Consider the following 72,089-nt stretch of genomic DNA (forward strand, 5'->3'; position numbering starts at 1 on the left):
ATACTATTTTGCCCCACTGTAAATGTTATGAACATGTGATATTTTGCAACACCATATTAGAAACAGAATGCCAGCATTGCTCTTCTCCACAAGAAGCTCAAGTTCAAGCGTAATAAATCAATTTGATTTATTTTCATGGTCACAAAGAACAAGGAAATTAGGTTAAGATAGTTTGATGTCAAGTTCCGTATGTTCCTAAACCAGGGGTGTCAAACTCATGAAGGAAAATCACAAGTGGGCCGGAAGATTAAAATCATGGTATTAAAACTAAACAATAAAGAAAACTTCAGATTGTTTTCTGTGTCTTACTTTAGGCCAAAAATAGAACAAACATGTTCTGAAAATATTCCGTTAAAAATATAGAAAAAAATACCGGCACCGGTAAAGTTTAGATCCATGAAGGAAAGAAGAAAGTGAATGAATATTTATAACTATTACATATGCATAACAAATTGTTTTCTTTTGTATTTTTGTTATTTATGAATTAACGTTCATGACAACCTTTTTCCAAAACACAATATAGAATGTGAGATATAAGAGGATAATGGATACATTTATCATTTTCTTCAAAACGGTTACAAAAAAGTGGGACCCCAAAACTGTACTGTGGGACCCCATTTGTATGACTTGATGGGGTCGCGGCCCCATTTTGAAAATTCCTAGCGCCAACACTGATGCATATTAGCGCCTGTTGTGGCCTGCGGGCCGATTTTAATACTAATCATGCATCCATCCATTTCCTACCGCTTGTCCCTTTTGGGGGCGGGGCTGGAGCCTATGTAAGCTGCATTCGGGCGGTAGGTGGTGTGCACCCTGGACAAGTCGCCTCCTCATGACAGGGCCAACACAGATAGACAGACAACATTCACACTCATACTCTAGGGCCAATTTAGACAATCATATCGTAGATAATTCATTCGCAGACCGGCTTGACTTTTGACACCCCTGTAGTAAACCCTAAAATCCAGAATGAATAACGCGTTGTGAACATTTAACAGATTAACAATGTTTGCCACCCTTGCAACACTGTAACACAGTGGTCCCCAACCTTTTTGTATTCGCGGACCGGTCAACGGGGGGGTGGAGATCCTTTTTTTTTTCCTTTGTCATGAAAAAGGGAGGTTTTTGTGGTTGGTGCACTAGTTGTAAGTGTATATTGTGTTTTTTATGTTGATTTCATAAAAATAAAAAAAAATAAAAAAATTTTTTTTTAATAAAAATGTATAAAAAAATTCTTCTGCGGCCCGGTACCAATCGGGCCACGGCCCGGTACCAATCGGGCCACGGCCCGGTGGTTGGGGACCACTGCTGTAACAGACACACAGAGTTGTTGAAAAGTTTGGTCCAACTATATCGCAGCGGAAGGATGACAACTACGTGCAATTAATAAATAAGTTGGGTGTCGTTTGAATGTAAACTATTGCCAATTCAGTTGTTTGAAATAGAATATGTAATCGTAAAAGTTTGCACAGTTTATTTGAATAGTGATTGTTCTTTTTTGATTAAATGTCCCCGTTAAAAATAACAATATAAACATAAGAATGACTTACCTGCTAAAATTCCATCCATCCATGTTCTACCACTTGTCACTTTGGGGGTCGCTGGTGCCTATCCCAGTTAGTCGGGCGGAAGGCGGGGTACCCCTGGACAAGTCGCCACCTCATCGCAGGACCAACACTGATAGACAGACAACATTCACACTCACATTGCTAACCTAACTATGAAAATATTCACAGACTGGCCTGATTGGTACAAAATAGCTCAAACTAAAACTACACCAAAAACATTGACTATTGAACAATATTCTCACAAGTATTCATTAACTTAAATTTTCCTTTCTCTTTAGTGTATTAATGTTCATGTTATTGCAATATTGTGTTCAGTTTTTACTTGGACAACTTAATGGAAAAACATTTCCACATACTCTACTATTGACGCTGATCTTTGACTTTTCTTCCTTGACAGCAGCAAAGAGCCGATCGCCACGCGCATGCGCGAATACTACCTCACTTTCTGTCAACTTGCTTTACGACTGTTATGTTCGGGCACGCCATCACTGCTACTTTGTTTTTTTTTTAATCGTTATTTCACCAACGATGTTATATAAAATATTACGATATTTATTTTCAAAGCTTACATAAACTTTAACGTGCTCTGCAGCCTTAAATGGCAAAAAAATCCCATCTTTTTTACGACTTTATATACATCGATTAAAATACAATTTAAAAGTGTAGTTTTTGATAGGCCGCAGATATAGATAAGTAAAAGTGCCTCGATAAAAAAAAATCAACATTTAAAAAATAAATTACGCGCCAGGAGTATGTTATCATTGCAACCGAGTGGAAATTGTTGTTATTACGGCTTCCATGTAAGCATTCTTTTGATTCGAAACATTCAACTATCACAGCGTGTGAAGTCGCAGAAGCGCATGCGTGGACCTTCTTCGTTGTCCGGGGGCCATTCTTCCCTGTGGGGCATTTAAACTACAAATCAAATTAATCTTCGCCCCTCCTACCATTGTTAGCCACCACCAGTTATCTGAAATATAGATTTTTATTCTTTCATCAGAATAATCTCTTCCACATATTTGATTGATCGTAATTACTTCTGGCGATCGATTAAACTTAAAAAACGACCGCAATATTTTGAAACAAGTGCAATTTTATCGTCATTATTGTCACAGAAGCATTTTTTGACATGAATCCCTTGAATGCACGTCAGTTATTTGCGTAAACTTGCTAAGGTTTTATCTAAAATACTGCTAGTCTATTTTTGAAGTAAAACACCAGTTGGTCTCTTAGGTAGGTAGCCTTGCGCAAGTGAATTGCAACTGTAGTTAAAATAAATTATGTGATTAATCCGCACGACTAATGTGATGTTTAGTGATCGATTTAACCAATTAGTTAACTTTTGAGTCCTGCTGGAGCATTACTTCAAGCAGTTTTGAAGTATATTCACTGTGTAACTTTATTAAGAGATGTTTTTTTGTGGGGGGAAACGATGGACAAAAAATGTTTATATCATTTGTACATACAGTAAACAAATACATGTCTGGTATTGATGGAGTGTTATTTTCTATTTGCGGCATCATTTGAAGGTGATGAAAGAGACTTTTGGTTTTGCTGGCATCCATTTCACCTCATTAAAGCCCCTTAAATGCCAGATAGGACAAAACACTGCAAGAAAACCATTTTGCAGAGGGAGCGTGGCGAGGATAAATTGGCCTCTGGTTCAGTACAAGAGTCCCCGCTGTGCCATGCGGAAGAGCGCAGCCCGGCTGGCAGCGGAGGCAGGCCCGGGCAAGGCGGGCTGGGGGACCCCATGCTGGGACCCCCTCCCTACCTCTGACAAACACGTCGGTGGATAATCTCCCCTTCAGGGTCTTGGCCCGGTGCTGTGGGTCTGAAAGGGGAAGGGGCTGTTCGACAGCAACGTACAGAAGTGCGAGTGCACAACCAAACTACACTGTACACACTCACCCTTCAAGTAGACGGCACTTCGACAGCTTCAACACGAGCTATAAATATGTGCTGGGACGTATTAGCGTGCTATAGGCTATATGCATGGCGCAACATGTGAATTGTAACCTCAAACAATTAAATATGGTTTTAGTTATTTTATAATGGGGCACTTTAGAGACTGAGGAAAAACTTGATGTGCACATAAACACAAGTTGTTGCTTTTTACACAAATAATTTAAAGTATATTAAGTCAGCTTAGACAACGCACACACAATCATATCAGGGTGAGTAAATACACTAATAGACGATGTTTCTCTAAACATTTTACTTCCATAAGCAGCTCTTACAAAAAGAAACAAATGCACACATGAAACATCTTCCTTTCTCCTCTTTTGTGGTCAACCTGTAATATTCACATAGAAATGTCCGTATTATCCAAGGGGTGCCACAAAAACTGTCAGCCACTACGACGTCTCCATCTTGTAGCCGTGCTTTTCCAGCTCCGCTCTACAGAAGTGGGGAAAAAAAATTATTAAGTAAGAAAATGTTATTTATAAAGCGCTTTTTACAGTCAAGATCACGAAGGGACTGGTGCAAATTGTTCCAGAGTCTGGGAGCTATAGCCTGGAATTCCAGGTCTCCACAGCTTTAAAAACAAGTTTTAGGGATCTTTAAAAGACCCTGGTATGAAGACTGGAGGCTGCGCCTGAAGAGTAGGGGCATATCAAGTCAATGATGTACTGAGGGGCTCACCATGCAACGCACGGAATGTCAGAACTAAAATTTTACACTCAATGCGGAATTTAACTGGAAGCCAATGAAGACTGCATAAAACGGGGGTAATATAGGCTGTTCTGGGTGCACCGGTCAAAAGTCTAGCAGCCACATTTTGGACAGTCTAAAGTCTCTGTAGCGTTGACTTGCTAAAAAGGGTGGAGTGAATTGCGAGACGAAATGAACACGAGAATGATCATTTCGAGATCCAACTTTGACAACAAATTTCTCACTCTAGAAATATTTCTGAGTAGGGCTGGGCGATATGGCCCTTTTTTGTATCTCGATATTTTTAGGCCATATCGCAATATATCATACATATCTCGATATTTTGCCTTGGCCTTGAATGAAAACTTGATGCATATAATCACAGCAGTATGAGGATTCTATGTGTCTACATTAAAACATTCTTGTTCATACTGCAATAATATATGCTACTTTTAAACTTTTATGCAGAGAAGGAAATCACAACTAAGTCAATTGACCAAAACTGTATTTATTTAGCAGTTATTAAGTAGTTATTAAGCAGTGGCACAAACATTGTCATTTACAAAACAGAAAGTGCAAGATTGTCAGAGACATTTTAAGTGTCAAATATAAGTGAGCTGCATAATAGGAAATCAAATAGTATTTGTCCTTCGCTATGTGGTTGGTTACTACAGACGTTATGAAATTATCTTCATTCTCTAGCAGGTGACTTTTCAAATGATGCTACATATTAGCAGTGATGCTACTGTTTATAGCAACGCTTTTGGCCCACACTTGACAAATTACGGTTGTTTGTTCGACATATTCCCACTCTAAGCCAGACCACCGCCAGATGATGGACTCCATGCTGTTTTTCTTGGGAATTAATTATTCCTTCATTCACACCTTCTTTCTCTCGTATTACCACTCGCACGGCTCTGCTACCATCACGGTTAACGTTACACATGCAGCTACCTCTCTGCTGCGCGAGGGGGCGTATATGTATGTGACGTGTGTAAGAAAGTGTGCCTGCTTGTCTGTGAGAAGGAGACACCAGAAAGAGAGAGAAAAGCCTGTAGTGTAATGCCCACAGCTAAAAGCAACTGCGTGAGAACATATAATCGAATATCACAATATAGTAATTTTCTATATCGCACAGAAACAAACCCGCGACATATTGTGTGTATCGATATATCGCCCAGCCCTATTTCTGAGATGATAAACCATTAACATAACATTAAAATCATTATCAATATCCATGCATATTTTGTTGAATATTAGAGTAAGACTGGTCCCTTTTGATAAGGAGTCTGGCCGTTAGATTCAAAACAAAATTGATTGTTTACACAAGACACACACATACCATCAGTTTACTATCATGAATTGATGCCCTAAAATAAGTTCCATGTAAGCTGAAACAAGAGAGGAGACGCAAGTGCACATTTGATCATAGCATATCATACTAGGAAATGGTAAAATATGCATTGAACTAACTCTCTGTTAAACAATTCAAAAAAATGTCTTTCCGACTACTTACAACTCTTACAACTTACTGGGAGTGTAATACTAGGTGCTTGCGACTAGGGCTGGGCGATATAGCTAATATACTCGATGACTATATCGTGATATTTGAATATACGTTCTCACGCAGTTGCTTTTAGGTGCGGGCATTACACTGCAAGCTCTTCTTCACTCTTTGTTGTATTTCCGACTCGCAGACAGCAAGCGCACCTTCTTACATACCTCACATACGTATGCGTGCTCGCAGAGCAGAGAGGTAGCAGCATGGTAACGTTAGCTGTGATGCTAGCGGAGCCGTGCGAGTGGTAATACGAGAGAAAGAAGGTGTCACATAAGTATGCGTGCTCGCAGAGCAAAGAGGTAGCAGCATGGTAACGTTAGCTGTGATGCTAGCGGAGCCGTGCGAGTGGTAATACGAGAGAAAGAAGGTGTGAATCTGGTAACAAATGAAGTAAGAATTAATTCCCAAGAAAAACAGCAGAGAGTCCATCGTCTGGCAGTGGTTTGGTTTCAAGTGGGAATATGTCGAACATCCATCCATTTTCTACCGTTTATTCCCTTTGGGGTCGCGCCGGTGCCTATCTCAGCTACAATTGGGCGGAAGGCGGCGTACACCCTGGACAAGTCGCCACCTCATCGCAGAGCCAACAGACAACCGTAGTTTGTCAAGTGTGGGGCAAAAGCTTTGCTACAAAAAGTAGCATTACTGCTACTATGTAGCATCATTTAAAAAGTCACCTGCTTGAAAAAGAAGAGTGCATACTCCGCATGTCAACATCTCCGTTCGGTGCCACACGCCCACACCATCAAAGTGCCGAGGTTAACATTTCCAGATTAACGCTATATGAAAAAAAAAAAGTCAACAAAAAAGGAGATAATGTCCGCAGTAACCTACCACATAGCCAAGGACGAACACTATTTGATTTCCTATTATGCAGCTTATTTTTATTTGACAGTTATTGAAATATCTTGTGTGAAATCATGCACAAAAGTGCACTTTATTTGTTTTAAACTATTGTAGTGGTGTTCTGTACAAAAAGTGCACTTTAATTTAGTGTTGTTTTGATATGTTATCTTTGAGACACCATGCAGAAAAGTGCACTAATATCTTGTCTTAAAATATCTCTGACAAACTTGCTCTTTCTGTTTTGGAGATTACATTAATGGTTGTGCCACTGCTTAATAACTGTTTAATAAATACAGTTTTGGTCAATTGACTTAGTTGTGATTTCCTTCTCTGCATGAAAGTTTAAAATGAGCCTACCGTATTTCCTTGAATAGCCGCCGGGTCGCTAATTAATTTAAAACCTCTTCTCATTCCTGCGCTTATTCAAGGCATGCGGTAAAAGTAAGCAGGCGCTAAAAACTTTAAAACCTCTTCTCACACCTGCGCTTACCAATGGCATGAAGTAAAATAAAAAATTGTAAAAAAAAAATATATGTAAAAAAAATTAATACATTTAATAAAAAAATATTCTGCGGCCCGGTACCGGGCCGTGGCTCAGTGGTTGGGGACCACTGCCTTACAACATGTCATCGCGCTCGCCTTTATACCATGCTATCTGCAGCATGCCGGCCGGACGCATACATTTCGCTGCTTCTAGTACGAGATTGCAAGGGATACTTGCTCAACAGCCATACCGGTTACACCGAAGGTTGTGATATAGACAACTTTAACACTCTTACTAATATGCGCCACACTGTGAACCCTAACCAAACAAGAATAATAAACACATTTCTGGAGAACATCAGCTCTGTAACATATTATAAACGCAACATAACAATTACCCAGAACGCCATGCATTTGGTGTCTAATATAGCCAAGAGTCATGGGTGCATGGCATTCTGGGTAATTGTTATGTTGCGTTTATAATGTGTTACAGAGCCGATGTTCTCCCGAAATGTGTTTGTCATCCTTGTTTGGTGTGGGTTCACAGAGTGTGGCGCAGATTGGTAAGAGTGTTAAAACTGTTTTATATCACAACCTTCAGTGTGATAGTACAAGCAAAAAAAAACTCCTCCACCATTTTGAAAATGACGACAGGGGAAGCGTCACTCGTGACGTCACAAATTTGACGCGGCGGTAATAGTAAGCACGCGCTAATAATTTTGGGAAGCGAGTTTGACCCGGCAGTAATTCAAGACAGGCGCTTATTACCGCAATTCAAGGAAATACGGTATATCAATGCAGTATGAAGAAGTTTTAAAGTACACACAGAATCATCATACTGCTGTGATTACACGTATCAGGTGTTAATTCAAAGTTAAGGCAAAATATCGAGATATTTATTGTGTATCGTGATAGGTCCTAACAATATCGATATTTAAAAAAAAAAAAAAAAGGCCATATCGTCCAGCCCTACTTGCGACATAAGCTTGCTTTTGTTGACAAGTATTGGTGCTACATACCTTAACTGGTTTGAGAAATCGTCCTCCACATTGTCATCATCCCAGTTGTCTTCCCAAACGTGGGCGTCTTCGTCCTCATCCAGCCCCGTCCAATCTGGATATATTCACAGTGGACCGCAAAAGCGCGTTACCAAAAAAAGGTTTCGGACGAAATCCGTATTTCAAACCAGACACGCCGATGCCCACACGAAATAACTGTAAACGGCACCATGGACACGACTTATTGAGTGACGTATATGTGAGCTACCGCTTTACAAAAGCTAGGGTAGCTCACATATACGGCGGGTAAAGCCAATATTACTAGACCAACAATGACGTTATGAGAGAAAATACAGCACTTTACCCTGCCAAACCAACTTTAAATAAACTAATGAATTGTTTGAATGATTCGCCATTTTAGTAGCATTGAAAGGTAACGCTAAAGCTAGCATGACTCGGCTAGCTGCGTCGCCGCTACACGGACGAGCTTGCAAACAATAAAGACTAAAGTACATTTTCAGTCACAAAACGATAACTTACTAACCTTCCGCTGGGAATTCTTCAAACTCGTCGTCTTCCTCCAGTAAGCCCAGGTCGACGGTTTGTTTTTTGTCCGACATGTTCACTGGCGGGATGCTACTTTTGCAGGTGTCAGAGAGTGACTGGCGCGCAATGCATTGTGGTGAAGAGAAGCCGCTCCAGCGCGTCATAACTGCGCTGTATGCGCAATAGCGCGCAGATTGCAGCTTGAACGGACTATACGAGCGTGTAACGAGGATGTCAAACGCCTCATATTATCAATATTATTATATTAAAAGCTAAATGTGTCGTCTGCAAAAGTCGCTTTCCTCAATTGAAACCCACATTCTCACAGGCAAAGGGGTTATTAAAGGCCTACTGAAACCCACTACTACCCACCACGCAGTCTGATAGTTTATATATCAATGATGAAATATTGACATTGCAGCACATGCCAATACAGCCTTTTTAGTTGAATAAATTGCAATTTTAAATTTCCCGGGAGTTTCTTGTTGAAAACGTCGTGTACTGATGACGTGTACGCGAGACGTCAAAGGTTTTTAGGAAGTATGAGCGCTGCGCACACACACAGCTAAAAGTCATCTGCTTTAACCACATAATTACACAGTATTTTGGAGATCTCTGTTGCTGAATCTTTTGCAAATTGTTCGATTAATATTGGAGAGGTCAAAGTAGAAAGATGGAGTTGGGAAGCTTTAGCCTTTATCCACACAAACACATGGTGATTCCTTGTTTAAAATTCCAGGAGGTGAAACTTTACCATAGATCAGAGCGGTCAAGGGAACATGAATCACGACGGAATGTCAACCAGCAGGTTTCGGTGAGAAAATTGTAGTTAAAAAGTTGCTTCTTACCGGAAAAAAGCTGAGCTCGTGCCATCCATAGCTGCCGTCGACTCCCCTGAGACATTGGCGTCAAGACATCCTTGGAGACACCCTTCCGACTATCAGGTACTGTTAAACTCACTAAAACACTAGAAAGACAATAGAAAGATAAGGGATTTCCCAGAATTATCCTAGTAAATGTGTCTTAAAACATCTGAATTGCTATCGCGTTTTTTTTTTTCTAGTCCGTCGCTATCAATATCCTCAAACACAAATCTTTCACCCTCGTTCAAATTAATGGGGAAATTGTCGTTTTCTTGGTCCGAATAGCACTTTTTGTTGGAGGCTCCCATTAAAATCAGTATGAATATGTGAGGAGCCATCAACATGTGACGTCATCGTCTGCGACCTCCGGTAGAGGCAGGGCTTTTCTCTTAGCACCGAAAGTTGCGAACTTTATTGTGGATGTTCTCTACTAAATCCTTTCAGCAAAAATATGGCAATATCGCAAAATGATCAAGTATGACACATAGAATGGACCTGCTATCCCCGTTTGATAAGACAATCTCATTTCAGTAGGCCTTTAACGCCCTGAGTAGTCCTGGGTTCAAGATCTTTCTATGTGGAATTTGCATGTTTTCCCCGTGACTGCGTGGTTTTCCTCCGGGTACTCCGGTTTCCTCCCACCTCCAAAGACATGCACCTGGGGATAGATTGATTGGCAACACTAAATTGGCCCTAGAGTGTGAATGTGAGTGAGAATAATGTCTGTCTATCTGTGTTGGCCCTGCAATGAGGTGGCGACTTGTCCAGGGTGTACACCGCCTTCCGCCCGAATGCAGCTTAGTTAGGCTCCAGCACCCCCCACGACCCCAAAAGGGACAAGCGGTAGAAATGGATGGATGATTTCAAGTTATGAATTAAATCTTTGATGAACTTTATTTAGCTACCACTTTTCAGACACAAATACAAAGTGATGGACACAAAAAAAGAAGAGATGCATATGCACACACACGCACACACATCCATTTCCTACCGCTTGTCCCTTATGGGGTCGCTGGAGTGTATCTCAGCTACATTCGGGCGGAAGCCATTGACAAAAACAAAACATGGCATTGAGGATGTCAGGAAAAACGACACCTTTGAGGAGTCGACACTGGAAAATAAGTCAAATTAACGCCATCTAAAAAATAGTATATTAACATATGATAGAATATATGTAAAAATTAAATAGAAATAATATATTAATAAGTTCTGCGATGAGGTGGCGACTTGTCCAGGGTGTAAACCGCCTTCCACCCGATTGTAGCTGAGATAGGCACCAGCGCCCCCCGTGTCCCCAAAGGGAATAAGCAGTAGAAAATGGATGGATGGATGGACATTAATAAGTTAATAAAAACGTAACATTGAGAGAATAATAGTACTATAAATAATTAACAACACCATCACTAATAAAAACATAACAGTTTAACATGATCATTAAAAAGCCTGATTAAAAAGGTGTGTCTTTGGCCTTTTTTAAAATATATATATATATTTCAACACTCTGGCAGACTGTTCCACAGGTGGAGGCCCATCCATCCATCCATTTATTACCGCTTGTCCTTTTTGGGGTCGCGAGGGTCGCTGGAGCCTATCTCGACTGCATTTGGGCGGAAGGCATTGACAAAAACAAAACATGGCACTGAGGATTTAAGGAAAAACAACACTTTTGAGGAGTCGACACTGGAGAATAAGTAAAATTAACGCCATCTAAAAAATAGCATAAAACATATGATAGAATATATGTAAGAATTAAATAGAAATAATACATTAATAAGTTAATAAAAATGTAACATTGAGATAATATTAGTGCCAATAATAATTAACAACACCATAAATAATAAAAACATTAGAGTTTAACATGATCATTAAAAAGCCTGATTAAAAAGGTGTGTCTTTGGCCTTTATAAAAATATACAGTATATATATTTCAATGCCTGCGATGAGGCGGCGACTTGTCCAGGGTGTACACCGCCTTCCGCCCGATTGTAGCTGAGATAGGCGCCAGCGCCCCCCGCAACCCCAAAAGGGAATAAGCGGTAGAAAATGGATGGGATGGATATTTCAATGCTCTGGCAGACTGTTCCACAGGCGGAGGCCCATCCATCCATCCATCCATCCATTTCCTACCGCTTGCCCCTTTGGGGGTTGCGGGGGTCGCTGGAGCCTATCTCAGCTGCATCCGGGCGGAAAACAAAAACAAAACATGGCACTTAGGGGTTAAGGAAAAACGACACTTTTGAGTCGTCAACACTGGAGAATAAGTCAAATTAATGCCATCTAAAAAATAGTATAAAACACATGAAACAATATCTATAAAAATTAATTTGAAATAATACATTCATAAGGTAATAAAAACAACATTGAGAGAATAACAGTACTATTAATAATTAACAACACAATCAATCATAATAAAAACACAAGAGTTTAATATGATCATTAAAAAGCCTGATTAAAAAGGTGTGTCTTTAGCCTTTTTTTTCAATCAATCAATGTTTATTTATATAGCCCTCAATCACAAGCGTCTCAAAGGGCTGCACGAGCCACAAAGACATCCTCGGTTCAGATCCCACATAAGGGCAAGGAAAAACTCACAACCCAGTGGGATAGATAGATGGACAGATAGATAGATAGATTGATAGATAGATAGATAGATAGATAGATGGATAGATAGATAGATAGATAGATAGATAGATAGATAGATAGATAGATAGATAGATAGATAGATAGATAGATAGATAGATAGATAGATGGATGGATGGATGGATGGATGGATGGATGGATGGATGGATGGATGGATGGATGGATGGATGGATGGATGGATGGATGGATGGATGGATGGATGGATGGATGGATGGATGGATGGATGATGGATGGATGGATGGATGGATGGATGGATGGATGGATAGATAGATAGATAGATAGATAGATAGATAGATAGATAGATAGATAGATAGATAGATAGATAGATAGATAGATAGATAGATAGATAGATAGATAGATAGATAGATAGATAGATAGATAGATAGATAGTTAGTACTTTATTGATTCCTTCAGGAGAGTTCCTTCAGGAAAATTAAAATTCCAGCAGCAGTGTGCAGAGTTGAGATCAATTTAAAAAGTAAAAATAATATATTGGGGATTTAAATGAAACAAAATAGAAAAATATTACAATAAGAATAAAAATAAAAAGTAACAATGGTATTAAAAATATAACAGTAAAATAAGAATTTAACAAGAGAAACTAGGCAGTAGTGACCATGTTATGAAAATGTATTGCACTGTTATTGTTTTGCATCCCCCGTCATCCTAGTACCCCCCAGAGAGGAGCTGTATAGTCTAATGGCGTGTGGGACAAAGGAGTTTCTGAGTCTATTGGTCCTGCACTTGGGATGAAGCAGTCAATGTGGATGACTATGAGAAACCTTGGAGAGGACCGCAGATGTGGTTGACCCCCCTACCCCCTCTAGGAGAGACTGAAAGCAATGGTCATTGAGTGGGTCTAGCATAATATAGTGAGAGTCCAGTCCATAGTGGGGCCAGCAGGAGACCATCCCAGGCGGTGATGGGTCAGCAGCGCAGAGGCGTCCCCAACCGATGCACAGGCGAGCCGTCCACACCTGGTCCCTCTCTGGACAGCCAGCACTTCATCCATGGCCACCAGTCCTGTGCTCCCTCTTCCAAAAGGGAGAGGTGGGCAGAGTAGAAAAGAAACGGCAGATCAACTGGTCTAAAAAGGGGGTTTATTTAAAGGCTACAGTATACAAATAGGTTTTAAGATGGGACTTAAATGCTTCTACTGAGGTAGCATCGCTAACTAAATATAGTTAAATATATTTCAACGCTCAGGCAGACTGTTCCACAGGCTTGGGCCATAGTGGCTAAATGTCACCTCACCATGGGTCTTTACTGTATATATTTTAAACTCCACCATGTTATACGTGTATAAGTTGTTTGTTTGCTGTTTGGTGAAGCTACACATTTGGTGCTAGAGGACTTCAGGAACGGAAAAAGCAGCTCAGATAGATAAGAATGCGTACGGCCTTTAGGACATTTAAAAACTCATGCCTTGGCACCCGTTTTAAAGTTTTAAAAACTTTAAAACGGGTGCCAACGCAGCAACTTTAAAACTGGTGTAATGTGTGCCTTTTATCATTAGATATTTTTATGTACACTGTAAACACATAGTTGTAGATATTACGGTAAAAAAACAAACTGGCAGCTCTGTCATCAGAAATTTACCTTACAATGTGTGTGTGTGTGTGTGTGTGTGTGTGTGTGCGTGTGTGTGTGTGTGTGTGTGTGTGAGGGGGGGGTTACACATTGTTACTGTAAATGGAAAAATGGTACCACAATTTTAAAAATAGACATTAAAAAAACAGGCAACTGAGCTGCTAGATTTTACCATATGGTTGTTTTTACCTTCATGTTTTTACTGTATATGTAAAAAAGGTTCAAAGATTTTGTGTCATTTGTACGGTCAAATTCTGCAAGTTTTTTACTGTCAATTCTATTGTAATTCTAACAGTGTACAATTTGATGGATAACTTGCTTTGAAATCATAAGTCAAGCCGATATTTTAGTGTTTTTTTATTTCAACAAACAATGTTTGGAAGTAAAGATATTATAGATATTTCCTGCATGATTGGATAATAGTATAGTTTGAATTTGACACATTTGCATGCAGTACATGTATTTTTTTCCTGTTGAATCGGAAAGAAGTAATGCATTTGGTGAGAAGGATCAAAGTACTTGATTTGGCGGGCCACGTCAAATGATATGGGGCCCTGAGTTTGACACTCATGTCATAGAAGAATGCAAACAAAATAAGATGATTTGACACATTGATTTGTAAAATGACATATCTCTTAATGTATTTTTGTTCTATTTAATTGTTCTTCTTCAAAATATATATAGTATTTACTGCTCTCGTTCACCAATACGATGTATTAATACAGAAACGGACGACATTTTTAAGTCACTACGCTTTGTTTTGTTTAAAGTACCGACACAAAGAAAAGGAATGTTTGTTGGTGCAGCATGAAAGGCTTAAATAAAATAAATGATAAATGGGTTGTACTTGTATAGCGCTTTTCTACCTTCAAGGTACTCAAAGCGCTTTGACATTACTTCCACATTTACCCATTCACACACACATTCACACACTGATGGAGGGAGCTGCCATGCAAGGCGCCAACCAGCACCCATCAGGAGCAAGGGTGAAGTGTCTTGCTCAGGACACAACGGACGTGACGAGGTTGGTACTAGGTGGGAATTGAACCAGGGACTTCAATTATGTCGATGACGTCACACTGAAAGGGGGCGACATTTTCGAATGGTGATGGAAAGGGGCGTAACTAAGTGCACTTAGTCGTCTAAAAATACTCCGAAACTCATTGATATTGTGGAAAATACACAAACAGAACTTTTCAGTGATATTTCTGTCATGGAAACACAATTGGTAATATAATGTATATATAATGTAATATATTGTTATTTATTTTTTCTTTCCTGAACGTGTTGCTTTAATGCTGGGGTGTCCAAATTTTTTCCCGCTGAGGGCCACACACTGAAAAATCAACGCATGTGCATGGGAGCCAATTTGATATTTTGCATTTAAAAAACAATACTATATATTTTTTTATTTAACCTTTAGGGCTCCACTCAATTTTGGTCCTGGGGACCCCAAAAGGTCTCAGTCGTAAAAAATGTTAAATCATTTTTTATTATAATAATTAATGGTTTAGTTGTTGAACAATAAAATATTAATACTAGTATACTATAATATAGTAATAATAGTGTACTAATATTATTATTTTATTGTTCAACGCTTTAATCTGTCGATATGAAGGTGTTGTTCTGGTTTATTTGTATGTTGTATTTGTACCTTTTTTTTTGTGAAAACCCTGTTTAAATAGAAAAAACAAAATATGCAAAATAAAGCTTTTCAAAATGGAATATTTGATGTGAAGTCTTTTGAGTCTTAACTAAGTTGATTTTATTTATTTATTTATTCATTTTTTTAGCTATCATGCTGTTTTTTTTTTTTTTTTTGTGAGTTTTAGGTTTTGTTTCTTTTAAACACTAACATTTTTGGGCATCCAAAAGGGCCCTACTCATACGTTCAACACTTAAGTCGCTAGATCACAGATGTCAAACTCAAGGCCCTGGTGCCAGATCTGGCCCGCGATATCATTTTATCTGTCCCGCAAACACTTGAAAATAATATGTGTCAATAAAGTACTTAAAGTAATAGAGTACCTTATAAGGTCTATAAGAACTGTCCAAGACTACTCCACAGACTCTGGAGAATCTTGAAGGTGATCTGGAGGAGGGGCAAGGTAGCAGACCAGTGGAGACAGGCAGAGGGTGTGTGGATCCCAAAGGAGGAGAAGTCTAAGAACATCAATCAGTTCCGAACCATCTCGTTGCTGAGTGTTGAAGGGAAGATCTTCTTCAGCCTCATGGCCAGGCGACTGACAGACTACCTCCTGAAGAACTCCTACATTGATACATCGGTCCAGAAAGGAGGGATCCCAGAGGTATCTGGATGTCTGGAGCACACAGGCGTGGTCACTCAGCTCATCAGGGAAGCCAGGGAGAATAAGGGGGACCTGGCTGTTCTGTGGCTGGACCTCGAAAATGCCTATGGATCCATACCCCACAAGCTGGTCGAAGAGGCACTGAATCGGCATCACATTCCAAAGAAGTTCAGAGACCTCATTCTGGACTACTATGCCAACTTCCATCTAAGAGTCTCCTCCGGAAAAACAACCTCCGACTGGCACAGGCTTGAAAAGGGGATCATCACTGGCTGTACGATCTCAGTCATCCTCTTTGCGCTCGCCATGAACATGCTGGTGAAGTCTGCGGAAGTTCAGTGCAGAGGTCCCCTCTCCAGGTCTGGAGTCCGGCAGCCACCCATCCGAGCCTTCATGGACGACCTGACAGTGACCACTACATCCGTCCCAGGTTGCAGGTGGATCTTGAATGGCCTTCAGGAGGTGATTTCCTGGGCTCGCATGAACTTCAAGCCGGCCAAGTCGAGGGTCCTAGTGCTAAAGAAAGGAAAGGTTACTGGCAAATTCTGCTTCTCACTTGGCACCACCAAAATACCATCACTCACCGAGGAACCTGTGAAGAGCTTGGGAAAGGTGTTTAATTGCAGCCTGAGAGACGCAGCCTCCACAAGTTCGACCAACCAAGACCTGGAGACCTGGCTGACCGTGGTGGATAAGTCTGGCCTTCCTGGCAAGTTCAAGGCCTGGATTTACCAGCACGAGATTCTCCCTCGGATCCTCTGGCCCCTCATGGTGTACGAAGTCCCCATTTCAACGGTGGAAGGCTTTGAGATGAGGGTCAGTAGGTTCCTGCGCAGGTGGCTAGGACTGCCGCGAAGCCTGAGCAGCATTGCTCTATACGGGCATAACAACAAACTGAAGCTCCCCATCAGCAGCCTGAGCGAGGAGTTCATGGTGACACGGTCCAGGGAGCTCCTACAGTATCGGGAGTCCAGTGACCCAAAGGTTGCACAGGCTGGGATTGAAGTCAGGACGGGGCGGAAGTGGAGAGCTGTCGAGGCTGTGGATGTTGCAGAGGCAAGGCTACGGCAAAAGGTTTTGGTGGGAACAGTGGCGCAGGGGAGATCTGGCTTAGGTAGCAGAAGAACACCCCGCTATGACAAGGCGCAGGGGAAAGAGAAGAGGTCACTGATCCTCGAGGAAGTGCGAGCAGGAGTTGAGGAAAGGCGAGCCTGCCAGATGGCGGGAATGCGGCAACAGGGCGCCTGGACGAGATGGGAACAAGTATCAGAGCGTAAGGTCACATGGACCGAGCTCTGGAAAGCCGAACCCCATCGAATAAAGTTCTTGATCCAGGCGGTCTACGATGTGCTGCCAAGTCCATCCAACCTCTTCACCTGGGGAAAGGTGGAGACACCAGGGTGCCCCCTCTGCCAGAGGAGAGGAACCTTGGAGCACATCCTAAGCTGTTGTCCAAAAGCCCTGGGTGAAGGGCGGTACCGCTGGCGACATGACCAGGTCCTGAAGGCCATAGCTGATGCCATCTGCAGGGGAGTCAGTCACAGCAAGAGCCTCCGCCCAGTGAAGAGTACTGCTTTCATCAGAGCTGGGGAGAAGTCAACACCGGCTGCCCGGAACACCTCGTCTGGCCTGTTGGCAACAGCACGCGACTGGGAGCTGTCAGTTGATCTGGGAAAGCAGTTGAAGTTCCCTGACGTGGTTGCTAAAACAACACTAAGGCCAGATATAGTGCTCACCTCAGTGGCCTCCAAGCAGGTAATCCTCTTGGAGCTCACAGTGCCTTGGGAGGACCGTATGGAGGAGGCCAATGAGAGGAAGAGTGCAAAGTACTCTCAGCTTGTGGAGGAGTGTCGGAGCAATGGGTGGCGAGCGATGTGCCGGCCGGTTGAAGTGGGGTGTCGAGGGTTTGTGGGCAAATCTCTCTGCAGGGCCTACAGAATGCTTGGCATCACAGGGGCCAGCCAGCAAAGGGCCATGAAGTCAGTCACAGATGCAGCAGAAGTGGCATCAAGGTGGCTGTGGATCAGGAGGGGAGAGGCGTGGCATGTAGGGCAGTAGCGCTACCTGGACACAGGCTGGGGCCTGATCAACCCTGGCTGGGTCGCCTAGGGGAGGGGGTCTGATTGTTGAAAGACCCGAAACCCCCTGTGATCCTAGGTTACATCACTGAGGATGTGTCCAGTTGCACCATTGGTGTATTTAAAAAGATATTTTCTCACTAAATGTAATTGTTTTTTTAAATTTTGACGGAAAAAATACATGTACTGCTTGACATTACATACCTTTTAAACTTTAATAGTATCCAACATTGCAACCATAATTACAGTATATAATCATACTTTCCACACATTTTTTGTCTAACTAAAAATATTGAAATATCTGCTTGGCTTATGATTTTTCATTTTACGATGTTCTTTACAGCATATTACTGTAAATTGAAAAAAAACTTTTAAAAAATTTGCGTTAAATTGTGATGGCCAAGCTGCTATATTTTTACTGCTATATCTTGTTTTTAACGGTGTATTACTTTAAATAAAAAAGTAAACATTTGTTTTTACTGTAGAAAAACTGGCAGCTAAGTCGCCAGAATAAAAAAATAACTTTTACTGTTTTTCCATTAACAATATAATATTGTAAAAAACTATGTAAATTTAACACACAAATTAGGCAACCAGCTACCAGTTTTTCCTGTAACTCCGCCCAAAAATAACAGTGCTACTCTTTATCCATTTACCGTAAAATGTTGTAAAAACAAAAAAAAACGCTCTATTTTTTACTTTTTTGTAAAATATTGTAAATGTAAAGTTTTTACTGTAGAATCGACAGTCCACTTAAATCACTCAATGATAGATTATTCATATAGCCCTAAATCACGAGTGTCTCAAAGGGCTGCACAGGTTACAACGATTGATTGATTGATTGATTGATTGATTGATTGATTGATTGATTGATTGATTGATTGATTGAGACTTTTATAAGTAGATTGCACAGTACAGTACATATTCCGTACAATTGACTACTAAATGGTAACACCCAAATAAGTTTTTCAACTTTTTTGAGTCGGGGTCCCCGTTTATCAATTCATGGCTCGGCTTATCCTCGGCTCAGATCCCACATCAGGGCAAGAAAGAACTCCCCCCTACCAACCCCTCCCCCCCAGGCAAACAGTGCAATGGATGTCAAGTGGATCTAGATCATCGTGTGATCGTAGTGTAAAACAACTTATATAATTAATAATGAAATCCAGAGGTAAATTCATACATTATTCACTGTTACAACCGGCCCTCTGATGACAGTCAAAACTGCAATGTGGCCCTCAATGAAAACAAGTTGGACATCCCTGCTCTAGGTCAACTTTAGATTGTACTGTTGATTAGTAGTTCTTATTTTTTCATGCGTTTAAAAAAAAAAAAATGTCTTTGACAAACAGAAAAAATGCAATAATTTACCCCCCCAAAATTTGATGTGAAGTACTTTGAGCCTTTGTCTAACAAAGTAACATTGATTTCTATTCATTACAATTGTTGAACCATGACAGCTTGAAATAAAAAAAACGTTGTTTATTTATATATTTATTTATTTTTTATTTTTTATTTTTTGAAAATGTATTTAATCCAACAAAACAATACACAGCAATACCCCAGCAATGCAATCCAATTCCAAAACCAAACCTGACCCAGCAACACTCAGAACAGCAACAATAAACAGAGCAATTGAGAGGGCACACAAACACGACACAGAACAATCCAAAAGTAGTGAAACAAAATGGAATATTATCAACAGTATCAGTACCAGTAACAATTTCAACATAGCAGTGATTAAAAATCCCTCATTGACATTATCATTAGACCATCCATCGATCCATCTTCTTCCGTTTATCTGAGGTCGGGTTGCAGGGGCAGCACCCTAAGCAGGGAACCCCAGACTTCCCTCTCCCCAGCCACTTCGTCCAGCTCTTCCTAGGGGATTTCGAGGGGTTCCCATGCCAGCCGGGAGACATAGTCTTCCCAACGTGTCCTGGGTCTTCTCCGTGGCCTCCTACCGGTTGGACGTGCTCTAAACACATCCCCAGGGAAGCGTTCGGGTGGCATCCTGACCAGATGCCCGAACCACCTCACCTGGCTTCTCTTGATGTGGAGGAGCAGTGGCTTTACTTTGAGCTCCTCCCGGATGACAGAGCATCTCACCCTATCTCTAAGGGAGAGCCCCGCCACCCGGCGGAGGAAACTCATTTCGGCAGCTTGTACCCGTGATCGTGTCCTTTTGGTCATGACCCAAAACTCATGACCATAGGTGACGATGGGAACCTAGATCGACCGGTAAATTGAGAGCTTTGCCTTCCGGCTCAGCTCTTCCTTAACCACAACGGATCGGTACAACTTCCGCATTACTGAAGACATTGCACCGATCCGCCTGTCGATCTCAGGATTCACTCTTCCTTCACTCGTGATCAAGACTCCGAGTTACTTGAACTCCTCCACTTGGGGCAGGGTCTCCTCCCCAACCCGGAGATGGCACTCCATCCTTTTCCGGAAGATAACCATAGACTCGGACTTGGAGGTGCTGATTCGCATCCCGGTCGCTTCACACTTGGCTGCGAACCGATCCAGTGAGAGCTGAAGATCACCACATCATCTGCAAATAGCAGAGACCTAATCCTGCGGCCACCAAACCGGATCCCCTCAACGCCTTGACTGTGCCTAGAAATTCTATCCATAAAAGTTATAAACATAATCGGTGACAAAGGACAGCCTTGGCAGAGTCCAACTCTCACTGGAAACGTGTCCGACTTACTGCCGGCAATGCGGACCAAGCTCTGACACTGATCGTACAGGGAACGAACCGCCACAATCAGACAGTCCGATACCCCATACTCTCTGAGCACCCCCACAGGACTTCCCGAGGGGACACGTTCGAATGCCTTCTCCAAGTCCACAAAGCACATGTAGACTGGTTTGGCAAACTCCCATGCACCCTCACGGACCCTGCCGAGAGTATAGAGCTGGTCCACAGTCCCACGACCAGGACGAAAACCACACTGTTCCTCCTGAATCCGAGGTTCGACTATCCGGCGTAGTCTCCTCTCCAGTACACCTGAATAGACCTTACCAGGAAGGCTGAGGAGTGTGATTCCACGATAGTTGGAACACACCCTCCGGTTCCCCTTCTTAAAGAGAGGAACCACCACCCCGGTCTGCCAATCTAGAGGTACCGCACCCGATGTCCGCGCGATGCTGCAGAGTCTTGTCAACCAAGACAGCCCCACAGCATCTAGAGCCTTAAGGAACTCTGGGCGGGTCTCATCCACCCCCGAGGCCTTGCCACCGAGGATATTTTTAACTACCTCGGCAACCTCAGCCCCAGAAATAGGAGAGCCCACCACAGATTCCCCAGGCACTGCTTCCTCATAGGTAGACGTGTTGGTGGGATTAAGGAGGTCTTCGAAGTATTCCTTCCACTGATCCACAACATCTGCAGTCGAGGTCAGCAGAACACCATCCGCACCATACACGGTGTTGACAGTGCACTGCTTCCCCTTCCTGAGGCGGCAGATGGAGGTCCAGAATCGCTCCAAACCGTCCGGAAATCGTTTTCAATGGCTTCCCCGAACTCCTCCCATGTCCGACGTTTTGCCTCCGCAACCGCTGAAGCTGCACACCGCTTGGCCTGTCGGTACCTGTCCACTGCCTCCGGAGTCCTATGAGCCAAAAGAACCCGATAGGACTCCTTTTTCAGCTTGATGGCATCCCTCACCGCCGGTGACATTATCATTAGACGTTGCGTTTTGGACCTGTTCTTCCTTAGGTCAACGCCCCCAGGTTCTTTTATGACACATAAGCTGGTTTTAAATCAATCAGAGACAGAGGTTGCTCATTTTGATATTTTATTACCAAAGCGCCTTGGGAGATCAATCTAGATACAACATTTCAAAAGCACGGTCCAAATTGATCTAATCCTAAAATGGCAGTTTCTCCCTCCTCGCTCACTTCTTCTCTTCCCTACCTCGGACAGTTGAGATAACAGATTGTTATGTCTTCATTGCAACATTCCAAATTCAAGGTCTATGTAAAAGGCTCACACTTTAGCTGTTCTAAAATCTGACGAGGAAATAAAAAGACAACCAAATCCAACAGTTTATAAAAAATAAAAAATAAAATAATAAAATAAAAATGAACAATAGTGTCACAGTGGCTTACACTTGCATTGCATCTCATAGCTTGACAACACACTGTTTAAAAAAAAATAAAAAATGTTTTTAACGTTATTAAAGTCAACATTGCAACGTTTTCTCGTTACAATTCATCTGTTTGATTTTTTATTCCAGTATTTTTACGACATGGTACACTTGGGACCCCCCCTGATTTAATGGAGAGTACGGCAGTCTTATTTGACCAAAGTATGCCTTTCAGAAAAGATGCTTGGTGGATGCGTGTGGAGCTAAGTGTGGTGTCACTCAGTCTTTGCAGGTGAACCCTGGGAAGTGGCCTTCACATACCTGAGACTGCAGTTACATTGCGGCTGGCGCCTGCAGTCTCTGGGCCGGGGTCACAAAAGGCTACAGACAGTAGGGACTCCATGCGTGCTGTATCTGAGCGGCAGCATCACATTTCTGTCCTCAGACAAAGCCCCCCAGGGAAGGACGGGCAGGCAGCAGGCTGGAAGAGCCCGGCAGAGAGAGGAAGAGTTCCTTCAAACGACACTGTGCTCTCTTTGTCACGGGCTTGGCTGCTGGCACGCTGAGAGTGTGAGAGTGTGTACGGCATGGAGGGATGATAGAGACCAGAGAAAGTGACACGGGAGGACAGCCCCCACCGTCTGCTGTGGACTCCGAGTCTAGACGTTGTAATTACAGTAGAACCATGGGCGTGGATCCTCTCAAGAAAATAAAATAGGGCTTTTTATTAGCTTCAACGTTTCATTTATATTTATGTATCGATCAATATATATATAAATTCAGTTTTAGCAATTCTGAGACCAAGCAGAAACAGCCGCCGGCTTAGTGTGTCAATAATAGCATGCGCCTCTAAAATATCTCACCATAACAATTCCACTCATATTTGGTAAATTTTCAGGTCACCACATGTAAATGGAATACTGTTGGCGCTTTATGGATGTTTCTAGACAGTATAATGAGTGGACCCTCACACCAGTTGACTTAAATGTTATATTTCTATTTGCAAACCCCGTTTCTATATGAGTTGGGAAATTGTGTTAGATGTAAATATAAACGGAATACAATGATTTGCAAATCATTTTCAACCCATATTCAGTTGAATATGCTACAAAGACAATATATTTGATGTTCAAAGTAATAAACATTTTTTTGGGGGGGAAATAATCATTAACTTTAGAATTTGATGCCAGTAACAAGTGACGAAGAAGAAGGGAAAGGTGGCAATAAATACTGATAAAGTTGAGGAATGCTCATCAAACACTTATTTGGAACATCCCACAGGTGTGCAGGCTAATTGGGAACAGGTGGGTGCCATGATTGGGTGTAAAAACAGCTTCCCAAAAAATGCTCAGTCTTTCACAAGAAAGGATGGGGCATGGTAAACCCCTTTGTTCAGTTATATATATATATATATGTATATATATGTATATATATATATATATATGTATATATATATATATATATATATATATATATATATATATATATATATATATATATATACACATATATATATATATATATTAGGGCTGTGAATCTTTGGGTGTCCCACGATTAGATTCAATATCGATTCTTGGGGTCACATTTCGATAATATATCGATTTTTTCGATTCGATTCTTGATTCAAAAACGATATTTTTCCGATTCAAAACGATTATGTATTCATTCATCCATCCATCCATTTCCTACCGCTTATTCCCTTTTGGGGTCGCGGGGGGCCCTGGCGCCTATCTCTGCTACAATCGGGCGCAAGGTGGGGTACACCTCAACACAGGGCCAACACAGATAGACAGACAACATTCACACTCACATTCACACACTAGGGCCAATTTAGTGTTGCCAATCAACCTATCCCCAGGTGCATGTCTTTGGAGGTGGGAGGAAGCCGGAGTACCCGGAGGGAACCCACGCATTCATGGGGAGAACATGCAAACTCAACACAGAAAGATCCAGAGCCCGGGATTGAACCCAGGACTGCAGGACCTTTGTATTGTGAGGCAGACGCACTAACCCCTCTTCCACCGTGTATTCATTCAATACATAGGATTTCAGCAGGATCTACCCCAGTCTGCTGACATGCTAGGAGAGTAGTAATTTAAAAAAAAAAAAAAAAAAGCTTTTATAATTGTAAAGGACAATGTTTTATCAACCAATTGCAATAATGTAAATTTGTTTTCACTATTACACGAACCAAAAATATGACTTATTTTATCTTTGTGAAAACATTGGACACAGTGTGATGTCAAGCTAATGAGATGTGATGCAAGTGTAAGCCACTGTGACACTATTGTTCTTTTTTTTTTTTTTTTTTTTAATGTCTAATGATGTCAGTGAGGGATTTTTAATCACTGCTATGCTGAAATTATAATTAATATTGATACTGTTGTTGATAATATTCATTTTTGTTTCATTACTTTTTGTTTGTTCTGTGTCGTGTTTGTCTCCTCTAAATTGCTCTGTTTATTGCAGTTCTGAGTGTTGCTGGGTCAGGTTTGTTTTTGGAATTGGATTGTATTGTTATCGTATTGCTGTGTAGTGGTTTGTTGGATTGATTAAAAAAGAAAAAAAATCGATTTTTTTAAAAAGTGAGAATCGATTCTGAATCCCACAACGTAAACGATTCGATTCGTATTCGAATCAATTTTCTCCCACACCCCTAACATATATATATATATATATATATATATATATATATATATATATATATATATATATATATATATATATATATATATATATATATATATATATATATATAAAATAAATACTTGAATTTCAGTGTTCATTTATTTACCCATATACACACACATAACACTCATTGTTGAGTTAAGGATTGAATTGTCCATCCTTGTACTATTCTCTGTCACTATTTTTGTAACTACCATTACTTCTTTCAGGAGGCAATCCAGGCCCATTCACAGCTTCGGCCTGGAACTTAAAAGCGTATTTCTTCATCTTACTCGTAGTCGGCGTCGCCACGGCTGTATTTTCCTTGTTCTTCTGCTTCATCTCCTTGTTGTGTGCAGAGTTGTGCACTGCACTCTCTAAAAGCCGTGGATGTTATTGTCACATATGCATGTACAGTAGATGGCAGTATTGCTGTTTACGGCAGACAAACTGCTTTACGGTAGACGAAAACGTGACTGCTGTTGTTGTGTGTTGTTACCTAGCTGGGAGGCCGTTAATGAAACTGCCTAACAATAAACTCACATAAGAAACCAAGAACTCACCCTCGATCATTCTACAGTTATAACGTCATTGGGCAGACACATTGTTTATATTGCGGGAAAGCGGACGTGAAAACAGGCTGTCCTCACTCAGGTCCGCCTGAATTTCGGGAGATTTTTGGGAGAAAATTTGTCCTGGGAGGTTTTCGGGAGAGGCGCTGAATTTCGGGAGTCTCCCGGAAAATCCGGGAGGGTTGGCAAGTATGGTTTATTGGGTGTTGTTAAAAGAAAAGGTGGTGTAACACAGTGGTGAACATGCCCTTTCCCAACTACTTTGGCACATGTTGCAGCCATTAATTCAAGTTTATTTATTATTTGCAAAAAAAACAAAGGTCATGAGTTTGAACATCTTGTCTTTGTAGTGCATTCAATTGAATATGGGTTGAAAAGGATTTGCAAATCATTGTATTCCGTTTATATTTACATCAAACACAATTTCCCAATTCTTATGGGAACGGGGTTTGTACCTTATCAGAATGCATAAACAAATAAAAATAGATATGTCCGATAATGACTTTTTTGCCAATATTCCGATATTGTCCAATTCTTAATTACCGATTCCGCTATCAACCGATATATACAGTCGTGGAATTAACACATTATTACGCCTAATTTTGTTGTGATGCCCCGCTGGATGCATTAAACAATGTAACAAGGTTTTCCAAAATACATCAACCCAAGTTATGGAAAAAAATGCCAACATGACACTGCCATATTTATTATTGAAGTCACCAAATGCATTATTTTTTTCAACATGCCTCAAAACAGCAGCTTGGAATTTGGCACATGCTCACCCTAAGAGAGCATGAGGAGGTTGAGGTGTGTGTGTGTGGGGACGGGGGGGGGTGGTGGGGGGGAGTAGCGGCTGGTATATATTGTAGCGTCCTAGAAGAGTTAGTGCTGCAAGGGTTTTCTGGGTATTTGTTCTGCTGTGTTTATGTTGTGTTACGGTGCGGATGTTCTCCCGAAATGTGTTTGTCATTCCTGTTCGGTGTGGGTTCACAGTGTGGCACATATTTGTAATAGTGTTAAAGCTGTTTACACGGCCACCCTCAGTGTGACCTGTATGGCCGTTGACCAAGTATGTGTCATGGCACACACACTGTCTGCTGTGGGAACACCAAGAGGCTCCACTGTGAGCCAAGCAGGACACGCGCCCACGCGCCGACACAGCCGGTGGCAATCTCCCAACGACACACCTGGGACTAATGAGAGGCGAAAGAATAAAGAGCCTCGTCGCTGACTGCTTCTCGTCGGAACGTAGCCCTGGTTACACTAAGCTCTCACGTCTCTGGCTCCCCTCTTGTGCTTTATCTCTTGCCCGTTTTTGCCTTCCTTGTGCCTGGCCCTGATTTTGTCCTTTTGTCTTCTCCTGTTCCCACAGCCATCGTGCCTCAGTCGTTGCCTTGCACTTCCACCCAGATTCCGATTGCCTTCCTCGATTCTCGACCCCTCACCCGGATTTGGACCTCGGACGCTTATCTCCTGCCCCACGGACCTTGCTTGGATCAAAACCCCTTTTGGATCTTCCCCTCTGGACTTGGACGCTGCCACAACCAACACGCACCTTCAACAAACCCACGGTAATTCACATTGTGTTAATTTCCACACATAGTCTAGAATCCACACACATAGTTGCATACACACTCCACGTATTCATTAAAGACTCAATAAATCCATTGAGCTATACCTCCTTTTGTTGTGCCGTCTCTTTCCCCCTTGTCGATACATAACAGTACGTTCCGACCTAGATGGAACCAGACGGTACCCGAAGGTCTAAGTCCACCCCCCAGCCTCAGGCTACTCCAACAACTGACTTGTCTTCCATACAATCTGTCCTTCAACAACATCAGACTCGCTTCTCTACTCTGGAAGACAAGTTGGACGTCGCCTTTGCCAGCCTACTGGCTAGGTTGGACACTCTCGAACCCCGCCAGGTGACACCCTCCACACCGACCCTAGGTGCTTCGGCGACATCCACCATCGAAGGACAATCTCCACTCCGAGAACCTAAGACTGCAAGCCCGAAAGTTTTCGAGGGGGATTTTGAACTCTGCCGGGGCTTCTTGGTTCAATGTGAGTTGATTTTTCAACACCAACCTTCCCGGTATGTTAATGACGGTGCCAAGATTGCGTTTATGTTTTCCCTACTTTCAGGTCCTGCATTAAAGTGGGCCACGGCCGCCATTAGCAAGACGTCGGGCCTTAATTCCGATTATGCGGCCTTCCGTAGAGAGTTTCGAGCGGTTTTTGACCACCCTGCCGACGGGGGAGACGCCGTCTCCAAACTTCACTCCCTTCGACAGGGCCCTCGCTCGGTGGCCTCTTATACTTTGGAGTTCCGCACCCTAGCAGCAGATAGTGGATGGGGTGACAAAGCCCTGCAGAGCGCCTACAGGAGAGGTCTGAGTGAGACCATTAAGGGCGGCTTGCTTCGGGATAGGCCATCTTCCTGTCGTGAGCTCATTGAACTAGCCTTGCTCTTCTACCAAAGATTGATGGAAAGAGAGGCGGAGAGAGTGTATGGCTCTACTAGTTCCGTGTTGACAACTTCCCCTCGATCACCCAGCCAACATCCCACGAGAGAGACAGGTACCGCTTCTTCACTTTCAACCACACCCTCCGAACCTACGCAGATAGGTAGATCTCGACTTACGTTTGAGGAGCGGGAGCGTAGATTTCAATGTCGTCTGTGTCTTTACTGCGGGCAGGCTAACCACATAATTCGCAATTGCCCTTCACGGCCAAAAGATCGGGCTCACCAGTAAAGGGGATCCTGGCGAGCCATACCATACTCCCCTCTACACAAAAAGGGGGGAGCACCGGAATCCTTTTCCCCGCGACATTAACATGGAGTACTAGTACTATATCTGTGGGGGCTTATTTGGACTCTGGAGCCGATGAAAGCTTCATGGATCTAGAATACGCCCGACAAGTAGGAATTCCCCTCGTTCCCCTAAACACATTTATCTCCGCCCAGGCTCTCGATGGACACCCTTTGGGGCATATCAAGCACCGCACAGGACCCCTTTTGTTGACACTTTCAGGCAATCACACAGAGACCATCCGTCTCTGGGTACTGGACGCCCCCGTGGCCCCTCTCATTCTCGGCCGCTCTTTGTTGTGTCAACACGACCCCCATATTTCTTGGTCAACTGGAAAGATCCTGGCCTGGAGCAATCACTGCTATGCACACTGTCTCAGATCCGCAGTTATTCCTCCTGGAAAACCGAAACCAATAACACCACCTGTGGACCTCTCCCGAGTCCCTAAAATTTACCACGACCTAGCTGCAGTATTTAGCGAGGAGCATGCTCTGTCTCTTCCGCCCCACAGACCATACAACTGCTCTATCGATATCATTCCAAACGCTACCCTGCCTTCCAGCCGTCTGTACAACTTGTACCTCCCGGAGAAGCAGGCCATGAGAGACTACATTTCTGAATCTCTCGCCTCTGGAATCATCACACCATCCAAATCTCCGGTAGCAGCTGGGTTTTTTTTCGTCAGCAAAAAGGATGGCTCCCTCAGACCCTGCATTGACAACCGACAACGTAACTGCATCACCATTAAAAATAAGTATCCTCTACCTCTCCTAAACTCTTCCTTCGAGCCTCTCACCCCCATCATTATTTTCACTAAATAAGCAATGCTTACCATTTGGTACACATCAGGGAGGGGGACGAATGGAAAACGGCCTTTAATACACATCTTGGTCACTTTGAATACCGGGTCATGCCGTTCGGTCTGACTAATGCCCCCGCCGTCTTCCAGGCCCTCGTCAACGACATCCTCAGGGACATGATTGACCGCTTTGTTGTTGTCTACCTTGATTATATTCTCATTTTTTCTAAGACCATGCAGGAACACCAGCAACACGTCCGTCTCGTCTTGCAGAGCCTACTTGAGAATCGTCTCTTTGTCAAGGCGGAAAAATGTGAGTTCCACACCGTTTCTGTTGATTTTCTTGGTTTTGTGATTGAAAAGGGTCATATCAAGGCTGACCCCAAGAAGGTGAAGGCAGTGGTGGAGTGGCCCCAGCCCGCTACTCGGACGGAGCTTCGGCGTTTCTTGGGATTTGCGGGATTTTACAGACGCTTTATTAAGGACTTCAGCAAGCTGGCCGCACCTCTCCATACCCTCACGTCAACCAAAATGCCTTTTCAATGGGGTTGGGAAGCCGGGATGGCATTCGGGTGTCTCAAAAGGAGTTTCGTTTCAGCCCCTATCCTCGCCCACCCAGATCCAGACTTTCCATTTATTGTGGAGGTGGATGCATCTGACTCAGGGATTGGGGCAGTTCTCTCCCAACGTTCCAAACAAGACAACATTATCCACCCATGTGCTTTTTTCTCCAGACGCTTATCCCCAGCTGAAAGGAATTATGATGCAGGAAACAGAGAGTTGCTGGCAGTCCACGATGCCCTGACAGAGTGGAGACATTGGCTCGAGGGGGCCAAACACCAGTTTCAAGTCCTTACGGACCACCGTAACCTCCTACATGTTTAGGTGTGCCAGGAGGCTCAATGACCGGCAGGCCCGATGGTTTCAATTTTTTAGTCGTTTTGACTATGTTTTATCTTTCAGGCCAGGCTCCCGCAACACTAAGGCTGATGCCTTGTCCCGACAGTTCTCCAAAGAGCCTGTTTGCACCACGTCTGAGGAATCTATCATCCCTACCTCCAGGGTTATCGGTATAGTCACCCGGGAGGTCGAAAAACTGGTTCGGGACGCTCTGCAGACTAAACCCGGTCCTGGGGGGGACCACCCAACAAATTATTTGTTCCTCGAGAACTACGCCCTCGAGTCTTGGACTGGGGACACTCCAGCGTCTTCACCTGTCATCCGGGATTCCAGCGAACCCTCTCTTTCATCCGCAGGCAGTTCTGGTGGCCATCCATGGCTAGCGATACACGTGAGTTTATCGCCGCTTGCAGTACCTGTCCTCGCAACAAACCCTCCCACAGACCGCCGGCAGGACTGCTTTGCCCTCTTCCTATCCCGAGTCGCCCATGGTCACACATCTCCCTGGACTTCATTACTGGTTTTCCCCTATCCCAAGGTAACCCCACCATACTCACTATTATCGATCGTTTTTCTAAAGCCGCTCACTTTGTCCCATTACCCAAACTTCCCTCTGCTTCCGAGACGGCTGACCTCCTCACAGCCCATGTCGGTAAGCAGCATTGTATACCAATGGACATAGTCTCGGACCGAGGCCCCCAATTCACTTCCCGAGTTTGGCAGGCTTTCTGCAAAGGGATTGGAGCCACGGTCAGTCTCACTTCTGGCTACCATCCTCAGAGCAACGGTCAAGCGGAGAGAGCTAACCAGAGCTTGGAGACCATGTTGCGTTGTATCTCCGCCCGCCAACCATCTACTTGGTGCAAGTACCTGCCCTGGGTCGAATTTGCCTACAACTCCATGAAGAGTTCGGCTACGGGTTTGTCGCCTTTTGAGTGCTCCCTCGGTTATCACCCCCCTATGTTTCCTCAGCAGGAGATCGAAACGGCAGTAGCTTCTACTCGCAAACACATCAATAGATGCCGTCAAGTCTGGAAGACTGCCCGTGCTGCCCTTCTTAAAGCTTCCGAGAGGATGTGCCACAGCGCCAATCGACGACGGATCCCAGCACCCTCATACCTCCCGGGACAACAGGTGTTATTACAGGCCAAAGACCTCCATCTACAGGTACCATCCCGCAAACTTGCACCCCGCTTCGTAGGACCCTTTTCGGTGGAGGCCATAGTTAATCCGACAGCTGTAAGACTTTCTCTTCCCCCCTCAGTTAAACGACATCCGGTAGTTCATGTGTCCCAGATTAAGCCTGTTTTAAATTCTCCTCTTTCCTCCCCCGCCCCCGCCCCACCCCCACCTTGGATTCTGGATAACGGTGATCCAGTCTGGTCTGTCAAAGAGCTCCTCGGTGTCCGTCGGCAATGTAGAGGCCTGGTATATTTAGTTGATTGGGAGGAATATGGGCCAGAGGATAGATCTTGGGTTCCTGCCTCCTATCTTGCTGACCCCTCCCTGCTGGAGGACTTCTACAAGGCCAACCCGGGAGCTCTCCGGCGCTCGTCGGGAGTCTCGCATAAGGGGAGGGGCACTGCCATGGCACACACACTGTCTGCTGTGGGAACACCAAGAGGCTCCACTGTGAGCCAAGCAGGACACGCCCCCATGCTCGTTGCGCAGACCGCGCCCACGCGCCGACACAGCCGGTGGCAATCTCCCAACGACTCACCTGGGACTAATGAGAGGCGACAGAATAAAGAGCCTCGTCGCTGACTGCTTCTCGTCGGAACGTAGCCCTGGTTACACTAAGCTCTCACGCCTCTGGCTCCCCTCTTGTGCTTTCTCTCTTGCCCGTTTTTGCCTTCCTTGTGCCTGGCCCTGATTTTGTCCTTTTGTCTTCTCCTGTTCCCACAGCCATCGTGCCTCAGTCGTTGCCTTGCATTTCCACCCGGATTCCGATTGCCTTCCTCGATTCTCGACCCCTCACCCGGATTTGGAGCTCGGACGCTTATCTCCTGCCCCACGGACCTTGCTTGGATCACAACCCCTTTTGGATCTTCCCCTCTGGACTTGGACTCTGCCACAACCAACACGCACCTTCAACAAACCCACGGTAATTCACATTGTGTTAATTTCCACACATAGTCTAACATCCACACACATAGTTGCATACACACTCCACGTATTCATTAAAGACTCAATAAATCCATTGAGCTATACCTCCTTTTGTTGTGCCGTCTCCTTCCCCCTTGTCGATACATAACAGTATGTCTTGGATTCACTTGCGTGTGTGAAAAGCCGTAGATATTATGTGATTGGACAGGCAAACAAAGGCAGTCCCTTTAAGGTTTATTGGTGTTTTAACTTCTCTCTACGTCCGTGTACCACTCTGTACAGCGGTTCATCAAAAAGCCATAATTTTAATTTTTGAAAACGATATAGATAATTTCCGATATTACATTTTAAAGCATGTATCGCCGATGAGATCGGCAGTCGGATATTATCAGACATCGCTAAATAAAAACGTATGTGTTCTTGTCTTACATAAGGATTGTAAATGATAAACAGCACACCTCTATCTAATGTTTGCATATTTACAGTAAGATCAATCAATCAATCAATCAATGTTGACTTATATAGCTCTAAATCACAAGTGTCTCAAAGGGCTGCACAAGCCACAACAACATCCTCGGCTCAGATCCCACATCAGGGCAAGAAAAAACTCAACCCAATGGGATAACAATGAGAAACCTTATAGGGAGCAGATGCGGGGAACCCCCCCGAAGGGAACCCACGCATTCACGGGGAGAACATGCAAACTCCACACAGAAACCCAGGACTACTCAGGCCTTCGTATTGTGAGGCAGACACACTAACCCCTCTTCCACCGTGAAGCTAACTTCGTAATACCATTTTTCAAATTCAACAAGTTACTACTTCAACATTTCTCTACCGATTTGAAAAATTTCAACACCAACCATTTCAACTCACTCAGACTATTCATGATTTTTTCACCATTTTAAAAAAAAATCCAGATTTTACCAAAACTCCCCAATTTTGGGGAAATTCCCATTTAAACCAATGGGACATTCTTCAAAGTTCCACGAATGCCACATTTTTCATCCATTTCAAACCATTCCAACACCAAATTGGTAAGTATGTTCATAATTATGTGCTCCCCTTCAACAATGTAAACAAAATCCTGTATTTTTAAGAATTCCCAGTTTTCAGGGACATTTTCCACATTCAAAATGATTCGTCCATTTTTTTAAACTTCCACAATTTGCACATCCGTTTCAAATCGTTCCAACTCCAAAATATTAAGCCTGTCCAGAATTGTGTGCTCCCTATCAACCATTTAAACAAAATTCTGGATTTCTAAGAATTCACAGTTTTCGGGGACATTATCCCCATTCAAAATGGATTGTCAATTTTTTAAACTTCCACAATTTGCACATTTTTCAACCTGTTCAAAGAATTCCAACATCAACACATTCCACTCATCCACCTAACACTATCCCATGTTCCAAACCAAATTTGGTTTCTCCCGGAAATTCAAACTCTTCAACATTCAAACCATTCCAACATTCAAACTATTCTTACATTTATACTACATTTTATCAGCATTTCGGTTCAACTTCAGGATTGGAGCATTCACACGCATTTCCTTCAGGAATTGCCTCATCTAGTTATGATTATGATTGAATTTTAAGCAGCGATGTCTTTGGTGACTGCAGGTGAGAAAGCACTGTGAGGTGATCCAAAGATCATCAAAGCTTGAAGTGATGAGACGTGTGATCCTAAAATGTCGTCAGGAGTTTCTAAAGCCTTCAATTAATGAAGCAAATCCTGAGAAAAAAGAACGTAAGCTTTGCTGAGGGGAAGTGTGCAGGGATCCAACCCTGCTTCCAGGATATGTCTGTCAAGCTGCTGTATTAAATGTAATCCCAGCCCGTCAGTAAGTCTGCTCTTTTGTCTCTTGTGTGTGTGCTGGCGGCCTGTTTGCAAGAAAAGAAAAGAGAGGATGCTGATGATCATGTCTTCCTAAATGGCCTCAAATGTTCTCCTAGAATAAGAGCCAATGATGTGTTTTATCTTCATTGAGAAAGGTTCTTTTCAGACCCCCCGTGAACAGCTCTGTCATCTCAGGCTTGTGGGACAGTTTGCCAGGAACCTCATGGTCCTCCGTGATGCTCCAATCTGATGCCCGCCGCCCAGCTAATCCTGTCCGGGTCGCAGGATTGGTTGCATATTTCCTTTTTGGATCAGGACACAGTGCTGATGAATGCTATCAGCGGGAGAGAAATGAAATCATGTGAAATGTGGGGGGCCCCACTGAGACGGGAACAATGAAATGTCTATTGGTGCTTGTGATGAGAAGTGTTCTGCTCCGACAAAACACAGGTTAGTGGAGATGAGGACTCAGAAAAACATTTTGGAGGACAAAATCAAAAGAAAGAAGACCAAAGGTCTTTTTTATTCCAAATCACCCTTTCAATATCGGTGAAACCACCACTGGTCGATCGCATTAACTGCTTCTTTGATCAATGTTATCTTACAATTAGCATCATAACTCTTGTCTGGTTGTTTATTTTCTTTATTGAAGCCATTGGTGAGTGTGAGTGGCAAAAATAACATCTTTGACTCACTCTACAAATCACCAAAACGTTTATATAAAATTATGTCTTTTTTGTGAGGAAACAGTCTTGTATTTGGGTCAATATATACTGTACACACACACACACACACACACACATACATGTATATATATATATATATATATATATATACATACTGTATATTTGGGCAGCACGGTGAGATAAGGGTTGGTGCGTATGCCTCACAATACGAAGGTCCTGAGTAGTCCTGGGTTCAATCCCGGGCTCGCGATCTTTCTGTGTGGAGTTTGCATATCTCCTCATGACTGCGTGGGTTCTCTCCAGGTATTCCGGCTTCCTCCCACCTCTAAAGACATGCACCTGGGGATAGGTTGGTTGGCAACACTAAATTGGCCCTAGTGTGTGAATGTGAGTGTGAATGTTGTCTGTCTATCTGTGTTGGCCCTGCAATGGGGTGGCAACTTGTCCAGGGTGTACGCCGCCTTCCACCCGATTGTAGCTGAGATAGGGTCCAGCGTCCCCTGCCACCCCAAACGGAATAAGCGGTAGTAAATGGATGGATGGATATTACAGTGGGGCAAAAAAGTATTTAGTCGGCCACCGATTGTGCAAGTTCTCCCACTTAAAATGATGACAGAGGTCTGTAATTTTCATCACAGGTACATTTCAACTGTGAGAGACAGAATGTGAAAAAACAATCTAGGAATTCACATTGTAGGAATTTTAAAGAATTTATTTGTACATTATGGTGGAAAATAAGTATTTGGTCAACCATTCAAAGCTCTTACTGATGGAAGGAGGTTTTGGCTCAAAATCTCACAATACATGGCCCCATTCATTCTTTCCTTAACACGGATCAATCGTCCTGTCCCCTTAGCAGAAAAACAGCCCCAAAGGATGATGTTTCCACCCCGATGCTTCACAGTAGTAATGGTGTTCTTGGGATGCAATTCAGTATTCTTCCTCCAAACACGACAAGTTGAGTTTATACCAAAATGGATACATGGATGATACAGCAGAGGATTGGGAGAATTTCATGTTGTCAGATGAAACCAAAATATAACTTTTTGGTATAAACTCAACTCGTCGTGTTTGGGGAAGAAGAATACTGAGTTGCATCCCAAGAACACCATACCTACTGTGAAGCATGGGGGTGGGAACATCATGTTTGTGGCAGCGTGTTCTAAAAGGAAAATGAGCTACTTATGTACATTTCCTTTTTTACTTTTGTATTTTCAATACATTTGCAAAATTAAAAAAAAAACCTTTCAAATTGTCCGTCCATCTATCCATTTTCTGTGCTTTCTGTGAGCACTGCATGGTGTATCGGCTGCATTTTAGACCTGTTAAAGCCAATGAATTACAGTTTTAAAAACATGTATTCCCAGTGTACAAACAGTGTTAAATTGCTCTACGTCTATCCCGTAAATGCCAATTAAATACAGTTTTAAAAACATGTATACCCAGTGTACAAACAGTGTTAAATGACTCTACATCCATGCTGTAAAAGTCTATGAAATACAGTTTTTAACACATGTATTCCCAGTGTACAAACAGTGTTAAATGGCTCCACATCCATTCTGTAAAAGCCAATAAAATACAGTTTTAAAAACATGTATTCCCAGTGTACAAACAGTATTAAATGGTTCTGAGTCCATGCTGTAAAAGTCACTGAAATGCAGTTTTGAAAACATGTATTCCCAGTGTACAAACAGTGTTAAATGACTCTACATCCGTGCTGTAAAAGTCTATGAAATACAGTTTTTAACACATGTATTCCCTGTGTACAAACAGTGTTAAATGTCTCTACATCCATCCTGTAAAAGCCAATAAAATACATTTAAAAACAAATGTATTCCCAGTGTACAAACATTGTTAAATGGCTCTACATCCATCCTGTAAAAGCCAATAAAATACATTTAAAAAAAAATGTATTCCCAGTGTACAAACAGTGTTAAATGGCTCTACATCCATCCTGTAAAAGCCAATAAAATACATTTAAAAAAAATTTATTCCCAGTGTACAGTGTTAAATGACTCCAAGTCCATGCTGTAAAAGTCAATGAAATACAGTTTTGAAAACATGTATTCCCAGTGTATAAACAGTATTAAATGGCTGTACATCCATCCTGTGAAAGACTATGAAATACAGTTTTAAAAACATATATTCCTAGTGTACAAACAGTTTTAAATAGCTCTACATCCATCCTGTGAAAGACTATGAAATACAGTTTTAAAAATATGTATTCCGTGTGTAAAAACAGTGTTAAATGTCTCTAGATCCATGCTGCAAAAGACTATGAAATACAGTTTTAAAAACATATATTCCCAGTGTAAAAACAGTGTTAAATGGCTCTACGTCCATGCTGTAAAAGAATATGAAATACAGTTTTAAAAACATGTATTCCCAGTGTACAAACAGTATTAATGGTTCTAAATCCATGCTGTAAAAGTAAATGAAATACAGTTTTAAAAACATGTATTCCCAGTGTACAAACAGTATTAAATGGCTCTACACCCATCCTGTAAAAGCCAATGAAATACAGTTTAAAAAAAAAGTATTCCCAGTGTACAGTGTTAAATGACTCCAACTCCATGCTGTAAAACTCAATGAAATACAGTTTTAAAAACATGTATTCCGAGTGTACAAACAGTATTAAATGGCTCTATGTCTATCTTGTAAAAGACTATGAAATAGTTTTAAAAACATGTATTCCTGGTGTACAAACAGTGTTGAATGGCTCTACATCCAAGCTGTAAAAGACAATGAAATACAGTTTTAAAAACATGTACTGTATCCCCAGTGTACAAACAGTGTTGAATAGCTCTACTGTTATGATCCGCTACCCGGATCATAGCATATTCTGTTTTTGTTCTGCATCACCATGCCCAGCAAACGTCATATCTGCATCCATCCTGTAAAATACTATGAAATACAGTTCTAAAAACATGTATTCCCAGTGTACAACCAGTGTTAAATGGCTCTACGTCCATCCTGTAAAAAACTATGAAATAAAGTTTTAAAAACATGTATTCCCACTGTACAGTGTTAAATGGCTCTACATCCATGCTGTAAAAGAGTATTAAATACAGTTTTAAAGACATGTATTCCCAGTGTACAAACAGTGTTAATTGGCTCTACATCCATCCTGTAAAAGACTATGAAATACAGTTTTAAAAACATGTATTCCCAGTGTACAAACAGTGTTGAATGGCTCGACATCCATCCTGTAAAAGACTATGAAATACAGTTTTAAAACATGTATCCCCAGTGTACAAACAGTGTTGAATAGCTCTACTGTTATGATCCGCTGCCCGGATCATAGCATATTCTGGTCTTGTTCTGTTTTGGTATTATGTTCTGCTGATGTTCACCCTAGTTCCTGGTGGCACTTCCTGTTTGTTCTGTTACTATAGTCACGCATTAGTGTCACCTGCCTCTTGTTTTTGACTCACACCTGTTTGTAATTACTGTCCTTATTTAAGCTTGCCTTTTCCGTGGACTCGGCCTTGCTCCCTAGTTTTGTTGCTCTCAACAAGTGACGACGCTGATTCCCGATTCTGGTAAAACCTGCTTTGTACTTGCTAGCTTCCGCGCTATGCTTTTCTGTTTTCTATCTCCCATGCTAGCTCTTTGTTTTGCCTTTTTGTGCCTAGTACAAGTTTTCTGTTTATAGTCTGTTCCTTAGTTTAAATAAATCATTATTTCTTACCTTAGGCTGTGTCCGAGCCCAAACTGCATCTTGAGAGAACGCTTCCGGATCACCATATCTACATCCATCCTGTAAAAGAGTATGAAATACAGTTTTAAAGAAATGTATTCCCAGTGTACAACCAGTGTTAAATGGCTCTACATCCATCCTGTAAAAGACTATAAAATACAGTTTTAAAAACATGTATTCCCAGTGTACAAACAGTGTTAAATGGCTCTGCGTCCATGCTCCAATGGCCCGGCCCTTTACTGTACGTGAAAAAAAGCACTCACACGCTCTCACCACAGGTGCTAACCCCTGTGTGAAAAGCACTCTACTGCCAAGTACCATTATCTGCAAAGTCTACCCTTGTGCTGACACCAAGTCATTAGCTGAAGTTGTCCTCAGTGTAAAAAAAACTCTTTGTAGTCAAATGTTCATTGACTGCTGCTAATAAATGACAGCTGATTCAAGATTGGCAACACGGTTGTTGCTTTTCAGTCCAATGGGTTGTATTGTGTAACCCCTTGTGCACGCAGGGGTTCAACTTTCTGATTCAAGCTTTAGAGATGGACTTTGTGGCTCCTTGGAAGGAGTCGGATCTTCTTTTCAAAGAACCGTTCAAAAGTCTGGCTTGTAAGTATTGTTGTTTGTTTTGATCAAGGAAACAAACACTAGTATTAATATTAGTGAGATTGTTCTGAAATACTGGTTGTATTGTATTTTTTGTTCGGTTTTCAGTCTTCTTCAGCAGATGAACTACTCGCTATGATCACCTCATCCAGAACTTGCACAGCACAGTCTGCTTCAACGGCGCCATCTCAGAGGCCTTCGCAGTCAGCAGAAGTGTGAAGCAGGGGTGTGTCCTGGCGCCATGTTCCTTTCCATGCTCCTCCAGTACTCCTTCAAGGCCCGCCTCTGGGCCAAAACCAAGGTGACCGAGGTGCTCATCCGTGAGCTACTCTCGGCCGACGGTCATACTTGCCAACCCTCCCGATTTTCCCGCAAGACTGCCGAATTTCAGTACCCCTCCCGATAATCTCCCGGGGCAACCAATCTCCTGAATTTCTCCCGGTTTCCACCCAAACAACAATATTGGGGGTGTGCCTGAAAGGCACTGCCTTTAGCGTCCTCTCTCACCTGAAAAGGAGACTATTATATATGTCTCTGTTATCCATAGATTTATCTATAATCCGTAAAATAGGCAGGCACAGAGGTATTTCTCAGAGTGTGTTTATTCCAGCCGGAACGTTAATACACTGACACACAACATCCGGATTCCCATCATGCATTGCTTCAAAACTACGGCAAGTAGCAATGTCCAAAAACATAACAGACGAAGCAGAAGAACAAAGAAGAGACATGGCCACGAGTAAGCAGAAAAAGTACGCTTGCAAGTTCCGAGATGATTGGAAAAAATAATTTCAGTTCATCCAGGACAGCTCGAAGGGGAAGGTGTATGTTGCCTGCAAATTTTGTTAATCAGATTTCTCCAATGAACACGGTGGCCGAACATATATACCGTATTTCCTTGATTAGGCGCCAGGGCGCTAATTAATTTAAAACCTCGTCTCACTCCTGCGCTTATTAAAGGCATGCGGTAAAAGTAAGCAGGCGCTAATAATCTCAAAACCTCTTCTTACCCCTGCGCTTACCAAAGGCATGCGGTAAATTTAGGCCTGCACTTATAAATTTGAGTGTGATGTAAGGATACCATCATGAAAAGCACATTTACATCTCCACCACTACAAACTAACACAATATTAATATTAAAAATATCAATTATATAATAACACAATATTGATATTGTTTATTTAAAGCATATTTTTTACTGTTTTTTTTTCATAAATTAAGCATTTCAAACATGTAAATAACAAGGGATGAGACTGACGAATGTGTTTAGAAGGTAATAAAGAGTTTTTTATAATTCTCAATTCTTGAAAATATTTGATTTATGATCAACTTAAAGTGCCCTCTTTGGGGATTGTAATAGCGATCCATCCGGATTCATCAACTTAATTCTAAACATTTCTTCACAAAAAAATACATCTTTAACATCAATGTGACAGGTTGGTGTCGTGGGGTCCTCAGGACCGAAGGATCACAGCAGGAGTTCAAGTTGACAATTCTTTTTAATCTTTTTACACACAATATTTCTTTCGTTTGTTCCCAAAAGGATCTTTTCATTTTTAATTTACACAACAGTTCATCTTCTTCGTTCGCTCCCCAAGTCTTTTCAGTCTTAGTTCGTTCACTCACAAAGTTTTTAACTCGCGCAGTCCTCCCACAACCCTTCTGGAGTCCTTCGCACCTCCTGGGGTCCTTCTGGCTTTTCAGCCCCGCCCTGCAGTCACCAACGCTGCTAAATAGAGACAGGTGATTTGATAACTCGTTCCAACAGAGGTATCCACTCACCTGTCATCTTGCTTCCAGCCGGCTCCTGTGCATACCATTGCCAGCAGGCGGCGCGTGACCACGCCCCGCCTCCCACAATCAATATTTATGGAACATGTCCACAAAAAATCTAGCTATCAACACTGAATATTGCATTTTTACATTTCTTTTCAGTTTATGATTCATATTTTGTTGAAGTATTATTCAATAAATATATTTATAAAGGATTTTTGAATTGTTGCTATTTTTAGAATATTTAAAAAAAAAAATCTCACGTACCCCTTGGCATACCTTCAAGTACCCCCAAGGGTGCACGTACCCCCATTTGAGAACCACTGCATTAAATTGTATATATCATATAGTGAAATGTGAGTGTTTGAATTAAATTATATTACCTGTGCAACCACCAGGAATGACAGCCATTTTTGTGCTCATGGTCCTGAGCACAGCCTTTGTAGAGTCCTGGATGTGGCATCTGAACGCATCCCACACCAATAGACGTGGGCGAAACGCAATCTATCCCCATACACGAAGCCATTGGCGCGTCAGGTCTTCATTCATCCACACATTGTTAGACATTGCCACTACACCGCTTATTTTGTCCGCTTCTCTATCCCTTCTCACTCCCTTGAAGACAATGAACGGCTTCAGCTTTTGTCGCTTATTCTGCGAGCATCTACTCCAACCTTTCGAGCAGTTCCCTCCTTACTGTTCTTTTTGGCATATTAATCGCTTGGATTTAAATACTACTGTGGGGCTGTTTAGCTCGGTTGGTAGAGCGGCCGTGCCAGCAACTTGAGGGTTGCAGGTTCAATTCTTGCTTCTGCCATCATAGTCACTGCCGTTGTGTCCTTGGGCAAGACACTTCACCCACCAGTTTGAATGTAACTTAGATATTGGGTTTCAATATGTAAGGCGCTCTGAGTCACTAGAGAAAACACGCTATATAATTCACTCCACTTCACAATAGCTCTTTATTTTCTTCCCTTTATGCGATTTAAAATTCTTGAATTCAGCCTCCTCCATTTTGGAAAATGATGTCTTGTACTACATCCGGGTCAAACTCATCACGTGACGAGTTTGTCCCGGAAGTAAAACGAGGCATACCGGTATGCTAACTATTCTACGAAACGAGTTTGATCCCGGTAGTAAAACGAGGCATATGCTAATTATTCTGCGAAACAAGTTTTAACCGGCAGTAAACCGAGACATGCGCTAATTATTTTGCTGAACAAATTTGACCCGGCAGTAATTCAAAGCATGCGCTAATTGTAAGCATGCGCTAAGTACAAACCCCGTTTCCATATGAGTTGGTAAATTTTGTTAGAATAAAATAAAAACAGAATACAATGATTTGAAAATCCTTTTCAACCCATATTTAACTGAATGCACGACAAAGACAAGATATTTGATGTTCAAACTCATAAACTTTATTTTTTTTTTGCAAATAATAATTTACTTAGAGTTTCCTGTCTGCAACACTTGCCAAAGTATTTGGGAAAGGACACGTTCACCACTGTGTTACATCACCTTTTCTTTTAACAACACTCAATAAACGTTTGGGAACTGAGGAAACTAATTGTTGAAGCTTTGGAAGTGGAATTCTTTCCCATTCTTGTTTTATGTAGAGCTTCAGTCGTTCAACAGTCCGGGGTCTCCGCTGTCGTATTTTACACTTCATAATGCGACACATATTTTCGATGGGAGACAGGTCTGGACTTCAGGTGGGCCAGGAAAGTACCCGCACTCTTTTACTACGAAGCCACGCTGTTGTAACAAGTGGCTTGGCATTGTCTTGTTGAAATAAGCAGGGGCGTCCATGATAAGTTTTTTGGATGACAACATATGTTGCTCCAAAACCTGTATGGATCTTTCAGCATTAATGGTGCCTTCACAGATGTGTAAGTTACCCATGCCTTTGGCACTAATACACCCCCATACCATCACAGATGCTGTCTTTTGAACTTAGTGCCTATAACAATCCGAATGGTTATTTTCATTGTTCTGGAGGACACCACGTCCAATGTTTCCAAATGAAATTTGAAATGTGGAACACCTTTCCACTTTGCATCAGTCCATCTTAGGTGAGCTCGGGCCCCGCCAAGCCGGCGGCGTTTCAGGGTGTTGTTGATAAATGGGTTTGGCTTTGTATAGTAGAGTTCTAACTTGCACTTACAGAATTAGCGACCAACTGTAGTTACTGACGGTGGTTTTATGAAGTGTTCCTGAGCCCATGTGGTGATATCCGTTACACACTGATGTCTGTTTTTGATGCAGCACCGCCTGAGGGATCAAGGGTCAGTTATATCATCGCTTACGTGCAGTGATTTCTGCAGATTCTCTGAACCTTTTTATGATTTTATGGACCGTATATATTATAATCCCTAAATTCCTTGCAATAACTCGTTGAAAAATGTTGTTCTAAAACTGTTAATTCTTTGAAATAGCTCGTTGAGAAATGTTGTTCAAAAACTGTTCGACAATTTGCTCACAAAGTGGTGACCCTCGCCCCATCCTTGTTTGTGAATTACTTAGCATTTCATGGAAGCTGCTTTTATACCCAATCATGGCACCCAACTGTTCCCAATTAGCCTGCACACCTGTGGGATGTTCCATATTAGTGTTTGATGAGCAATCCTCAACTTTATCAGTATTTATTTCCACCTTTCCCAACTTTTTTGTCACGTGTTGCTGGCATCAAATTCTAAAGTTAATGATTATTTTCAAAAAAAATAAATGTTAATCAGTTAGAACATCAAATATGTTGTCTTTGTAGCCTATTCAACTGAATATGGGTTGAAAGTGATTAGCAAATCATTGTATTCCGTTTATATTTACATCTAACACAATTTCCCAACTCTTATGGAAACGGGGTTTGTATTTTGAGGAACGAGTTTGATCCAGCAGTAAAACAAGGCATACGGATAATACATACCCGGCGGCAATTCAAGGAAATACGGTACTCATTCATGAACAAATTAATATATATATATATATATATATATATATATATATATATATATATGAGGTGGCGACTTGTCCAGGGTGTACCCCGCCTTCCGCCCGATTGTAGCTGAGATAGGCGCCAGCGCCCCCCGCGACCCCAAAAAGGGAATAAGCGGTAGAAAATGGATGGATGGATGGATATATATATTAGGGGTGTGGGAAAAAATCGATTCGAATATGAATCGAATCAAATACGTTGTGCGATTCAGAATTGATTCTCATTTTTAACAATGCAATCCAATTCCAAAACCAAACCTGATCCAGCAACACTCAGAACTGCAATAAACAGAGCAATTGAGAGGAGACACAAACACGACACAGTACAAACCAAAAGTAGTGAAACAAAAATGAATATTATCAACAACAGTATCAATATTAGTTATAATTTCAGCATAGCAGTGATTAAAAATCCCTCATTGACATTATCATTAGACATTTATAAAAATAAAAATAAAAAGAACAATAGTGTCACAGTGGCTTACACTTGCATCGCATCTCATAAGCTTGACAACATACTGTGTCCAATATTTTCACAAAGATAAAATAAGTCATATTTTTGGTTCGTTTAATAGTGAAAACAAATTTACATTATTGCAATCGGTTGATAAAACATTGTCCTTTACAATTATAAAAGCTTTTTTTTTTTTTATCTACTACTCTGCTTGCATGTCAGCAGACTGGGGTAGAACCTGCTGAAATCCTACGTATTGAATGAATACAGAACCGTTTTGAATCGGAAAAATATCGCTTTTGAATGGAGAATCGAATCGAATCGAAAAAATCGATATATTATCGAATCGTGACCCCACGAAGCTATCGATTCTTGAATCTAATCGTGGGACACCCAAAGATTCGCAGCCCTAATATATATATATATATATATATATATATATATATATATATATATATATATATATATATATATATATATATATATATATATATATATATATATATTTATATATATATATATATATATACATATACATATGTATATATACATTATATATACATATGTATATATATATATATATATATATATATATATATACATATGTATATGTATATATATATATATATATATATATATATATATATATATATATATATATGTATATATATATATATATATATATATATATATATATATATATATATATACAGTATATATAAATATATATATATATATATACAGTATATATAAATATATATAATTCGGAAGTCTCAAGGTTGGCAAGTATGCAGCCTTGTCATCACACACGGAAGATGGCCTCCAACAGCTCGTCACTCAACATTCCCACGCGTGCAAGGAGTTCGGACTGACCATCGGCCTTAAGAAGTCCCCAAGACCACCCCCCAACCATCACCATGTACAGGCACATGGTGGATGCTGCTGAGAGCTTCACCTACCCCGGGTCCACCGTCTGGAGCTCGCTCTCGCTGGTTGCAGAAGTGATCAGTAGGATTGCCAAGGCCGCAGTAGTTATGGCGAAACTTCACCTTAGAGCGAGGGTCAGCAACCTGCGGCTCTCGAGCCACATGCGGCTCTTTAGTGCGGCCCTATTGGCTCCCTGGAGCTTTTTCATAAACATTTTAAAATGTAAAAAGATGAGGGAAAACCTTTTTTTTAATTTAATATGGTTTCTGTAAGAGGACAAACATGACACTTAATTGTTAGACAGTTGGATCACTGTTTATATTAAACATGCTTCACTGATGACAGTATTTGGCGAGCGCTGTTTTGTCTTACTAATTTTAGCGGTCCTTGAACTCACCTCAAACCCCCTCCCCCCATCTCCCAAATTCGGAGTTCTTAAAAGGGAACATTATCACAATTTCAGAAGGGTTAAAACCAATAAAAATCAGTTCCCAGTGGCCTATTTTATTTTTCGAAATTTTTTTCAAAATTTTACCTGTCCCGGAATATCCCTAAAAAGATTTTAAAGTGCTTGATTTTCGCTATTTGTGAAGCCACTGTCCATTTCCCTTTGACGTCACATAGCGATGCCAATACAAACAGATGGTGGATAGCACAGCAAGATATAGCGACATTAGCTCGGATTCAGACTCGGATTTCAGCATCTTAAGCGATTCAACAGATTACGCATGTATTGAAACGGATGGTTGGAGTATGGAGGCAGATAGCGAAAACGAAATTGAAGAACAAACTGAAGCTATTGAGCGAATAGCATCACCGGTAAAATGTGCGGACCAAACGATCAGGACTTTCGCATTGACACTGGAGCAACTTAAATCTGTCGATTGGTAAGTGTTTCTTTCGCATTAAATGTGGGTGGAAGGAAACGCTGGATGCAAATATAGTTTCAAATGTACATACAGCTAGCCTAAATAGCATGTTAGCATGGATTAGCTGGCAGTCAGGCTGCGACCAAATATGTCCGATTCGCACATAAGTCAACAACATCAACAAAACTCACCTTTGTGATTTCGTTTACTTTATCCTTGGGAATGCATCTGCTTTGAGTGTCGCAGGATATCCAGACATTCATGCCATCTCTGTGCCATCTCTGTCGTAGCATCGCCGGAAAAAAACAAACGAGGGACTTTCGCATCTCTTGACACTGGAGCAACTTAAATCTGCCGATTGGTAAGTGTTTGTTTGGCATTAAATGTGGGTCGAGAGAAAGGCTGGATGTAAATATAGCTACAAATGAGGCATAATGCTGCAATATGTACATACAGCTAGCCTAAATAGCATTTTAGCATCGATTAGCATGCTGTGCTAATCGATGCACATTCTATGTAAATCAACTTGAATCCGTCCCTGATCGTGTGGTTACACCCTCCGACAACACACCGACGAGGCATAATGTCTCCAAGGTACCGGAGAACAGTCGAAAAAACGGAAAATAACAGAGTTGATTTGACTTGCTGTGTGTAATGTGGTGGAGAAAATGGCGTTGACGTCATCGCTCCGAGAGCGATAAATTGAAAGGCGTTTAATTCGCCAAAATTCACCCATTTAGAGTTTGGAAATCGGCTAAAAAAATATATGGTGTTTTTTCTGCAACATCAAAGTATATATTGATGCTTACATAGGTCTGGTGATAATATTCCCCTTTAAGGTTGGCAAGTATGATTTTGATAGTAGGCTAATATAGTTAATTTAGACACTTACATCATGTGTTGTCTTCAGTATAACACCTATATAAGGCTTTCATTTTTTCGCGGCTCCAGACGGATTTTTTTTTTTTTTTTTGTATTTTTGGTCCAATGTGGCTTTTTCAACATTTTGGGTTGGCGACCCCTGCCTTAGAGTCTGAAACAACCCTTGTCTCACGGAGAACGCCAAGCTACCAGTCTACCAGCACACTCCTCAACAGCAACACACCTACTCCAGGCGGGAGAGGAGACTCAACAGCTTCCACTTGAGATGTCTTCGGCGCATCCTGTCAAACACAGAAGTCCTTCAACAAGCTGGTTGATCTTCACCAACCTCTGTGAGATACTCCGGCCAGGTCATGTCAGAAGGATGAAACCCGGACTTACCCCAAAGGACCTACTTTATGGCCAACTGGCGGAAGGTAAACAACCCAGTGGGCGACCATGCCTCAGTTTGAAAGACGCCTGCAAAAGGGACATAAAGCGGTGCAGCGTCGACGTGGCTTCTCGGTAGTGCCGACCGTGCATCCGGACGTTCAACGTTGAGGAGCAGTTTCTGGAGATATGAAGAGGCCAGAAATGTTGAGAGGAGGACAAGATGAGAGAGAAGGGAGCTGCATCCACAACAATCAACACCCTACATGTGCGCCAGAGACTGACACTCGTGGGTAGGGTTCTTCAGCCACTCACGCAGGTGCCGATGAGACCTGACACAGTCTTCTCCATTGTCTCTATGCTGTAAAGTTTCTTACATTTTCTCGTCCAGTTGCCAGTCGAGTGGCACATACATGCAAACTAGACAATTCCCGGCGCTAAATTTGCATGTGCATCAAAAAAAAAAAACGTGTCATAACAAGACGGGGAATTGCTTGTCTTTGTTCACCTAAAAAACTTTTTGAATGACTGGATTCCTTGTCGAACATCACGTGTCTCTGAAGATTCAAGTACAAACCCCGTTTCCATATGAGTTGAGAAATTGTGTTAGATGTAAATATTAACGGAATACAATGATTTGCGAATCCTTTTCAATCTATATTCAATTGCTACAAAGACAATATATTTGATGTTTGGATTCATAAACTTTTTTTTTTTAGCAAATAATAATTAACTTAGAAAATGATGGCTGCAACACGTGCCAAAGTAGTTGGGAAAGGGCATGTTCACCACTGTGTTACATTACCTTTTCTTTTAACAACACTCAAACTAATTGTTGAAGCTTCGAAAGTGTAATTCGTTCCCATTCTTGTTTTATGTAGAGCTTCAGTCGTTCAACACTCCGCGGTCTCCGCTGTCGTATTTTACGCTTCATAATGCACCACACATTTTCGATGGGAGACGGGTTTGGACTGCAGGCAGAGCCAAGAAAGTACCCACACTTTTTTTCTTACGAAGCCACACTGTTGTAACACGTGCTGAATGTGGCTTGGAATTGTCTTGCTGAATTAAGCAGGGGTGTCCATGAAAAAGACGATGCTTAGATGGCAGCATATGTTGTTCCAAAACTTGTATGTACCTTTCAGCATTAATGGTGCCTTCACAGATGTGTAAATTACCCATGCCTTGTGCACTAATGCACCCCCATACAATAAGAGATGCTGGCTTTTGAACTTTGCGTGGATAACAGTCTGGATGGTTGGCTTCCCCTTTGGTCCAGATGACACGATGTCGAATATTTCCAAAAACAATTTAAAATGTGGACTCGTCAGACCACCGAAAACGTTTCCACTTTGCATCAGTCCATCTTAGATGATTTTGGGCCCAGAGAAGCCGGCGGCGTTTTATGGATGTTGTTGATAAATGGTTTTTGCTTTGCATTGTAGAGCTTTAACTTGCACTTACAGATGTAGCGACAAACTATGTTTAATGACAGTGGTTTTCTGAAGTGTTCCTGTGGTTATATCCGTTAGAGATTGATGTCGGTTTTTGATACAGGTATCGAAGGTCACGGTCATTCAATGTTGGTTTCCGGCCATGCCGCTTACGTGTAGTGATTTCTCCAGATTCTCTAAACCTTTTGATGATATTATGGACCGTAGATGTTGAAATCCCTAAATTTCTTGCAATTGCACTTTGAGAAACGTTGTTACTAAACTGTTTGACTATTTGCCCACGCATTTGTGGACAAAGGGGTTTTCTTGTGAAAACTCAGCATTTTTTTGGAATCTGTTTTTACACCTAATCATGGCACCCACCCGTTCCCAATTGGCCTGCACACCTGTGGGATATTCCAAATAAGTGTTTGAGGAGCACTCCTCAACGTTATCAGTATTTATTGCCACCTTTCCCAACTTCTTTGTCATCAAGTGTTGCTGTCATCAAATTCTAAAGTTAATGATTATTTGCAAAAAAAAATAACATTTATGAGTTTGAACATCAAATATGTTGTCTTTGTAGCATATTCAACTGAATATGGGTTGAAAATTATTTGCAAATCATTGTATTCCGTTTTTATTTACATCCAACACAATTTTCCAACTCATATGGAAACGGGGTTTGTAGAAAAGTTTGTATGTGTCTTCATTGGAGCAAATGTCTCCTCCCTTCTTTTAAGCTATTTTCAGCCGCTAATTACAGACGGTTGCCGCATCATATCTATCATCACTCCCGTTTGTCTCCCTCTTCCTATTCCCAGCGCCTCCTTTATTATGCATCTCAGAGAGCGCATGAGTGACAAGACCTGCTCGCTTGTCATCAGGGAAATGAGCAGATGCCAGAGGTAAGGGTGACAGCTCACCTGACGCCCTTGGTCGCTTTCAAAAGTACCTTCTCCAGGCTTTCATCTGTGGCTCCCGATGTGTTCCTCATTGACAGACCATTGATTGAGCCCCAAATGTCAGCTAATCCCGGTCGTGATCTCTGGCTAACTCAACGTCTGCCATTGGCTTCCACCTAATCCCGAGCATGTGGCCATCCCAGCCCTGGAAAAGTCTGTGTGATTGATAATGGCTGGCGGTGTCTGGACAATGTACAGGAAAGCCGGGACAGCCACTTATGAAGTGGTTAGGGCTTCAAGACAGCCAATGCCGGTGGTCACCTGGACCTCCGTTTGTGGAGGACTTTGGCATCCCTCAGCCATCCGTCAGATGTGAGCGTGGTTTGGTGTGGGAAGTGGGACACCATCCACTGACTTGCACTCGGGTCACCACTTGTGTGTTTGCTCAGCCTGCACGGTGTAATTATTAGCTCTTTATCCAAACAGGCCCCGCTGTTTTCTTTTGTGTTACCGGTCCAACTTTAGTCTTGCTAGGAAGATTTTGGCTTAGAGGGCCTCTTTTTCACATGGGATTGTACTGCAACGCAAAGTTAATGACAAAGCGGCAACGAAGATGGAGTCATGACTTTCTCTTGATTGCTTCTTCCCCTTCACTAAACTCTAAATGAGTGTCATTCCATGTGTTTAAAACTTACACGCTTGGCAAAAATATCTTTTTGCACATGTACTATTCATTTGAATGGTTTATTTGGCTTTTTTATTTCAAATGGTGTGGATAAAAGTCAGAGGAGTTGTGTTTTGTCATGCTGTGCTGCTATGCACTTGATTGTTGCATTGCACGTTTGCGTTGAGCTCCGTTGAGTTGCATCGTCTTGTGTTGCCCTGTATTGTTTCATTGGTCCTCCTTGCATGGCATTGCGATGTGTTGCATTGTGTTGCTCTGCACTACGGTCCATTGCACTGTTGTTTCTTTGTGTTGCATTGTGTCAGCTTGCATTGCACTGCATTTACTGCATTGCACTGCATTGCACTACATTGCACTGCATTGCACTGCATTGCACTGCATTGCTGTGCATTGCACTGCATTGCACTGTGTTGCATTGTGTTGTGTTGTGTTGTGTTGTGTTGTTGGGCTGCCTTGTGTGACGTTGCACTGTGTTGGTCTGTGTTACACTGTGTTGTAGTATGTGGCACTGCATTTTGCTTACTTCAATTGTACTGTATTTTTCTTTTCTTGTGTGTGTTTATTTTATTTTATTAAAATTTATGTTTAGTTATTTTATTTTATTTTATTTTATTTATTATGCTGCGTTTGTTGTTTTATTTTATTTTATAATATTTTTAATTTTTTATTTTTTTTATTTAATTTATCCATCCATCCATCCTATTCTGCTTATCCAAGGTTGGGTCGCAGGGGCAGTAGCTTAAACAGAGAAGCCCAGACTTCCCTCTCTCCAGCCATTTCGTCCAACTCTTCCCGGGGGATCCCTAGGTGTTCTCAATTTTATTTTATTTTATTTTATTTTATTTTATCTTATTTATTAGGCTGCATTGCACTGTGTTGGACTGTATTGCACAGTTTTGCACTACATTGTGCTTGCTTCAATTTTGTTTTATTTTATTTTATTTACATTTTTTTAAATGGAATTATATGTAATTTAATTTAATTTAATCCATCCATCCATCCATTTTATACCGCTTGTCCCTTATGGGGTTGGGGGGGTCGCTGGAGCCCATCTCCGCTGCATTTGCATGGTAGGCGGGGTCGCCATTTAATTTAATGTATTTTAATTAAATTTATTAGGCTGCATTGCACTGTGTTGGAGTGTATTGTACAGTTTTGCACTACATTCAATCAATCAATCAATCAATGTTTACTTATATAGCCTTAAATCACTAGTGTCTCAAAGGGCTGCATATTCCACAACACAAACCACTACGACATCCTCGGTAGGCCCACATAAGGGCAAGGAAAACTGGCGCTGGTGCTTATCTCAGCTACAATCGGGCAGAAGGCGGGGTACACCCTGGAAAAGTCGCCATTTAATTTAATGTACTTTAATTTAATTTATTAGGCTGGCATTGCACCGTGTTGGACTGTATTGTATGTACAGTTTTGCACTACATTGTGCTTGCTTCAATTTTATTTTATTTTATTTCTATTTAATTTATTTTAATTTAATTTAATTTAATTTGATTAATTTTAATTTAATTTATTTTAATACAAATTTTATGTAATTAAATTCATTCATTAGGCTGCGTTGCACTATGTTGGACTGTACTGCACAGTTTTGCACTACATTGTGCTTGCCTCGATTTTATTTTTAAAATAAAATAAAATTCAATTCATAAGTACAATTCATGTATTTTTTAATGTGAGTGTGAATGTTGTCTGTCTATATGTGTTGGCGACTTGTCCAGGGTGTACACCGCCTTCCACCCAAATGCAGTTGAGTTAGGCTCCAGCACCCCCGTGGCCCTTAAGGGACAATCGGTAGAAAATGGATGAATAGATGGATAAATCAAATGTATTTTATTTCTGAACTCAAAACACATCAAATGTTATTTTATTCCAAAAAGACAATTCTGTTTATTTATTTATTGTGAGGAGATTTGCAGCTCAACCAATGAGAGCAACTCTAGCACGTGAAAGGAAAAGTGAAGATTTGTCATGTCAATGTTCCAAAGAGTCCAAGTAGGTCAACCTAGATCCTCCAACATCATTCTTCCTGCAGGGACGCCAAGCGGCTAAGAGGACGGTGGTGCACCTCTGATGAAGCAGGAGCCTGAACCCTCTTGTGTGTGCAAACTCAACATTTCTTCTTTTCCTTTGCAATGAATGAATCAGATCTTAGATCAGGCTTCATTAGTCCTGCAAAGCCAGATTTAGTAGGACTGCCAGGTACAGGTTTATTTTGGCCCGTGTCGTGTTTAGAAAAGTCATAAAACCAAAATCAAAGGCGCCTTTTCCCAAATGGGATGTTGGAAAATTCTTTACAGGCAAATAAAGTTGCGTGCGACCGGCTAAAGGGCGCCCGGTTGCTGTGTTTAGTTCCCTCTCAGACTCCTGTTCTTCCGACGTTAGAGTCCAGTGTTTGATTTCACCAGTCGCTACCTTCCCGCCTGCTGCACGCACACACATGTGCATCATCAGCGCTTGATTGGCGCTGACCTCGGCTGATTAAACTGGTAGAGGGCAGGCCGGCCGTGCAGCTGGCGCTCTGGCTGCTGTGCACGACCGTGGTGCAGGGGGGGTGGAACGCGACTCTGTGCTGCACTTGTTCCCCCCCAAAGGAGCCAGGAACTCCCCAGACTTGTGTTTGGAAATCCTCATCATTCACAGCAGGGTGTCCAGACTTTGCCACAGACGGCCTCAGACTAGCAGGTCCAAGGACGTTTTGCTAGTTTTCACCTTTAAAACCAGGACAATGTAGACTTCACTGAAGAACTCAAAAATGTCTACAATGTCCGAGTAGAAGAGAGTCCAGCGCCATGTAGGATCAGTGTCAGTGTCAGAGCTTGGTCCGCAGTAAGTCGGACCGGTTTTCAGTCAGGGTTGGGCTCCGCCAAGGCCGCCCTTTGTCATTGATTCTGTTCACAACTTTTATGGACAGAGGTTCTCGGCACAGTCAGGGAGTTGAGGGCATCCGGTTTGTTAGCTGCAGGATTAGGTCTCTGCTTTTTTAGATGATGTGGTCCTGATGGCTTCATCTGGCCAGGATCTTCAGCTCTCACTGGATCGGTTCGCAGCCGAGTGAGAATCAGCACCTCCTGGTCTGAGTTCATGGTTCTCACCCAGAAAAGGGTGGAGTGCCGGGCTGTGGAGGAAATTTTTCCCCAAATGGAGAAGTTCAAGTACCTCTGAGTGAGGGAAGAGTAGATTGTGAGATGGACAGGCAGATCGGTGTGCCATCTCCAGTAATGCGGATATTTTATCGATCTGTTGTGGTAAAGAAGGAGCTGAGCCTTAAGGCAAAGCTCTCAATTTACCGGTCGATCTACGTTCCCACCCTCACCAATGGTCATGAGTTTGGGGCTATGACCGAACGGACTGTGAGAAAAAAAAAATACAACGATGCAATATTCAGTGTTGACAGCTAGATTTTTTTGTGGACATGGTGGATAAATATTGATGTTAAAGATTTCTTTTTTTGTGAGGAAATGTTTAGAATTAAGTTCATGAATCCAGATGGATCTCAATTACAATCCCCAAAGAGGGCACTTTAAGTTGATGATTACCTCTATGTGTAGAATTCTGTATTTATAATTGAATCACTTGTTTATTTTTCAACAAGTTTTTAGTTATTTTTATATCTCTTTTTCCAAGTAGTTAAAAAAAGACCACTAAAATTAGCACTACTTTGCACTATTATACAATTTAATAAAGCAGAAACTGATTACATAGTGCTGTATTTTACTTCTTTATCTATTTTTTTCAACCAAAAATGCTTTGCTCTGATTCGGGGGTACGGGCTCAAATTACACCTGGAATAGGATTTTCACCTATTTCAAAGCGAAAGGTTTTGTTTTTTTTTAATGGAAAAAGCATAATAAAATAACAGTTTTACAGTATGTGTAAAAACGTCAATTACAAAAGGAGTCAATGGGGTACAAAAGGGTCCCCAGGAACTCCAATGTATACTCACTCAATAGCTTGTGCTAAAAAGAACTTAGTCAAAAACGGACCATGCATATTTTGAGATGAGTTCCTTTTCTACTCGTGTGGCCATGTTTCATCACGCTAAAATGAACATTATTTTACATGACGTCATCCTCAAAAGCAGGAAAAGACCCACAAAAGTCCCACGTCTCTCCTAACGTGAGCAAGTGGCAAAACGTCACTGAAATTAGGGCTGGGCGATATATCTATATACTTGATATATCGCGGGTTTGTTTCTGTGTGATAGAATAAATATGATGAGATATCCGCAATTGCTTTTAGCTGCTGGCATTACACTACAGGCTCTTCTACTCTTTCTTGTGTCTCCTTCTCATAGACGGCAAGCGCACCTTCTCACATACGTCACTTACTGTCAAGTCATACGTCACATACGTATACGCCCTCGCGGAGCAGAGAGGTAGCAGCATGGGTAACGTTATTGAAATATCTAGTGTGAAATCATGCACAAAAGTACACTTTATTTGTTTTAAACTACTGTAGTGGCGTTCTGTACAAAAAGTGCACTTTAATTTGGTGTTGTTTTGATATGTTATCTTAGTGACATCATGCACAAAAGTTCACTAATAGCTTGTTTTAAAATGTCTCTGACAATCTTCCCCTTTCTGTTTTGGAAATGACATGAATGTTTGTGCCACTGCTTAATAACTGTTTAGCAAATACAGTTTTAGTCAATTGACTTAGTTGTGATTACCCTCTCTGCATGAAAGTTTAAAATGAGCATAAATTAATGCAGTATGAAGAAGAATGTTTTAATAGAGACACATAGAATTGTCATACTGCTGTGATTATATGCATCAAATGTTCATTCAAGGCTAAGTCAAAATATGGAGATATATATTGTGTATGGCCTAAAAATATCGAGATATTAAAAAAAGGCCATATGTCCCAGCCCTAACTTAAATGTGTACCTACGAAATGATCTAAACAGTGTGCTGACAGGTATCATTTTGCAAGTAACAACAGTTTTGACGCTGAGGTATATGCCTACAGAATGAGCAAAAAAAGCTAGCAAGCTCCTATTAGAATGCTAATGATTGTGCCACAGGCGTTGAAAACGGGGTTGATTGACATGGCTGCTAAAAAGAGAAAAAAAAATGTGCACACAAGCATGTTTTATAGAAGCATGACTCACGCTGTGTGAGCGGCTTTGCGCAAACATTTGCAATTGTTCCACACAAGAAACAACACAGCTTTGGTTTGGTGAAAATGGCCGATATTGACGGCCGTAGCCAAAAAACAAGTCATGAAAATAAGTTTTGAAGTGCTTTGTAGTTGCAGCACTTGTCTGATGACAAATTGTCCTGCCATGGACACCGCGCTGCAGCCAGCTGCTGGGCTCTGATTGATGCTGTTGATCTTTTAAATCGCACCCAGAGTAACCGACTTGTAACAGTGCGGCTGCAGATTGGCCCTGGAGATAGTGGGGGGGGAGGGGGCAACAGGGGAAAAGGACACGTTCCCATGCATACAGGAGAAGCTTGTGTGAAAGTGCAGCTGGACGCCTCAGACAAGAGTCCTGCATGTACTGGACTTGATGGAGGACTCTCCAGGGCCTTACGCAAGACTCCTGAAGGTCCCGCCCCCATCCCATCCTAAACTCAATACATGATTGAATACATGATTATTTACATGCTTTATACATGATTATATACATGATTATATACATGATTGTATACATAATCTGCAATGAAGTGGAGACTTGTCCAGGGTGTACCACCCGATTGTAGCTGAGATAGGCACCAGTGACCTCAAAGGGAATAAGCGGTAGTTAATGGATGGATGGATGTATACATAATTATATACATAATTATATGCAGAATTAGATACATGATTATATACATGATTGTATACATGATTATATGCATGATTATATACATAACTATATATTTTATTATATACATGATTGTATACATGATTATATACATTGTTATATATATGATTATATACATGATAATATACATGATTATATAAATGATTATATACATGATTATGTAAATAATTTTATACATGATTATATACATGATTATATGCATGATTATATATGATTATATACATGATTATATGCATGATTATATCAGATCATATACATTATTATATACATGATTCTATAAATAATAATATAGATTTTTATATTCAATATTATATACATGGTTATACAAATTATTAAATACATGATTGTATGCATAATTTTATACATGATTATATACATGATTATGTACATGACTACATACATAATTATATACATGATTATATACATGATTATATGCGTGATTATATACATGATATTATGCATGATTGTATACATGACTATATACATTATTATGTACATGATTATATACATGATTATATACATTATATACATGATTATTTGCATGATTATATACATATATATAAATATATATATATATATATGTATATATATATTTATGTATGTATATGTATATATACATATATATAAATATATATATATACATATATATATATACATATATATATATATGAAAGCTACTTCCGGTTCCGGGTCAACGTGAATGACTGCTCGCCGACTGCTCTTGTTGCAAAAAAGCTAAGTATCGTTCTATCTGTGTGATTTTAACTGTTTTGCAGCTTTATTTACAACTTATCGAACATATTTAATAGTTCCATTTAACTTGCAAATCACCCGATCTCTGTCTCACCACTCCGCCCTCAGCTAGCTAGCTGCTAAGCTAACGAGGCTAGCGGAGAAAGGCAGCGCCGGTCTGAAGGAAGCTACTCCCCCGCCACCGTGACCATCACTTCCCGAAGACAGCTGGCACCCCACTCGGCGACGGAAAGTTTCTGTGAGTATGGCTTCCTGCGCTTCGTGCACTTTACTCATGGATAGGTTGGCTTTGCTAGAGAGCCGTGTCCGCCAGTTAGAGCAGTGTAATTTCGTAACTTTAGATGTTGCGGACACATCTGCTAGCGTTAGCTGTAGCGAGCTAACTAGCCCAGCTTGTAGCAGCCCTAAGCGGCCAACAAGCTACGGTGTACCGGTTGAGACGCATAATAGATTTAGCCCTTTAGCTAGTCCTACACCCCAGTCTACCGGGCACCACACTTTAGTCATAGGGGACTCCATCACCCGAAACATAAAGCTTAGCAAACCAGCCACAATTAAGTGTATTCCCGGGGGCAGAGCACCTGACATTGAAGCTAATCTTAGGGAGCTAACTCGCAACAGGTCTAGTAAACACGTACGGCAGGCTAACCGCACCACTAGTTATGCGAATATAGTAATACACGTTGGCTCCAATGACGTTAGGATGAGACAATCAGAGATTACAAAGAGAAACATAGCCAGGGCTTGTAATCTCGCCAGAAAGATGTCCAGGCATCGAGTAATTGTCTCTGGCCCCCTGCCTGGGAGAGGCAATGATGAGAGATATAGCAGATTAGTCTCTCTTAACAGGTGGCTGGATAGCTTCTGCAGACAACAGGGATTTACGTTTATTGATAATTGGCCCTCTTTCTGGGGCAAACCTGGCTTGCTGAGGAGAGACGGCCTTCACCCTAACCAGGAAGGCGCTATCCTCTTGTCTCGGAACATAGACTTCGCATTGAGCCACATTTGACTAACTGCACTAGAGCAAGCCCGGTCACAGGCAATTACAGAGCCTGCTAGCCTGGGTATGGAGTCAGTTAAGTTAGAACTAGCCAGCGCCAGGCTGGATGATCCCTGTACACATAGCAATTTTCGTAGAATAATACACAACTCACAAAATGTTTTTTCTACTGTGTCTATGACTACGTCAGAGTTAGACATGCGCTCTACTGAGGTGGCAAATTATGATGCGTTCAGTTTATCGCAGCGCCAAGTAGACAATCTGAAAATTCCCGTCATATCAATTCCTAGATATGGTCGTAATTATTTTGGGTACACTGCGCATAATAAACGTAACATTATTAATATTGCTACGACGGATAATTTCATCAACAACTCCTTAAAACAGCCCACTACCTATAATATGGGCTTTCTAAACATCAGATCTTTGTCTCCCAAAACGTTATTAGTCAATGAGGTCATTAGAGACAACAACCTTAACGTCATCGGTCTTAGCGAAACCTGGCTTAAACCAGACGAGTTTTTTGCGATAAATGAGGCATCCCCTCCTAACTATACGAATGCGCATATTGCCCGTCACCTCAAAAGGGGAGGGGGTGTCGCACTAATATACAACGAAAACTTTAACTTTAGTCCTAACTTAAATAATAAATATAAATCGTTTGAGGTGCTTTCTATGAAGTCTGCCACACCTCTGCCTCTGTGCCTGGCCGTTATCTACCGCCCCCCAGGGCCCTATTCGGACTTTATTAGTGAATTCTCAGAGTTTGTTGCTGATCTAGTGACGCACGCCGATAATATAATTATAATGGGGGACTTTAATATCCATATGAATACCCCATTGGACCCACCGTGCGTGGCGCTCCAGACTATAATTGATAGCTGTGGTCTTACACAAATAATAAATGAACCGACGCATCGCAGCGGCAATACGATAGACCTAGTGCTTGTCAGAGGTATCACCGTCTCCAAAGTTATGATACTCCCGTATACTAAAGTAATGTCCGATCATTACCTTATAAAATTCGAAGTTCAGACTCATGTTCGGCAAGCTAATAAGAATAATAACTGCTATAGCAGCCGCTACATTAATGCTGCCACAACGACGACTCTTGCGGACCTACTGCCCTCGGTAATGGCACCGTTCCCAAAGTATGTGGGCTCTATTGATAACCTCACTAACAACTTTAACAACGCCCTGCGCGAAACCATTGATAGTATAGCACCGCTGAAGTTAAAAAAGGCTCCAAATAGGCGTACGCCATGGTTTACTGAAGAAACTAGAGCTCAGAAATTATTATGTAGAAAGCTGGAACGCAAATGGCGCACGACTAAACTTGAGGTGCACCATCAAGCATGGAGTGATAGTTTAATAACTTATAAACGCATGCTTACCTTAGCTAAAACTAATTATTACTCAAATCTCATCCGCATTAATAAAAACGATCCAAAATTTTTGTTTAGTACTGTAGCATCGCTAACCCAACAAGGGACTCCTTCCAGCAGCTCCACCCATTCGGCAGATGACTTTATGAAGTTCTTTAATAAGAAAATTGAACTTATTAGAAAGGAGATTAAAGACAATGCGTCCCAGCTACAACGGGGTTATAGTAACACAGATACGATTGTATATACGGCGGATACTGCAAATATCCAAAATAGTTTCTCTCGTTTTGATGAAATAACATTAGAAGGATTGTTACAACGTGTAAATGGAATAAAACAAACAACATGTTTACTTGACCCACTTCCTGGGAAACTTATCAAGGAGCTTTTTGTATTATTAGGTCCATCAGTGCTAAATATTATAAACTTATCACTTTCCTCGGGCACTGTTCCCGTTGCATTCAAAAAAGCGGTTATTCATCCTCTCCTTAAAAGACCTAACCTCGATCCTGACCTCATGGTAAACTACCGACCGGTGTCTCACCTTCCCTTTATTTCGAAAATCCTCGAAAAAATTGTTGCGGAGCAGCTAAATGAGCACTTAGCGTTTAACAATCTATGTGAAACCTTTCAATCCGGTTTCAGGGCAAATCACTCGACTGAGACAGCCCTCGCAAAATTGACTAATGATCTATTGCTAACGATGGACTCTGATGCGTCATCTATGTTGCTGCTCCTCGATCTTAGCGCTGCTTTCGATACCGTCGATCATAATATTTTATTAGAGCGTATCAAAATACGAATTGGTATGTCAGACTCAGCCCTGTCATGGTTTAACTCTTATCTTACTGATAGGATGCAGTGCGTCTCCTATAACAGTGTGACCTCGGACTATGTTAAGGTAACGTGTGGAGTTCCCCAGGGTTCGGTCCTTGGCCCTGTACTCTTCAGCATCTACATGCTGCCGCTAGGTGACGTCATACGCAAATACGGTATTAGCTTTCACTGTTATGCTGATGACACCCAACTCTACATGCCCCTAAAGCTGACCAACATGCCGGACTGTAGTCAGTTGGAAGCGTGTCTTAATGAAATTAAACAATGGATGTCCGCTAACTTTTTGCAACTTAATGCCAAAAAAACGGAAATGCTGATTATCGGTCCTGCTAGACACCGACCTCTATTTAATAATACAACTTTAACATTTGACAACCAAATAATAAAACAAGGTGACTCTGTAAAAAATCTGGGTATTATCTTCGACCCAACTCTCTCCTTTGAGTCACACATTAAAAGCGTTACTAAAACGGCCTTCTTTCATCTCCGTAATATCGCTAAAATTCGCTCCATTTTGTCCACTAAAGACGCCGAGATCATTATCCATGCGTTTGTTACGTCTCGTCTCGATTACTGTAACGTATTATTTTCGGGTCTCCCCATGTCTAGCATTAAAAGATTACAGTTGGTACAAAATGCGGCTGCTAGACTTTTGACAAGAACAAGAAAGTTTGATCATATTACGCCTGTACTGGCTCACCTGCACTGGCTTCCTGTGCACTTAAGATGTGACTTTAAGGTTTTATTACTTACGTATAAAATACTACACGGTCTAGCTCCAGCCTATCTTGCCGATTGTATTGTACCGTATGTCCCGGCAAGAAATCTGCGTTCAAAAGACTCCGGCTTATTAGTGATTCCTAGAGCTCAAAAAAAAGTCTGCGGGCTATAGAGCGTTTTCCGTTCGGGCTCCAGTACTCTGGAATGCCCTCCCGGTAACAGTTCGAGATGCTACCTCAGTAGAAGCATTTAAGTCTCATCTTAAAACTCATTTGTATACTCTAGCCTTTAAATAGACCTCCTTTTTAGACCAGTTGATCTGCCGCTTCTTTTCTTTCTCCTATGTCCCCCCCTCCCTTGTGGAGGGGGTCCGGTCCGATGACCATGGATGAAGTACTGACTGTCCAGAGTCGAGACCCAGGATGGACCGCTCGTCGGGACCCAGGATGGACCGCTCGCCTGTATCGGTTGGGGACATCTCTACGCTGCTGATCCGCTTCAGATGGTTTCCTGTGGACGGGACTCTCGCTGCTGTCTTGGAGCCACTATGGATTGAACTTTCACAGTATCATGTTGGACCCGCTCGACATCCATTGCTTTCGGTCCCCTAGAGGGGGGGGGTTGCCCACATCTGAGGTCCTCTCCAAGGTTTCTCATAGTCAGCATTGTCGCTGGCGTCCCACTGAATGTGAATTCTCCCTGCCCACTGGGTGTGAGTTTTCCTTGCCCTTTTGTGGGTTCTTCCGAGGATGTTGTAGTCGTAATGATTTGTGCAGTCCTTTGAGACATTTGTGATTTGGGGCTATATAAATAAACATTGATTGATTGATATATATATATATATATATATATATATATATATACATGATTTTATACATTGATTAATGCCATTTTTGAAAATGTATTGGTCAATTGGTCAGCTCTCAGAGAAATATAATGCATGTATTTGTGGGGGCAGGAGAAAGTTTATATACTAATACGCTAATTATATTATTGTTAGTGCTTCTCATGGATAATAATACTGATGATTATATTATTGTTAGTGCATCTCCTGGATAATAATACAAATGATTATATTATTGTTAGTGTTGCGATCTGCTGCTCAGATCTTCACGTGTTTGTTTTTTCATTCTCAGTCTGACCCGTTTATTTCCTGTTTTTGTCCATCACTATGGTTACACATCAGTCCACCTGTTAGTCTCGCCCCGCACACCTGCTACTAATTTTCACCCTCCTATTTAAGCTCACCTTTTCTGTTTACTCATTCTCGGATCCTAATTTGCCCACGCGCATCAGTGACGACTCTCATCATTCGTATGTATTTTCTCGCTAGCTCTCACGCCAAGCCACTTTATTGTCTAGCTTTCATGCTAAATGTTTTGTTTACTCTTTTGTGTCCTCGTACCAAGTTTTAGTTTTCCTTGTTTTATCCTAGCCTTCACGCTAGCGTCTTTTGTTTACTTTTTCTCTTTACACCAGTATTTTTGTTCATAGACTTTTGTTATTAAATAAATACCTTATATATTACCTTTGCTGTGTTCTGCTTCGACGCATCCACGGGAAAACTACACCGGCATTACCATGCCGAAGAAGAGTCCTCACAGTAGGATCCGAGCATCAAGTTGTTTTTCCGCGTCGAAACCACGGGAGGAACCCTTCGACTTAGGGTTGTGGTTGGAGCTCGTGGCTTGGGAGCAGGAAAGACTCGACTGTGGGCCTGAAGTCTCCTCCGAAGCCGTTCGCGCTGCCCCGAAGAAGCGGGGGGTCCAGTGGAGAGGTCCCCCGCGCGGCAGTAATGTTCCAGCACCACTTATTCCTCCCCATGGACACAGCAAGTTTCACCCCGTCCAGGATTCACCCGTCATTACCGGTAATCCTGCTTGTTTTTTTTCAAATCATTCCTTAAGCTGCCATGACACTTTTTCTGACACAAGCGATGACGTCATTTGGGGAACGCCCACCGGTGACGCAACACCGGCCTCTGTTGATGACATTTTTTCAGAAGATTTTTTTATTGTGGACGATATATCTCAGCCATTTTCCAAAAACTTGGACAGTAATAATACTTTCACACAGTATCAGGACATTTATATTGATTCTAGTCACCCTCAGTATATTGTTAATTGTCAAGATCAGCCTCCCATTACTTTGGCCCCGCCCACATCTCAGCCTATTTCACGTCCTACCCCTACGTCACCTGATTTTGAAACTGACCTAGAAAAATATAGTCCTGCCTGGATGGACGAGTGGTACAGGAGAGTTTTGATTGAACTGGAGCTGGAGGAGAAATTTCTTGCTGCTCAGAACAATCCTCTCCTCATACAGACTAATGGGGTGGAGTCTGCCCACCTCCAAACCTCCCACCGCCCGCCCTTACGGTCAGCCTCTATCCAACGGGACCCCGTCTGGAATCCGGGTCTCGAGGGGAGGGCCAGTATTACTACTAAGCCTCCTAGACCTCCACCACCGGTGTTTACCCCTGTTAAGCCACTACGGCCTCCTAGACCTCCTCCACCGGTGTTCTCCCCGGTCAAGTCACGCCCTCTTAGACCTCCTCCACCTGTGTTCCGTCCGTGCCCTAGTTCTAGTTTTAGTCACAGTCTCTCTCAGAGTTCGAGTCCCAGCCTTCTTCGTAGCCCATGCTCTAGTCCTACTCGTAGACCGACTTGTAGACTGAGTCGTAGTCCAAGTCCTGGTCCGAGTTTCCGTTCTGATTCTAGTTGTAGTCCTAGTCTTTCTCGTAGTCGTCGTAGTCCTAGTTCCATTCGTAGACTGATCCGTAGTCCGAGTCCTGTTTCGAGTCCGGTCCCGAGTCTTGTTTCTTGCCTTTGTAATATTAGTACTGATTCCCCTCGTGGTCTTAGTCCGAACCCTAGTCCTTACCCAAGTTCTTGTCCGAGCCCCAGTGTTACTGTAAGTCCTAGTCTTTGTCCTAGTCCTTGCCCGAGCACCAGTTTGATTGTTAGTCCCAGTCCTTGCCCAAGCCCTAGTTTGACCGTTTGTCCTAGTTCTTGCCCAAGCCCTGGTATGACTGTAAGTCCTGGTCGTTGCCCAAGCCCTTCTCAAAGCACTAGTGTGATTGTAAGTCCTGGTCCTCTCTCAAGTCCTTGCCCGAGTCCTAGTGTTTGTCTTATCACTCATCATAGTCCTAGTCCTGCTCACAGCCAGTCCCCTAGTTCTCCTCGGCAGACCCCTGTGCCTGCTCCTCGGCGGACCCCTGTGCCTGCTCCTCGGCAGACCCCTGTGCCTGCTCCTCGGCAGACCCCTGTGCCTGCTCCTCGGCAGACCCCTGTGCCTGCTCCTCGGCGGACCCCTGTGCCTGCTCCTCGGCGGACCCCTGTGCCTGCTCCTCGGCTGAAGCCGACACCTGCTCCTCGGCTGAAGCCGACACCTGCTCCTCGGCTGAAGCCGACACCTGCTCCCAGTCTGGTTCTCACACCAGCACATGACTCTGACCTGGTTTTCACACCAGAAAATGTTTCTAGCCTTGTTCTCACGCCAGTTTCAGACTCTAAACTGGTTCTCACTCTAGCACCAGTTCCTAAGCTGGAGCCCACTCCGGTACCAGCACCACGACAGGTACCGGTGCCAGCTCCGTGCCGCCAAGCACCGGTGCCAGCTCCGCGCCGCCAAGCACCGCCGACGACGGGGCTGGAGCCCACACCAGCGCCGACGACGGGGCTGGAGCCCACACCAGCGTCGACGACGGGGCTGGAACCTTCACCTGTGTCGACAGGGCTGGAGCCCACTCCAGTGCCAGCTCCTCGACAAGCGCCGGTACCAGCTCCACGCCGCCAAGCACTGCCGACGAAGAAGCTGGAGCCCACACCGGCGCCGACGATGAGGCTGGAGCTCACACCAGTCACGACTCCTGCGGCTCCCAGGCCGCCTCCGACGACTCCTGCGGCTCCCAGGCCGCCTCCGACGACTCCTGCGGCTCCCAGGCCGCCTCCGACGACTCCTGCGGCTCCCAGGCCGCCTCCGACGCCTTCTTCGGCTGCAGCACCCGCATCATCCTCGCCAGCTGCACTCGGGCCTGCTTTGGCTGCAGTCCCCGCACCCTCGTCTGCTGCTTCCAAGCCTGCTGGGATTTCGGTGCTGAGGCGTCGTCCACCACGTCGATCACGGGCGTGGCCTCTGCGAGGTCATCCTCCTCGCCAGACACTCCCTCCTCCATGTCGGCCACGGATGTGGCCGTGCCCGGGTCGTCCGCCTCGCCGGGCACCTCATCCTGCGATGCGGCCACTAATGTGGCCTTTTCGAGGTCGCCCGCCAAAACTTTTTCGGCAGCAGCGTTCCACCCGCCGCCGCCACATGATGTGTCCTCGGTGGATTCGGGGACATGCGATCTGGCGACCCTCCACCGTGGCCTCCCTCCGCCCTCCCTTCGTTTGTGAACTTTCTGGTTTTGGGGAGGGGGTTCAAGTTTTTGTTTGTTTTTTAAGACATCTGGTATCTGTCTTTTGTTGGGGGGGAATACTGTTGCGATCTGCTGCTCAGATCTTCACGTGTTTGTTTTTTCATTCTCAGTCTGACCCGTTTATTTCCTGTTTTTGTCCATCACTATGGTTACACATCAGTCCACCTGTTAGTCTCGCCCCGCACACCTGCTACTAATTTTCACCCTCCTATTTAAGCTCACCTTTTCTGTTTACTCATTCTCGGATCCTAATTTGCCCACGCGCATCAGTGACGACTCTCATCATTCGTATGTATTTTCTCGCTAGCTCTCACGCCAAGCCACTTTATTGTCTAGCTTTCATGCTAAATGTTTTGTTTACTCTTTTGTGTCCTCGTACCAAGTTTTAGTTTTCCTTGTTTTATCCTAGCCTTCACGCTAGCGTCTTTTGTTTACTTTTTCTCTTTACACCAGTATTTTTGTTCATAGACTTTTGTTATTAAATAAATACCTTATATATTACCTTTGCTGTGTTCTGCTTCGACGCATCCACGGGAAAACTACACCGGCATTACCATGCCGAAGAAGAGTCCTCACAGTTAGTGCATCTCCTGGGTAATATTACCAATAATTATATTATTGTTAGTGCATCTCCTGGGTAATATTACCAATAATTATATTATTATATACATTGTTATATATATGATTATATACATGATAATATACATGATTATATAAATGATTATATACATGATTATGTAAATAATTTTATACATGATTATATACATGATTATATGCATGATTATATATGATTATATACATGATTATATGCATGATTATATCAGATCATATACATTATTATATACATGATTCTATAAATAATAATATACATTTTTATATTCAATATTATATACATGGTTATACAAATTATTAAATACATGATTGTATACATAATTTTATACATGATTATATACATGATTATGTACATGACTACATACATAGTTATATACATGATTATATACATGATTATATGCGTGATTATCTACATGATATTATGCATGATTGTATACATGACTATATACATTATTATGTACATGATTATATACATGATTATATACATTATATACATGATTATTTGCATGATTATATACATATACATATATATAAATATATATATGTATATATATGTGTGTATATATATGTATGTATATGTATATATACATATATATAAATATATATATATATATATACATATATATATATATATATATATATATATATATATGTATATATATATATATATATATATATATATACATGATTTTATACATTGATTAATGCCATTTTTTAAAATTAATTGGTCAATTGGTCAGCTCTCAGAGAATTATAATCCATGTATTTGTGGGGGCAGGAGAAAGTTTATATACTAATACGGTAATTATATTATTGTTAGTGCATCTCATGGATAATAATACTGATGATTATATTATTGTTAGTGCATCTCCTGGATAATAATACAAATGATTATATTATTGTTAGTGCATCTCCTGGGTAATATTACCAATAATTATATTATTGTTAGTGCATTTGTGAGGCTTGTGCGGCATAGCAATGCCAGATTTCTTCCTCCAGGGATGTGTCGAGCAAGAACACAGCGTGAGGTAAGATATAAAGTATTTATTTAACTAATTAAAGGCTAAGGAACAAAAATACTGGAGCTAAGCAGAAAGGCAAACAAATGGCGCTAGCATGGAGGCTAGGAATATGAACAGAAACACTATACTTGGCACGAAGGCACAAAAAGGGAAAAACAAAACAACTAGCATGAAAGCTAGGAATAAAATCAAGCTTAGCGTGGAAGCTAGCATGAAAGAGCATGAGAAAACAAGTCATCAGCAGTTGCGTGAAAGCGAACTAGGATCCAAGAATGAACTAACAAAAGGGGCAGTCTTAAATAAGGCAGATGATTAGCAAAACAGGTGTGTGTAAACCGAGAGTAGCAGGTAGAAACAATATGCAACCATGGTGACAGAACAAAACAGGAAATAAGGAGGTCAAAATACAGAATGTGATACAGGAAGGAACAAAACTACAAAATGGAACGATCCGGGCAGCGGATCGTTCCATTATCGTTAGTGCATTCCCTGGATAATAGTACTAATAATTATATTATTTTTAGTGTATCTTCTGGATAATAATACTAAAGATTATATTATTGTTAGTGCATCTTCTGGATAACAATGCTAAAGATTATATTATTGTTAGTGCATATTTTGGGGGTTAAGCATCCCCAAGTCTTTAAAACCCAGTAACACCTCTCTGTTACCCTCATCAAGGGTCCTTGAATGCACTACAGTTATGGGCAATGAGAGTAAAACATAACTTTCTCCAATACCGCCACAAATACATGTAATATATGTTTTTTCTTTTCTTTCATCACCTTGTTCCGGAATGCTTAAAGGCGCTTTTTGATGGTGTTATGACGATGAAGATGTAAAGTAAAAGATCTGTAGTATATAATCATGTATATAATCATGTATATAATCTTTTATATAATCCGGTATATAATCATGTATGTAATCCTGCATATATTCCTGTATATATTCATGGGTATAATCCTGCATTTAAGCATGTATATAACCCTGAATATAACATGTATATAATCATGTTTCTAATCATGTATATAATAATGTATATAATCATGTAATCATGTATATAATCATGTATATAATCATGTATACAATCATGTATATAATCATGTATAAAATCCTGTATATAATCATGTATATAGTCCTGTATATAATCCTGTATATAATGATGTATATAATCATGTTTCTAATCATGTATATAATAATGTATATAATCATGTGTCTAATCGTGTATATAATAATGTATATTATCATGTATATAATCATGTTTCTAATCATGTATATAATAATGTATATTATCATGTAAATAATCAAGTATACAGTTATGTATATAATCATGTATCTAATCATGTATATAGCATGTATATAAATATGTATATAATCATGTATACAGTTATGTACTGTACATCACCAGGTATACAGTTATGTACATAATCATGTATCTAATCATGTATATAGACATATTTTTAATTATGTACATACAAACCCAGTTTTCAAATGAGTTGGGAAATTGTGTTAAAAGTAAATATAAACGGAATACAATGATTTGAAAATAATTTTTAAGCCATATTCAGTTGAATATGCTACAAAGACAACATATTTGATGTTCAAACTGATAAACTTTTTTTATTTTGCAAATAATCATTAACTTTAGAATTTGATGCCAGCAACATGTGACAAATAAGTTCTGAAAGGTGTCAATAAATACTGATAAAATTGAGGAATTCTCATCAAACACTTATTTGGAACATCCCACAGGTGTGCAGGCGAATTGGGAACAGGTGGGTGCCATGATTGGCTATAAAAGCAGCTTCCATGAAAGTAATTCACAAACAAGGATGGGACGAGGGTCACCATTTTGTAAGCAAATTGTCGAACAATTTTGGAACAACATTTCTCAATGAGCTATTGCAAGGAATTTAGGGATTTTACCATTACGGTCCGTAAAATCATCAAAAAGTTCAGAGAATCTGGAGAAATCACTGAACGTAAGCGATGATATTACGGACTTTTAAACCCTCACGCGGTACTGCGTTAAAAAAAAACGACATCAGTGTGTAAAGTATATCACCACATGGGCTCAGGAACACTTCATAAAACCACTGTCAGTAACTACAGTTGGTCGCTACATCTGTAAGTGCAAGTTAAAACTCTACTATGCGAAGCCAAACCCATTTTTCAACCATATCCTGAAACGCCGCCGGGTTGGCTGGGCCCGAGCTCACCTAAGATGGACTGATGCAAAGTGGAAAGGTGTTCTGTGGTCTGACGAGTCCACATTCCAAATTATATTTGGAAACTGTGGAGGTGGTCTCCTCCAGAACAAAGAGGAAAATAACCATTCGGATTGTTATAGGCGCAAAGTTCAAAAGCCAGCATCTGTGATCATATGGGGGTGTATTAGTGCCCAAGGCATGGGTAACTTACACATCTGTGAAGGAACCATTAATGCTGAAAGGTACATACAGGTTTTTGAACAACATATGTTGTCTGTCATCCATGCACCTGTATTATGGACGCCCCTGCTTATTTAAGCAAGACAAGTGTTACAAAAGCGTGGCTTCGTAAAAAAAGAGTGCGGGTACTTTGCTGGCCCGCCTGCAGTCCAGACCTGTCTCCCATCAAAAATGTGTGGCGCATTATGAAGCATAAAATACGACAGCGTAGACCCCGCACTGTTGAACGACTGAAGCTATACATAAGTTGAGTGTTGTTAAAAGAAAAAGTGATGTGACACAGTGGTGAACATGCCCTTTCCCAAGTACTTTGGCATGTATTGCAGCCATGAAATTCTCAACTTAATTATTTGAAAAAAAAAAAAAAAGTTTATCAGTTTGAACATCAAATATCTTGTCTTTGTAGTGCATTCAATTAAATATGGGTTGAAAAGGATTTGCAAATTTTGTATTCCGTTTATATTTACATCCAACACAATTTCCCAATTCATATCGAAACAGGGTTTGTAAGATGGACTGATGCAAAGTGGAAAAGTGTTCTGTGGTCTGACGAGTCCACATTTCAAATTGTTTTTTGGAAACGGTGAACGTGGTGTCCTCCGGACCAAAGAGGAAAAGAACCATTAAGACTGTTCTAGGTGCAGAGCTGAAAAGCCAACATCTGTGATGGTATGGGGGTGTACCAGTGGCCAAGGCATGGGTAACTTACACAACTGTGAAGGCACCATTAATGCTGAAAGGTACATACAGCTTTTGGAACAACATATGTTGCCATCCAAGCAACGTTCTCGTGGACGCCCTTGCTTATTTCAGCAAGACAATGCCAAGTCACTTGTTACAACAGCGTGGCTTCATAGTAAAAGAGTACTAGACTGCGTTGCCTGTAGTCCAGAACTGTCTCCCACTGAGAATGTGTGGTGCATTATGAAGCCTAAAATACCACAACGGAGACCCCGGACTGTTGAATAACTTAAGCTGTACATAAAACAAGAATGGGAAAGAATTCCACTTCCAAAGCTTTAACAATTAGTTTCCTCAGTTCCCAAACGTTTATTGAGTGTTGTTAAAAGAAAAGGTGATGAAACACAGTGGTGAACATGCCCTTTCCCAACTACTTTGGCACAGGTTGCAGCCATGAAATTCTAAGTTAATTATTATTTGCGAAAAAAAAAAATAGGTTTAGGAGTTTGAACATCAAAATATCTTGTCTTTGTAGTGCATTCAATTGAATATGGGTTAAAAAGGATTTGCAAATCATTGTGTTCCGTTTATATTTACATCTAACACAAATTCCCAACTCATATGGAAACGGGGTTTGTAATTGTCTATTGTGGAGGGAGGTGTGGCCAGCGCGCCTGCAGGAGCAAAGGTCAATGCCTTTGTCTGTGGTGCTTAGGACAAGCATGATCGAGCTGACAGGGGATTGGATTCCCCAGGTGGTACATTTTTAATCTAATCATCTGTTATCTTTAATAGTAGGCGGCAGAGAGCAGGAAGGGGAGAGAGGATACGGACGTGAAAATCTATGCACATTAAAATGTTGTAAAAACTGCACGCCTGACTCTTGACCTCGTCTACAGTGGAACTGTTAGGAAGCAACTTCTTTATCTATATAACCATGAATATAATCATGTATATAATCATGTACCACGGTTGTTATTTTTTCGGTTGTTGAATGTTTTGCCCGATTATATTCAACAATAACCAAAACCCAAACTTACTTTCAGCAAGATTGTTTCATTTATTTCTCATTTCCTTGTTCCATATTGTCTCTCCAGCTTGTCATCACCCTATGGGCACATCTTTAAGGGGCATTGCTTAGAGTGTCTTGCCGCTGCTAGTAATTTGAGACTGATTGGTACCCGGGACACACCTGTACCAGCAGGAGCAGGTATAAAAATAGATGTATTTATTGACAAGAGTTATTACTTAAATATCATTGTTATGGAAGTAATCCTTACAATGGCACTGCACAGATTGGAAGTCACGATACGAGTCCATTAACTGTCAAAAAAACATGGCCGACACATAATCAGCGTGTTGTTTGCTGATTGATGAGTTAGTTTGCTTGAATGGCGTTCTTAATTCCTCTTAATACGGTGAACATAACCACTGACATTCTTCTCTGCTGTTTCATGCTCTTATTTTGTAGCCTCGGGGCGTCAGTGGCTGCAGAATGAATTAGTCCCATTGTTTAACCATGATGTCATTTGTCATCAACTGTTGCAAACATAATCAAACCTTTGTCAGCTGAGCAGACTTTTCAGTAACATTTATGGCTCCCGACTAGTCCTTCATGTGGAAGCACCATGGCACACGACTGGTTAGAAGCACAACTCACGTCTCAAATAGGAAAGACTCCACATTAAAAATGAATGGTAACTTTGAGGAAGCGTGGCGGATGTAGCGATGACTGTCTGACTGGGTCAACATGTGCAAAAAGATGTCATGAGAAAAAAGCTGAAAATGTTATACAACATGTAAAAGTCTATGTTTATATTTGCATATGTTTTTATCTTATAAAAAAAACAACATAGCTTTGTTCTATCAGTGACAGACTGAATTATTATTAGTTATTATCTTTTTCTCATTAATAGATGCTCTTTTTTCTGAGTTTTGTTGCCAGCCAAAAAAACTCGAGCTATGGTCTGCAAATGACCCCCTGGCCACATGTTGGACACCACTGTAAAAACTAATGATGTACACTTTGTCGCCTTGTGTATAAATATGTTTGTCATCTGTCCTTATAAATATATATATATGTCATCTGTTCTTATAAATAAAAAATATATATGTCATCCGTCCATATAAATATAAATATAAATATACATGTTAGCAGCCCTTATAAATGTG

At 41.6% G+C, this 72,089-nt stretch overlaps 1 protein-coding gene across 1 annotated transcript; it reads right to left on the minus strand.

Annotated features, from left to right (window-relative positions):
* Positions 1-3,771: 3,771 nt before the first annotated feature.
* sem1 (SEM1 26S proteasome subunit) lies at positions 3,772-8,813 on the minus strand. Its single transcript, XM_061882394.1, has 3 exons — positions 8,656-8,813; positions 8,133-8,226; positions 3,772-3,968 (listed from the first exon to the last, which is right to left on the minus strand). Exons 1-3 carry the CDS (start codon positions 8,729-8,731, stop codon positions 3,926-3,928), a joined length of 213 nt encoding a protein of 70 aa, XP_061738378.1. The 5' UTR covers positions 8,732-8,813; the 3' UTR covers positions 3,772-3,925.
* Between the last annotated feature and the right edge of the window lie 63,276 nt (positions 8,814-72,089).

This window comes from Nerophis ophidion, linkage group LG21, assembly GCF_033978795.1.
Source record: "Nerophis ophidion isolate RoL-2023_Sa linkage group LG21, RoL_Noph_v1.0, whole genome shotgun sequence".
Taxonomy (NCBI): Eukaryota; Metazoa; Chordata; class Actinopteri; order Syngnathiformes; family Syngnathidae; genus Nerophis; species Nerophis ophidion.

What these genes read in the sequence shown, in the direction of transcription:
- sem1 (XM_061882394.1), bottom strand. Translation starts at nt 8,731, where the DNA reads ATGTCGGACAAAAAACAAACCGTCGACCTGGGCTTACTGGAGGAAGAC. An exon ending in TGAAGAATTCCCAGCGGAAG is followed by an intron (nt 8,227 to 8,655) that starts GTTAGTAAGTTA and finishes GAATATATCCAG; the next exon opens with ATTGGACGGGGCTGGATGAG. An exon ending in GATTTCTCAAACCAGTTAAG is followed by an intron (nt 3,969 to 8,132) that starts GTATGTAGCACC and finishes CCACTTCTGTAG; the next exon opens with AGCGGAGCTGGAAAAGCACG.